Source organism: Cibotium barometz, chromosome 62 (genome assembly GCF_041138505.1).
Source record: "Cibotium barometz isolate CiBa-2024 chromosome 62, ASM4113850v1, whole genome shotgun sequence".
Classification (NCBI taxonomy): Eukaryota; Viridiplantae; Streptophyta; class Polypodiopsida; order Cyatheales; family Cibotiaceae; genus Cibotium; species Cibotium barometz.
The window spans coordinates 36,599,861-36,671,949 of NC_141107.1; the positions used below are offsets into that span (position 1 = coordinate 36,599,861).

The following is a 72,089-nucleotide window of genomic DNA, read 5'->3' on the forward strand; positions in this document are numbered from 1 at the left end:
CAAGCAAGTTGTAAGGTAATTAGTGAATATTGATCTTTCTATAATTTCTCAATGTTTCTCTCTTCTCAACCCCTCTCAAGCTTGAGAAGTTTAATTGGTATGGTTTTTTTTAAATGCTATTGAAGTTTGAATAGTAGTGAAGAGTTACATAATGCTATTGAAGTTAATTTTCATTTATGTTTAAATTCTAATGATTTTTATGTAAATTCTCTCTCTCACTCAAGAAATGGTCATACTCATGACCCATTCTCAATCCAAATCAAGCTTTTCATAAAGCTTTTCCTAAACCAAGATTAAGCTATGCTTGAGGCCAAATTAATGGCTTTTTTCTATGCTTTTAGTTTATATATATTAATGATTCAATCCATTATGGATTAATAATCTAATTAGAGATTATTTTAATTATTTCCTTAATGATAAGCATTATCCCTTAGAAAAATTGAGATTTATCAGTCATAGCAGCGGAGCTATGGCAAAATTTTTATAAAAATTATGCATAAAATAATTTCATTCAAAGCATAAAAAGAGGACTTCCTACCATATTCTAGGAATTATCATCCTAGATTAATTGAAAGAATTTCATTATAATCATGGAGACATTGAATTTTAATATCATGCATAAAGGATAAAAATTTTTATATCAAAAGTGTTATTTTTATCAATTTTTATTTTCATGCATAGAAGTATGCATAAAGGATAATTTTTTATATCAAAAGTGTTATTTTTACCATTTTTATTTCATGCATAGAAGTATGCATAATGGTTAAATTTTTATATCAAAAGTGTTATTTTTATCATTTTTAATTTTCATGCATAGAAGTATGCATAAAGGAAAATTTTTTATATCAAAAGTGTTACTTTTATCATTTTTAATTTTCATGCATAAAAGTATGCATAAAAGAAAATTTTTATATCAAAAGTGTTACTTTTATCATTTTTAATTTTCATGCATAGAAGTATGCATAAAGGAAAATTTTTTATATCAAAAGTGTTACTTTTATCATTTTTAATTTTCATGCATAGAAGTATGCATAAAGGAAAAAATTTTATATCAAAAGTGTTACTTTTATCATATTGGATTTCATGCATATAGGTATGCATAAAAGATATTCTTTTTATACTAAAAGTGTGATTTTCCTCATAAATGGATTTTATGCTTAACTTAGATGCATAAGAGAAATTCTTTTATTCTAAAAGTATAATTCCCTACCAAATTGAAATTATGCATAAGAAGATGCATAAAAGATTGATTTTAATTTCGAAAGTGTTAGTCTCCTTAAATGGAATTTATGTATAAATAAATGTGTAGAGAAATCTTATATCAAATATAAGAATTCTCTTTTTAAAAAAAAGATATGAAATGTGATAAGATGTGATAAGAGGTGTTAAGATGTGATATGAATTGATAAGATGCGTATGGAAAGTGATAGGATGTGATAAGAGGTGTATGAGATGTGATAAGAATTGATAGGATGCGTATGGAAAGTGATAGGATGTGATAAGAGGTGTATGAGATGTAAAAAGATGTGATAAGATGTGTATGAGATGTGATAAGATTTGATAAGATGCGTATGGAAAGTGATAGGATGTAATAAGAGGTGTATGAGATGTAAAAAGATGTGATAAGATGTGTATGAGATGTGATAGAATGTGTTAAGATGAGTTAGGATGTGTTAAGATGTATATGGGATGTGTTAGGACGAGAATGGATGTAATATGGTTGTATGAATGTGATGTGGATGTATACATGTAGATGTATATGTATGAATGTGAATGTTGATGTGGATGTGGATGTATGGATGTAGATACGGATGTGTATGTATGTATGTAGATGTATATGTATGAATGTGAATGTTGATGTGGATGTGAATGTATGGATGTAGATACGGATGTGGATGTATGTATGTGAATGTGGATGTATGAATGAGGATGCGAAAATGGATGTATACATGTGAATGTGGATGTATGAATATGAATGTGGATGTGTGGATGTGGAAATGGAGGTATGGATGTATGAATGTAGATGTGGATGTATGCATGTAGATGCGTATGTATGAATGTGAAATTGGATGTATGATGTGGACGTACGAACATGGATATGTATGTAGAATAATGAATATGAAGATGTATGTGAGATAATGTAGTCTATATGAGTGAATGGATGAGAACGAGTACACACTGAATGGAATGTGGAATAAGTAATGTGGTCCGAGAGTGGATAATATGGAAAGACAAGAGTTCGATTTAGAAACTGTATTTTGTGACTGTTTGTAAATGACTGTTTTATGTCATGAATGCTGGGGAAGCATTTTGACCGTCTTGTGGAATTAAGGTCATGAAGACCTAACTGTTAAAGTTGCAACTGCTGACGGAGAGTCAATGGAGGACGTCTCGCGTAGCAAGGTCGATCGAGGTCTTGACCAGCCTCGACTCGATTTAAATGGTGAGCTTCCGGTACGGTGGATGAGGGACCAAGGAAGCGGCCTATGAGTGAAGCGCTAGGTCACCTGCGAAGGATCCTAGAGGGTGCTGACCATACGGTGCTCGGGCTCTGGGTCGCCGAAGATACCCACACGTGCGTCGTGGAAGATATTGGAACAAGGAGTAAGAGTTGTTTTCTGAAACCGGGCATGGATCTGGTTGATTGACCTTGCTGGTCCTCAACAGATGAGTCCATGGCTCTTTTATATGGATCTGTGGGTTGATCTTGCTGATCTTCCACGGAGACTCCATTCTATTATATGAATATATTGCCGGTTACTATGAGCTAGGAACCATGGAAAAGGCCCCTGAGAGAACAGGTGGTGAGCGTTTTGGTTGCCAATGATGCCATAAGTATACCGATGAAAGAATGACTGGAAATAAGGATTCAACCAGAGACTTTGAGGATTGTCATCAGTGACATAATGGTTTTATTAAAGGATTGTTTTAAAGCTAGTTGATGCTAAGAAAAAGGCAATTTCATATTGGGTGTGTAAGTGGTATGACTAGTTTTATGTTTGCATGAACTTCCGGCTAGGGGGCCTTGGAACTCTTTTCCTTGGTACCCGGGACAAAACCTAACCAAATTCCAAATTGGATCCCATCACTACAGTGGTTGGGCGGTTGGCTAACCCATGGGATCGGACGGGGTTAGGCTGGACTGATGGATCCGTAAATCGAGATTTAATTTCTATTATTACGATAGATGAAGTAAATCCCGGATAGAAATTGTTCTATGGATAGGAATCAACGGCTGTGCCTCTTGATGGGGAAAAAAGCGTTGATCCCAATGATCCAAGTGCAAGTTCTTCCTTGATTTGACCAAGTACCGTTAAAGGTGCAGTCAGATCAGTTTGATCAGTAATGATCTTGACTACGTTAGAGTAAAGAGTTATCCTGGTGGAATCGCCTGTGCTTTCCGGGTAAAGGAAGTTTTTCCGGTTTCGGTTTTGGACAAACCGACGGATTAGTCTCTTGTCCGGATATCCGTGGGCGAGGCCCCGAGTGTGGGACCCCTGTCCCGCGCGAGAAGTGCTACTTCCGCTGCTAGTACCCCGAATCCGTTGCTCGGTGGGAACAGGGATCTTACAAATTCCAACAGCAAAGTGGATTTACGAGCAAGCACATGAAAATGAATATTCAATATGTTCAAGCCACCATGTATCTTTGGAGAACACATCTTTGGCATTGACAAAAGACGAAGGCCCTTTTTACGATGTTGCGTTTTCCACACAATTGCCATTGCCAGAGACATAAACCGATCTATGTCAGCTTTCCTCCACATAATCAATGGAAGAAAGAACTGTATGTAAGCCATTACAATAGCCTGCACTATCTTGAGACGTACATGAAGAGGCCAAGTGGAAAGCTACCAATAATCAATTTTGCGATTCAATTTTAGCATCACCCATTGAATCATTTGTGAAGATGACAACTGCCAACACAAAGGGTAACCCAAATGACGAACGATATGTCCACCAGGAGGTATTCCACTGGGCCACAATACATGATGCCATTGCTGTACATTAAGCGCAAGCAAGGTAGACTTACGGAAGTTTACTTTCAAACCAGCAGCCAGACCAAAAAGTTCCAAAGCCTCCATTAATCTCTGAAGATCTTGTTGCGTATTCTTGGGCATAAAAAAAGAATCATCAGCATAAGCCTGAGCCAGGAAAGTATGCCCAGCAAGAAGCTGTAAGCCATGCAATTCATCAGTAGCTTGCAAAAAATCCAAGTAGCAAAGAAAAGGATGTGTGGCAATAGCAAACAACAAGGAACTAAGCGGACAACCCTGGCGAACTGAACGTCCCAATTTCCAAGAATCTGATAGAGAAGAGCTCAAAATCAAAGAAGCATCACTGTCATTATAGAGCCAATACACAATATTTTGCCACTTTGCACCGAAACCAAGATAACTCATAGTCATAGCTATATAGTCCCAATGCACAGAATCAAAAGCTTTCTCAATATCAACCTACAAAATGAGTACATCCTGCTTTGTGTATTTGGCGTATTCAATGGCAATATAAGCATTAGCCAAATTATCATTGATTTGCCTGCGAGGCACAAAACCATATTGCGCAGGATGCAAACCATCATGTAAAAATCCTTTAATACGATTTGCCAACATCTTAGTCAGAAGCTTATAGATGACAGGCATAAGAGTAATGGGCCTCCAATCAGAAAAAGCTTCACAAAGATTCCGTTTAGGGAAAAGCTTAACCAATCCTTCTTTCCAAGAAGATGGTAGTGCATCATTTGCCCAAGCTTCATTGATCATATACAGCAATGGTTGTTCTAGCTGAGGCCAAAACGCATGGAAAAATTCCACTGTCAATCCATCCCATCCGAGAGATTTCCATCGACCCATTGAACGTAAAGCTTCACAAAGATTCCGTTTAGGGAAAAGCTTAACCAATCCTTCTTTCCAAGAAGATGGTAGTGCATCATTTGCCCAAGCTTCATTGATCATATACAGCAATGGTTGTTCTAGCTGAGGCCAAAACGCATGGAAAAATTCCACTGTCAATCCATCCCATCCGAGAGATTTCCATCGACCCATTGAACGTAAAGCATCTTTAAGTTCAATATCAGTGAACGGAGATTCTAATTCCAAAGCATCCTGTGGAGAAATAATGGGCCGAACATGATGCAATAAAGCATAACGAGCATTAAGTATGTCAGGTGAGGTAGTCGGCGGTTTAGCAAAAAGAGCTGCAAAATGCTAATTAGCAATATACGAGAGCTCCAACAAAGAATGAGTCCATTGACCATCAAATTTTTTCACCCTTCTGATGCATTCCTTTTGTCTTGAAGCATGTAGATTTTTGAACAAATCTTTGGAAGAGCAACCCTTATCTATGATAGCTCGATGTCGCGAACGTGTCAACCATTTTTGCAATTTTCTCTGATCATTTAGCATGAGGAAGTGCTTAGCTTTTCATTGGTATTTAAAACCCGAAACTGAGCAAGATCAGCCATAGATTGACATGTTTCTTTAGCCTGCAACATCCGATCCCGCAAGTCGGCCATGTAATAACGACCATAATCACAGATCCCAGCCTGCATGCGCTGAACAAATTGAAACCAAGCAATGTCAATATCCTCATGCATTTGAAGGGGCAAAGGCTCAATGGCTTGCAAAACCATTTCCTTGAAATCAGCATGCACAAGATAACTGTTGTTTAAAAGCAACAGCCTATGTTTCTGAAGAATAGAAACATCCTGTGGCATATCAAAATAAAGGCCTAACCATAAAGGAGAATGATCAAAGAGTAACATGGAGCGATCAATCCATAACTTGCAAACAAAATCATCGTATTGGTCTGCATGTAACAAGTACCAGCGATCCAGACGTGTCCAGATATGTGGAAAAGCATTGTGATTAAAGGTAAACCCTTGCAGATGAGGGAATACATGCTGCCATAGATCCAAAATATTGCAGGAAGAGAGCAAATCATTCCATGTTCTACGTTCAGCTCCAAGTATATGAGTTCTTCCAGTGGAATTAAATTCAAGAGATGGAGCATTATTAAAATCTCCACAAAGGAATGCATTATGGAGTCAGGGATAAGCCAACATTTGCGACCATATATTTGCCCTGTCAGCTGAGCTTTGTGGCGCATAAACTGCTGCAAATTCATAAATTTGTCCATACAATGAACATTGAATGACCATCCATCTGCACAGCAGAATCATTGTAGGCCAACATTGGTTGCAGATCATGCTTAACAAGCATAAAAACTCCCGAGTAATGCTGAGTGCCCGCATAAAATATATCATAACCAGCAAAGTGACCTGATTGACCCACTAAGGTATGCTGATTGTGTTCTTGCACAAACACCAGATGAGGTTGCATTTTATGTACATAGTGCCAAAACAGCCTAAATTTACCAAGATCACAAAGTCCTCTAATATTGTACGAAAGACATTTTATTGGAGCATCAAACATCAAATCTGTACAAAGGTATATACAGTGAACAGCCAGCAAAAATCAATGCTGCATAACAACAACTGAATCAGGGAGAGAAACACACATATCCAAAGCATTTACATCGGCATCCATACTCGAGGAAGCACCTCGAACTACATCCGACCATATTCTAGAAAGCATAGTCGAAGAAGTAGAAGACTGTGCAATAGTGGCAGATGCAGTCCAATTACGTGAAGGAATAGGAGCACGACGAACCATAGTAGCTTTTTTCGGAGTTTTCCATTCAGCCGAAGATATTTTATCTTTTTCTTTATCCTTGGATTGATTAGGCACGGCCAAAGAAGAAACAACTTGTGGAATAACTTTAGCTTTTCCTTTCTCTTTCTCCTTTTGAGTATTTCGAGTGGCTTGATTTGTTGGTATCTCCTTAACTTGAGAAGGCTGCACATTCGCTGAAATGGGAGGAACAGCAGATAACGGCGGAGGATGCAGCAGAGAAGGACATTCAGAAGCCATATGCCCAAACTTATGACAAGTGAAACAAGCACCTGCAAAGACTCCCCAATTTAATTTGAAATAACGTGCACCCATGCCACGCACATTTTCTACTTCAACAGCAATTGCAGGTGGTTGCTCATGGTCCGTATCCCACAAGATGCAAAATCTGTTTTTGTTTCCTGTGGGACGAGGTGCACAAACCACTTTGCCCAGAGTGGCTGCTATGCCTGGCAAATGTTCCCTCAAATATTCCGGAAAATCCACGACCTCGACCCAAACAGGACAACGATGCCTAATCAAGGACTGATAGTCCTTGGTCGCGGACCAAGGTAAGACATGTACCAACTGTATACCAAACATAAGGGGAGAAGTTTCAAGCATCTGCTGCTTATATTGACCATCAGACAGTAAAACATCATAAAAACCCCTTGCTGCAAAGTGAACTCCATCTACAAAGGGTCCACCTAGAATGGACTGAATCCATTGAGCTACTTCTTGCGCAGAAGGCATTTTGCCCGGAAAGAAGAGGATAATCCCTTTCTCTGAGTATCTACGCAGAGGAGACACAATCGTCGGCAATTTAATCTTATAACTGAAAGAAGGAGGCGGGTCCTTCCATTTGACACGACTGTCTACAAAGTCCTCACATAAAGCCTCATATACAAACTGTGCATCCGACGAATCTTGCTTAATCATGGTGACAGATTCAATTGCAGTATGTTGCCTCTTGTTACTGTCTGCAGCATTATCCCGGCGAGCATAGGTCACAACAGTCTCAGACATAATTGCAAGAGTAAAGTCTGTACAACACTGCCAAACAACTTTATTTTTTTTATTTTTTTATGAAAGCTGTATGCTGTATACAATAGCCTAAAAAATTTTTGCTGATGCGAATCAAAAAGAAGCTCTATTTGCTGGAATGCTGAAACTGACTTCTGCTGATGCAAATCAAAAAAAGCTTTGTACACTGGAATTTTGAAACTGATTTCGAACTGTAGAAAATCTGCAGGATGCGAACTGAATCCTGAAAAGGAAAGCGAAGCTGCACGGGGAGAGAGGATGGCGTGCGAAGAACTGACAAGAAGAAGCGCATAAACACACACACTACACACACACACACAGCCGCACACACACACACACACACTCATACAGGCGCACACAGGACGCGGAAGACAGGAAAAGGGGCTGATAGACGATAAGGGCAAGAGGGGCGACACAATCCAGGAAGCAGGCCCGATAATGTTCAGGAACCACGCGCCTCACCACACTAGCACACACAGAAGGGGGCGAGTAGGTCGAGGGAGCAGCCGAGCCAGGCGAACAGGCGACCGGGCGGGCAGGTCGAGCAGGCGCCGCTGACACACACACACACACACACACACACACACACACACACACACATATATATATATATCATCAAAGGTGTGTCTAAACCTATAGAGATGGTTAAGACCGAGTATAAATTTCAAACGTTATATCCTAAGTATATCTTATGTATATTTATGTGGCACTGAAACATAAGGGAATGGTTGTACAAACCCTCTATTTCAAATGTTATCCTTAGCATATCGTTTTTACGTGGTACTGAAACATGAATAGTTGTACAAAATCCTCTATCTCAAGATTTGTGTTTCTTGTCCCATGGGATTGGGCTACAATTTTCAATGGCACTTGTTCTATACCGACCTAGCTTTGAGGCTACAATTTTCAATGGCACTTGTTCTATACTGACGTAGCTTTGAGGCTACAGGCTGTGCGACCAAAAACACGTGATTACTCTTAGGTTTGAGGTAGTCCCTATCATTGGTGGCTCCTCGTGTTCCTTGTTCCTTGTTTGAATCATGGAAGAGGATTTCATGGTGGAAGAATCTTCTATAATGGGCTTCGGTAGAGAAAGTGGAACTCTTGCTTGTTGCTCTTTGTGTATGCTTATTGTTGGGTGTTCTCATCCCTAATGATACAAGAAAAGAGACATGTACTGATTGTCGTAACTATGGTTGTTGGACTACTTAGCCATGTCCAGCTTGGGAAAAACTAGCTCAAGATCGACACCAAAGGTTCGAAACATTGTGAAATCATTTGACATGGTTTGACCACTTCTTCTCGAGGGAGACCTTGAGGTACCTCATCTTGCTCCCACTCCTTCACTAGAGTTTCACCCAAAGATATGATGGGTTAATGCCGTCCTTTTCATGAAGTTTATGATATTGTGTTTATAGAGCTAGTTGGTGAACTAAGGCTCGGAGGACCGTAGCTCCTAATTCAAGGGTTGCATTGTTCCTCCACCTATGTCTACATGTAATTGGCACCTTAAACACAAAGCTCCTTGCTTAAGGTTCGAAACATTGTGAAATCATTTGACATGGTTTGACCACTTCTTCTCGAGGGAGACCTTGAGGTACCTCATCTTGCTCCCACTCCTTCACTAGAGTTTCACCCAAAGATATGATGGGTTAATGCCGTCCTTTTCATGAAGTTTATGATATTGTGTTTATAGAGCTAGTTGGTGAACTAAGGCTCGGAGGACCGTAGCTCCTAATTCAAGGGTTGCATTGTTCCTCCACCTATGTCTACATGTAATTGGCACCTTAAACACAAAGCTCCTTGCTTAAGGTAAATCCAAAGGAGTCTTGCCTTCTTAACAACCTTCTTAATAGGGGGAGCACTCTATTGAGTATTGGTCATTTGTTGGGATCAAAGACTAGGTGGGTTTGAGGAGGTATGATTTGATACACTATGTTTGATTATATTGTCATTTCCAACAAGCAGTTTAGATGTTTCACTCCAGTGAAACGGTCTCTAGTGCTCCTTAAAGCAACCGCGTGAATATATTTAGATACGGGTGTTTTACCTAGGTTGCAAAAATAAGTCTCGAGTCTCCTTTTTTTGGAGTTTGAGTTTTACTCGGTTTTTAAATCTTTTTTTAGTGAGTTGACTCATGTCACGCGCCTAGTTGACTCACGTCTCACGTCTCACGTCTCATAGCTCATGTAAATTTGGAGCAACTTGACTCACATGAAGGTGTGGGATCGCATCTCATGGCTCACATGAAGGTGTGGGCTCACATCTCATGGCTAGCTAGCTCATGTTAAAGATTTTGTATGAAATGACTCATGTCTCATGTCTTGTGAGCTATAGACTCACAACTTACCTCTGGTGAGCTAAAGTCGCAACTCATAACTCACATCTCACGTCTCACATTTCACATTTCATGGCTAGCTAACATCTCATGCATTTTTATTTATGAAATGTCTCATGTTGATGAGCTAGACTCACAGCTCATGTCTGATAGGCCCGTGACAACTCGTGTCACACATACAATGGACTCGTCTCACATGCCTAGTGGACTCACATCTCAGGTCTGACACGCCCGTGACAACTCATGTCACACATCTAGTGGACTCGTCTCACGTGCCTAGTGGACTCACATCTCACGTCTCACATGCCTAGTGGACTCACATCTCACGTCTTTTGTAGGCTCACACCTCACATCACGTTTTTTTGTGGACTCACGTCTTACGTCTCATGCCTCAACTTACATTTAGTTGGACTCATAATATTTTTAAATAAAATAGATCTGCCAATTTTTTCTATTATGAAATATGCATACTTCGGCGTGAATTCTAAGTAGGAGCCCCACGCCATAGTCACGGTTGGTGAGCAATAAAAATACCTAGTGCTTCTAATAATTACATAGGACAAGAATTACATAGTAACAGTTGGTGAGCAATAAAAATACTTGGTGTTTCTAATAATTACATAGGACATTAATTTTTCTTCGAAATTGATGCTGTTACAGATTATATGACAAAAAAAATCTTGCTAGGACTTGGGTAGGTGTATCCTTATTACAAGTCTTTAAGGCTAGAATAATATCAAGTTAACCTATCCTTTGACTCTCACATCATGTTTTGGTTGACTCACGTCTCTCATTATAGCTCATGCCTGCATCTGCTATAGCTCACGCTCACAGTTGTTATTGCTCATGCTCAAGGAACAAGAACTTGGTTCCGTGGTTAAAAAGCTTCCATAATAGCATGTCTTTTGTATATTCATGTGACAGTGGAGCGTAAGGGAATGGTTGCGGAAAACCCTATGTTCTTGGGTTTAAAGTTTCATGTCCCATGGACTTGGGTTGTGCGATTTTTGGTCGTACACCTACTTTGCTGGCCTCGAGGTTGTAGCCTCACGGACATACACAATAGGAGATCGCCCTTGTGGAACACCTACGTTTGAAGTCCATGTAAACTAATTCTTTACCTTTCCCAGGTGTTTCTTGTTCCATCCGAATGGGGAGGAACAAGAATTTGGTTCGATGGTGAAAAAGCTTCCATAATGGGCTCCTTTAGGTGGGACTCTTGCTTGCATTGTGTGTGCGTGTTGATCTGTTTTAACGATTGCCATGTGGGTTGCTTGCCCTTGATGATACTACAACAGAGACATGTCCCGATTGTGGTGGTTGTGGGACTACTTGTCCAACTTAGGACAAACTCAACACAAGATCGACACCATAAGTTGAAAGAAGTGTCACGCACCCCACATGGTTTGAGCACTTTCAGATGGTCATGGTCATCCTACTCTTGCTCCTTCACTAGGCTTCACGCAAAGATTGGGATAGTTCACCACTATTTTCACAAAGTTTATGGCAATATGTATTGAACATGTTCGTGAATCCGAGGCTTGGAGGGTTGCGGCACCAAGGGAGTCTTGCGTTCTTAACACAAAAGCACTCACTTGAGTGCTAGTCGCTTGATGGAACTGAAGGCTACATGGGTTTAAGAAGGTATGGCTTGATGCACTATAATTGACTAGGTTGGTGTTTCCAACAATTAGTCCGGACCTAGTTCACGTCAAAGGATTTCTTTAGTGAATTGATCTCTTGCGCTTCTTGAAGCAAGTATGAATGTATTCAACATGGGCATTCTGCTCAAGTTGGAAAGAAATGAATTTTTTTTTTTTGTGGATTGAGTTTTTTGTTTTTCTAAACCTTTTTTTCTTAAGCATGGCTGGAGTCACGCCTATGGGGTTCACGTCTAGTGAGCTCACTCATTATGGGTTCACACTTGTTGGCTCACGACTTACACTTTATGGGCTCAAGCCTAGTTATGCTCACCTTTGGTAGACACACCTTTTTTTGTATGAAATACACTTACACGAGTTTGGTGAGCTGGACTCACGTGTTGCCTAGTAGGCTCACATCTATCGATTCACCCCTTGTGGGTTCATGGACTTTTTTATGAAATACACTCACAAATTTTGATTTTTATAAATTAGGCACACTCGGCATGGATCTCAAGTGCATATGACTCCAAGCCTATAAGGTGGTGGGGCAATTATTGTACTGCATGCTCCAATAATTGCAAAGAACAAGCAATTTCCTTGGAATTTGATGCTAGCACAAATTATATGACGGAAAAAAATCTTCAACGCAATTTTAATTGCGTGGTACAATAATAGGTTCAACTACATCTAGGTTCACATCATACCTCTGCACGTCTATTAGCTCACGTCTCATGCATGTAGGCTCACATCTCATGTGTTAAGCCACAAATCAAGAATCTACCCACTTCCAAGTAGAATCAATATCATCTGCCCTCCATCGAGAGGATAGATGGTTATATCTCTCATCCACATACTTTGTGCTTATGTAATCATGTTCCCTTCTTTTGGAGTCATTAACTATGTCACCCCTTTTTTTGTTACATGCCACTATTCCTCAACGAGGCATAAAAGAGTTTTTAAAAACCATCGAACTAGAGGCATGCTACACAAATAAACTCTTACCTTAATTATATACATATACTTTGACAATAAGCAAAGGTACCTATAAAAACCAAAAAACTCTGGAAAAACATCATTAGCTCTCCTCTGAAACATCACATACAGATAAAAGATCCAGAAAACATTCAGTGAGATACCTGCCCTTGATGCCCCTTTCCAGGCCATACGGATAAACATCATTACCTCTCCTCTGAAACATCAGATACAGATAAAAGATACAGAAAACATTCAGTGCGATACCTGCCCTTGATGCCCCTTTCCAGGCCATAAAAAGAATTATGCAACATGTGTCAATCGTCAGCTGAAAGAAAATTGATACCACTAAGCTAGAACACTGAGAAGATTAGTCAATTGCCTGACCTTGTTCCTACAGAACTATGATTAAGCATGTGCCCTAAATTGATCAGCTTTCCAACTTTATTAAAAGGTCCAAAAGTTCCCCCTTTTTCAGCTTGGAATAGCCTTTCACTCCTTTAGATTTCGCAAAGCTCTTCAGTTCTGCAAGTTTGAACTTGTGAAGATTGGCAATATGAAGAGGGGGCTCAGACTGACTTTCAGCCATTATTAAACTCGCACTTGCTTCTCTGACTAAAGAAACACCCACATTGCTAGAGATCTTGTAGCTTGGTGGCTTTTTGTTTGAATCTTCTACCTGCGGTGCATGCTGGTGCGCCTTTACAATGGGTGATTTGCGCAAAAAATAAGACTTCGGCCTGGAAGATTGGGCAGCTGCAGTTTTCCTTGGAGGTTTCACTGCAGAGTCAGTAGCCCTGTCAAGAGGAAAACCTGGATCTGCAAGAAGCGGGGGAGACCTCACATGATGCCTGGAGGCTGAAGAAGGAACGGGTGATTTCCGAACAAACTTTGATGGCAGTCTCTTGGGTGTCTCTATATTAAGAACTCCTTCCTTGGTTCTTTGAGGCATCCTCACTCTCTTTCCCTTGTTAATCTCTTCACCTGATTGGTTCTCAAGAATCAGATTTTGGAAAGACTGTACACCTGTCCCCATGGGAATTGGAGACCTTTTGACAAAGCATGACTTTGGTCTTGACAACAGCTTCACGCCATCTTTGATGCTAGCTGGAGTAGCTTCTGTAGCCCTTTCTTTTGATGAGTTTTCCACTTGCCTGTTTCTTCGCTGAACTGCTGCAAGGGGAATTGGTGACTTCTTAAGAAAACAGGAAGGTAAACGGCGTGGCCCTGCAAACTTTCCTGCAAGATGGTCGCCACAGCTGGATGACAGCTCGTCCACTTTGCTTGAAGTGCTGGAATTAGGAAGAGCCCCGAAAGAGAAGTGCAAGAATCCATCTGCAAGCTCTGTCAAAATACAAAAGCTGCAACAAAAGTGAGGACTGGATTGCTGGCCACCGAGGGCTACAATTGAGAAGTGTAACCAGCACCAGCAACAATATACAAGAAAACAACACATACATGCACCAAACAAGAAGTCCTGCATACACAATCAAGTACAAAACTAACCCCAACAAGGTTACAGTACACAATCTGTGTGTATTTACTTGAAAACTTGATTCAGAAAATTCGTAATGGTGAATTGATTCCCCAATATTGAAGGATGTTAGAGGAAGCATGGTTAGTTAATGTAACAGGCAGCCTGAATCTTGGAGCACTTCACTATTCACTTAATGAACTACAAACTAACCACAATGATTATGCCAAAGTGAAATGATTCACAATGCACCACACTAGGGTCCAAGATGCCCTCCCCTCTTACATGCTTACACCAGTATTAACCAGGACTATGGTTATGGTTGGGGATGGACTAAACCAAATCAACTAGGCTAACAATTAGGGTTAAAAGCTAACCGAAGATTAGGGTTAGGGCTTAACCATCCTTAGGAGCTGTTAGGAACAGTCCAAGAAGCATCTAACCAAAGATATACCAACACCTGAGGATCTATTTATATATATATACCGTCATAAGGCCAAATGAATCTGAAATTTTAAAAGAAAGAACAGAATCACCAAAAACAAACAAAATTTTAAAAACACCCGAGAAAATAATAATAATAACTACTTGCAAAAATAGACAAATACATGACCAAATCACACACGCCCACATACACACAAATTCTTTATTGAACCACAAGAAAAGAATTTCTAACAAACAAGCTAAACAAATTTTAAATGACTAAGGATCTTGATGGGGAGAAAACAGCAATTAGGGTTAGAGTTCATTCATGGGAGACATACACAGAGAAGCAAAGGAGAGAGAGAGAGAGTTGTGGGGATAAGTCAACTCATGAGGCATGAGTGTGTGACTCCCCTATCACACATGTATATTGCACTAGTACACATAGTGCACTTAGTACATTAAAAGTACTAAGTGTACTATGTACTATAACTTATGGGCTTGTACACACTATAAGGGTGGGCATAACGCCTTTACCCCAACAACCTCCCACTTAAAGGCAAAGTGCCCTTAAGTAAAGGAAAAGAAAAAATCAGCATGTACATGATAATATACAAGGCCATATCAAGGCTGAAACTGGCCTCATCCAATGCCCATCAAGTATCTGCAATGAGCAAACCGCTCCGGAGGCAAACTCTTCGTCAGCAGATCCGCCGGGTTGTCATCCGTATGAATCTTAACAAGCTGAATTTGCTTGTTCTCTATCACCTCTCTGATGAAGTGATACTTCACATCCACATGCTTCGTCTTTGCATGAAAGACAGGGTTCTTTGCCAACTGGATGGCACTCTGACTGTCACAATGCAACAATGGAATATTCCCTGTATAGCCCAAATCAACCACTAACCGAGATAGCCATAATGCCTCCTTGCAAGCCTCTGTGGCTGCAATATACTCGGCCTCTGTAGTAGATAAGGCTGTGCACTTCTGCATCCTGGATATCCATGACACAGCACCTCCTGTGAATGTAAATACATAACCGGTAGTAGACTTCCGGTTATCTGGATGACCGGCATAATCCGAATCCGTGTAACCATGCACTAATGCATCCTGTTTGCCAAAGCAAATGCACAAATCCTGTGTGCCCTTCAGGTATCTCATGACACCTTTCACTGCTTCCCAATGCTTCTTGCCAGGGTTGGCCATGTATCTAGAAACCACTCCCACTGCAAATGCAATGTCCGGCCTAGTAGCAACCATGGCATACATGAGACTGCCACAAGCTGAAGCATACGGAATCTTGGCCATATCAGCCCTGTTTCTATCTGACTGTGGGCTGTCCATAGCACTGAGTTTCACATATGGAGGCAAAGGAGTACTAGCTTTCTTCCCCCCGTCCATATTGAACCTCTGCAAGACTTTGCCAATGTATTCCTTCTGAGACAAATACAACACATGCTGATTTCTGTCCCGAAGTATCCGCATACCCAAAATGTGATTTGCATCACCCAAATCCTTCATATCAAAGGTTTGATGCAGCCTCTGCTTCAAAGCATCCATCTCTTTACGAGATTTCCCAGCAATCAACATATCATCAACATACAAAATGAGAATCAAGAGACTGCCATCCAAAGCTTTTTTGGTGTACAAGCAGTGATCTATGTCACTTCTCCTGAATTTCTGAGATTTCATGAATGTATCAAATTTATGATACCATTCTCTTGGTGCCTGTTTGAGCCCATAAAGACTCTTTTTCAGCTTGCATACAAGCTTCTCCTTTCCACTTACTGCATAACCCTCTGGCTGCTGCATATATATCTCCTCATGGAGATCACCGTGAAGAAAAGCAGTCTTCACATCCATCTGAATCAAGTCCAGATCATCATGCGCAACCAAAGCCAACACAGCTCTAAGTGTGGTCATTTTGACCACTGGAGAGAAGATCTCATCAAAGTCCACACCATATTCCTGCTTGAAGCCCTTAGCCACTAACCTGGCTTTGTATCTTGGCTTTGCATCTGATGCAACTTTGAGCCTGTATACCCACTTGCATGGCAAAACCTTCTTGCCTGCAGGCAAAGGCACCAACTTCCAAGTTCCATTTTTATGCAGAGAATCCATCTCTGACTTCATGGCACGCTCCCATAGAGCCTTGTCTGCCCTCTCTAAAGCCTCTTTGTAACATGAGGGCTCCCCACAGTCAGTAAGCATCAAATAGTCAACCCCTGGAACAAACCTGTCAGGGGCTCTGGAGGGTCTAGTGGACCTCCGTACCCAATGACCATCATTTGCAGGTTGCTGTCCAGCCTGCATATCACCCATTGGTGGCTCCTGTTCCATGTCATAAGGCTGAAAAATCATGCCCGGTATCTCCTCCAACTGTGGTATATCCATAGGGATATCTTCTGCCATATCTGGCTGTCCATTTGGACCATTTTCAGCACCATTTAAGGGCTGGTTTTCCTGCTGTAATGGCTGATTTGCAGCCCTTTGTTGTTGTCCATGATGTCCATCATCATCAAAGATGACTCTGACAGGCTCCTGTTGCCTTGCAGGCTCCTTATACATGCATGTTTCATCAAAAATGACATCATTGCTGCGTATGATCTTTCTATTCATGGGATCCCAAAGTCTATACCCCATTTCACCTCTGTCACCATATCCTAGGAATATGCATTTGTGAGACTTAGGATCAAGTTTGGTGCGCATTTCCCTGCGTATGTGCACGTACGCAACGCAACCAAACACTCTCAAGTGCTTGTATGACGGAGGCTTCCCTGTCCATACTTCCTCTGGCACTTTCCCACCAAGCCTCGTGTTAGGTGACCTATTTATAAGGTGAAGGGCTGTCATAACAGCTTCAGCCCAAAAACCATGAGGTAATGCAGCATGTGACAACATAGAACGGACCTTCTTCTGAATGGTCCTGTTCATCCTCTCTGCTGTCCCGTTTTGTGGAGGATCATAAGGAGTAGAGAGCTCCCTTTTGATGCCTTTAGCATCACAAAAGTCCTGAAACTGTTTGGACATATACTCTCCCCCATTGTCGGAACGCAAAGCCTTCAGTGTTTTGCCAGTTTGATTCTCAACAAGAGCAACAAACTTCTCAAACACTGAGAATGTATCACTCTTCAAACGAAGAGGATAAACCCACACCTTGCGTGTGGCATCATCAATGAAAGACACAAAGTATTTTGCCCCTCCCAAAGAAAGCTAAGGCATCTCACATACATCTGTATGCACAAGCTCTAACTGAGCATCTTTCTGTCCAAGAGCTTTCTTGTGGGGGCACTGTAGTTGCCTACCATATATACAATGCTCACAAAATTGAAAACTTGAAAACTTTAGAGAAGGCAAGTAACCCAAACGAGACAATTGCTCCATTCCTTTGACACTCATGTGTCCCAACCGGCTATGCCACATAGAAATTTCCGGCAGCTCGGTTGCATTTACATTAGCATGGTGACAAACACCTGCATGCATAAAGTAAAGAGTGTCCACCTTAGAGCCTCTGGCAACAACCAGTGAGCCCTTACTAATTTTCCACTTTCCACGACCAAATGTGGTAACATAATCAGCATCATCAAGCTGTCCAGTAGAAAGCAGATTCTTCTTGATCTCAGGCACATGCCTGACATCATGGAGCATAAGCTGTGAGCCATCTGAAAATACAAGCCTCACATCACCTCTGCCAAGAATTTTGCATGCATGGTTATCACCCAAATAAACCACTCCTTCATTGCCAGCAGTATACCTAACAAACAAGTCTCTGCAACCTATGACATGAAAGGAGGCACCTGAATCAATGATCCATGAGTGCATACCATGACCACCTGTAAGAAGTGAATGGGCATCAAGTGAAGAAGTAAATAGGACCTCATCCTCACTGCCACCTGCATGTGACACATTGATTTCTTCGATCTTGACTCCACTTTTGCCCTTTGGCTTTACATCTTTGGCTTCATCCTTCTCTTTGTCTTTGCCTTTTCCCTTTTCCTTTTGATCATTTTTCCATTTGTAGCATTGTTTTTTAATGTGTCCCTTCTTGCCACAATAATGGCATTCCAAATCCTTTTTGGAGCGAGACTTGCTCCTTCCCCTTTCTTGGCTTTTCCCCCTTTGCTGGGATCTCCCACGTGCATTCATTGCATTGGACTTTCCAACAGAGTTGTTTTTCCTGTTCATCAATTCTTGAAGAAGAGCACCCTCAACATCTGCATATGACAGCATAGCATGCGAATTGCTAGTGGCTGTCCTGAATGTGTCCCAACTCTCTGGCAAAGTGCATAACAGAAAAGTGGCTTTGAACTCATCGTCCATTGCCAACTTTTGATTGATAACTTGGCTGACAATACCATTAAACTCATTTAGATGGGCTGTCATAGACGCCCCTTCCTTCATCTGAAGACCTATGAGTTTCTTCAACCAATACACTTTGCTTGAGGCACTTTGCTGGGCATACAAGTCCTGCAATCTCTGCCACATTCCCCAAGCTGTCTTCTCTTCACGAATGCTGAAAAGTAATGAGTCTGACACAGACAACATGATAGTAGATCTTGCCAGCTCATCCATATCTTCCCACTCTTCAGCAGTAAGAGAAGCGGGCATTACACCCCTTTCTTTGATAGGCTTGTGCTGCTTTTTCTGGAGCAACACATTGTAGCACTGGGTTTGCCAAATATCATAATTATGCGAGCCTTCAAGCTTCTTGATGTGAAGCAATGAAGAGCTCTCACCTGTGGTTGCCATAGCAAAATGCAACCTGTAAATGCCTAACTCCCTGCAAAGTGTGCAAACACTGCACCCTAAGCACACAAAGTGCTCACAAATGTTCTCCCAAGCTTTATCTCCCACTGCGGAAGCAAGAATGCAACTTTTCTCCCACTTTATGTGATGAAAACACCAAAATCTGGTTGCTGCAGATTTTGGACAGCACCTTAAATGTGCTCTTTTGCCCTTCCAAAGTACTGTACAGCAGTACCAAGTGCTCACCAATGATGTACCAAACCTGTACCGGCAAGTACAGCAGCTGAATTTGAACCTTTTGGTCACTCAAAACAGTGTACAGCCATGCCAAAACTTGCACAAAGCTGTGCCAAATCTGTACCAGCAGGTACAGTAGCAATAAATGCTCTCCTGGCTGTCCAAATGAGTGAAAATCAGACTTTAACAGTCCCGAACACTGCATACAACAGTTCCGAACAGAAATTGGGCAAAAGCCCCTTGACTGCAAGCTGATTTCTGAAGATTCAAGGCATAAATGTCTTGCCTGCTGCTTTGCCAAGCTCAACAAGCATGAAAACTTGAAAAGCCCCTTGATTTAAGATCAATTTCTGATCATACATGGTACATTGACGCACATGAAGGCATCCAGAGTGTTCACGATGCTTCCCCCTGGCCACATATACATCCAATACATGAAAGCCCCTTGATTTACAGGCACATTGAGTGCTTGTAAGGCATCAACACATTATCCACAGCATCAACTGCGATTGCCTGCATGCAAATCAACCGAATCGGCACAAAAGCCCCTTGATTTGCACTGCAATTTGCTGCAATTTTGCCCAAATGTGCGATTTTTCACATCATACAGCATGTATGAGTGCTTAATTGCACAGTTACATCAAAAGCCCCAAATTTCGACATCCAATTTCCTGCAAATTGATCCTGATTTGACCAATTTCCTGCAAATTTATCCTGATTGTGACCAATGTCACCCAATTTTGCCAATTTTGCTCAAAAATTGAGCAATTGGGCACCTGTACCTGCTCAATTGAATTAATTGATAAGAAATTCGCAAAAAATTAAAGGCAAGTACCTATGAAATTCTGAATTTCTCTGATTTGCAGAAAAAAGGGGTTTTGCTGATGCTGCTGCAGAATTAGTGCAGATGAAGGACTCCTTTGCAGCAGCCCGTGCGAATCTCTACAGTTCTCTGATGAGACCCTTTTCTGTGCTCAAGCGTTGAAGCCACCTGTAGAAGTGATTAGCGGCGAGTGTGGTGGGCCTTGCCCAACCGAAATCCTATCGCAGCTCTGTGAGGGAAAGCGGGCCTGCGCTTACTTTTGTTGGCGTGGCAGTAGAAACAGGCCACCAGAATGCAGGAACGCCACGCAGAAACGCCCAAATGGTGAGCTTGCATCTTTCACGACCCTCCTCCAGACCCTCGCCACCGCAAAAAACACTACAGGCAAAAGTGCCGACTGCTGCTGTATGTTTACGTTGCCGCTTGGTTTATGCCTTCGCTGTCTCCTTCGCCTAGCGCACACGTTCACACGCTGCCTTGTGTTCGCTTCAGTTCGCTCGACTTGTAGCCTTCGCCGTCGACTTCGCCTCCTTAATAAGGATCAACCCCTAGTCGACAAAAGCTGCCGCCTGGGTTCCCTTCGTAGCCAGCTATCTTATGCTGTCAATTACGCATTGTCTGCCTTCGTGGTCACTATCTCGGGTGCTGTCTACATACTGAAGATTAGAACCTTCTACAGGTACAGAAATGTTTCGGCCCTTGCAAGATCTGAGATGGTTCAGTTTTCGCTTGCTAGCGACCTTGCACGACTTGATCAGATTACATCGTTTGCAGCATTAGGAGGTAGTATTTGTGTCGGCGGGAAAAATGGCTCTGATACCAGTTGATGGGGAGAAAACAGCAATTAGGGTTAGAGTTCATTCATGGGAGACATACACAGAGAAGCAAAGGAGAGAGAGAGAGAGTTGTGGGGATAAGTCAACTCATGAGGCATGAGTGTGTGACTCCCCTATCACACATGTATACTGCACTAGTACACATAGTGCACTTAGTACATTAAAAGTACTAAGTGTACTATGTACTATAACTTATGGGCTTGTACACACTATAAGGGTGGGCATAACGCCTTTACCCCAACAGATCTTCCATAGCCTTGCACAAACTCCTTGCGTTCCTCGAAGTAGGTGTCAAGGCTCCTCTTTGCTTATCTCCAATTTGAATAGCTTCCGAAAGTAATGCGCTGCTCATCACTGTACTAACACAAATCAAAAAAAGCCTTCCAATTCCTTAGCCAGCTACTCATGTAAAGCTGCTCACAATCTTTCTGCTCTCCCAAGGTGGAAAAAAGTTGCATGGCAAGTTAAGTAGGTGCAACTACGGGACCTCACGATTGCATCTCATGCAATTGCTTTTGTAAATCAAGCACGATGGAGAATAAGTTGTAACCATGGTTGTCACGGTACGAAAATACGATACCGTACGGGGATTTTTGGTACGATATGAAATTTTGGGATACCGTACGATAAAATACGGTTTTTTTTTTCACTTACAAACTATGGAGCTTCAAGCTTGAATGTGAGGGAAGGTTGGGGGGGGGGGGTGTCTATAACACTTCAGGAACCAAAACATGGAGATGTGTCTCTCCCAGTTGGATCTCCCAATTGTCTCCAAAAAAGAGCCTGCATGGGTAATGCAATACCAACGGTCTCCCAATGTAGTGTTTCTGACTAAGGGACCGTCCAAAACTAATCTACTATTCGTATGGTTGCACAAACTAAGAATAAGTTAGGAAAACGTTAGATTCATGTCTAGAAATCGATACATGTATGGGCTGTCCCATAGGTTGATTGAGAACCTAGTGCTGCACTTGTTGAGCTTGTGGATGACTCACATGCTGACTTCCTTGAGAATCCATGCCAAAAAGCAATGTGGAAACCCTCAAAACAGCCATTGAGCTTGTTGCCTCTTGTAAACCTCAAGGCTTGAGTGAGAATCTGTCACTAGCCTAGACATTTCACAGTATGAAAGGGGTCTGGTGGACTCCAAGACGTCTAAATATTTGGAAAGTACAAGCTTTGGGAATGGCAAAGGATCACACTCCTAAAATCTGGGAGGGTTACTATTTTTGGCCCGACTCCGATGGAAATTCTCTTCGCGTCATTACGTCTGCAATTGAGCAAATAGCAAGAGTTGCCAAAGTACCTATGACAAATGGACTATGTAACTATTTGGCCCTCCAAGCTCTTTTCACATGATGGAACTCATGACCAAACACTTGGACAGGTTGATGGATACATGGGAACAGGGTTCCTAAAGCTAGCATTGGATAAAGAACCAATCTTGGTCAAAAAGCAAGAAAAAGCAAAAAGTCAAACTATGTTGACCAAAAGCAAAGGGCACCATTGGAAAGAGGACATCGATAAACCACTTTTCCGAAAAGCAACTCTAGGGCCAAAAAGCAAGGCCCTGAAGCTATAAAAGCACAAATCAAGAACTTTGGCTATTATGAATATTTAAATGAGAAAAGCAGAAGCAAGTAGTGTGACATGTGAGGGATTTGACCGTCGTAAACACAACCTTGGGCTAACTAAACTGCACTTAATAATGCTTAAGAAAGACAAATCGTGTCAATGCAATGGAATGCAGCTATATTAGATGAATGGGTTACAATGAGATCTGAATAGATCTATGATGCTGTCCTAGATGAATATCCTTCTCGAGATGAGAAGAATAGGCTAAATGCTGATGCTGAGGACTGTTCCTTGCTCCAATGCTGAGGTCCACCCTTTGATGCCGGCTTCCCTCTATGTAGGAGATAGGACTGATGAACTATATGCTGAATATGCTGCCTATGTGCTGAATATGCTGATATGCTGGATCAACTGCTGTCCCACTGTCTTTCCCTTGTCTCCTGGGAAGGAAACGCTGAAGGGATGGCTTTGGAACGGATGCGATGCTGATCTGATGATGAAACGCAGTTGCTCTCCAACGCTGGGGAGGTGGATGCTCTATGCGTTTGCAGATCTGATGGACTGAACTGAACTGAATGCTGCTGAACTGAGATGCGATGATCTATGCTGAAAACGCTGATCTGAGATGCGATGATGGACTGAATGGGGCGATGCACTTCTATTTATATGTGGGTACTGATGTAGGTCGGCCAGCCTTGCTGAATGCTCACGACTGGCATAAATGCCTTAAATGCTTGTCGGCTGCCCACTGTGAATACCATGTGCTGTCCGCTGGTCATCATATGCTGTCGGCTGCCCATAATGAATACCTTACATGCTTATGAAGACTAAGGTGCTGATGTTAGTGATGAAACATCCCCATACTTTTTTTTTCCGAGAAAAGATCCTTCCATTAGTTATATAAAAACGCCCGTAGGGCTACAAAAGATCCTCTCCTGCTCACAAGAAAAACAGAGCAGTGAACAAAGCAAGGCAGCCCGGGAGACTCTCCCTAGGTGCTGAAAAGTACAAGCATCAGTACAAAGAACTGAGGGGCTAAATCATACAATAGGAGGGGGGGAAAGCCAAACAGGTGGCCTATAATGCCAACGGGGGGACCCCGCGTGTAGGGTATAGAAGGGGCCGCTTCGCCAGGTGGTGTGAAAGGCCTGGCGCCGCAAGATCGCCTCATCCGAGTCGCCCCGGATGCGGTCATACTGTCCTCGCAGGGTGTGGATCAACTCCTGCCAAATCCCCCGTACAGTCTCTGCTGGTGGCTCCAAACCTGAGGGCAATCCCATAGGCAATGTCTCTGTGTCTCCATAGGGTGGCCGCATCGGACGCAGGCGGCCGGAAGACCGCTGTAGACAAGCCAGGTGCCAACTGCTGAGCCCCTGTGGTGGGCGACCAGCCACTAGAAAGTCGAGATCTTGCGGGCCTGTCGACTAGCCCAGAGCCGGGCCCAAAAATCCTCCAGGAACTCCTATGAGAGTCCCTGTAGCCGCCAGTGCCCCGCTGCAGCTGGAGAGACCATCCTCCTCGCCATCAAAATATGCCACCCTAGCCGAACAGTATACTGGAAAAAGGTGATCTCTGTGGCCTCAAGGGATGCATAAGGATCATGCCACTCGTACTCCCCAGGGTCCCACTGTAGCCGGGCCAAGGGGCGCGCTGCATATTCCCATATGCGCCAATCCGGGAGCACATCTACAGGGCCTGGGTCAATATGCCACTTCCGAGAAGCGACTGCCACTACCCAAATCCTCTGAAAGGTGCACTCTGCAACCAAAGGCGACTCCACCTCCACTCTCTGAAGTCTGCCCTCATCCTGAATCTCATAGTGGAGGCATCTGCCATCCTCAGTGCAAGCTCTGACAGCAATCAGGATCTCCAACTGTGTAAAGGCTCCCATCCATCGTGGGGCCACAAGCTCGAGAGGCGTGTACCACTCCTCTGTGAGTGCCTCCTGAATGTCATCCCTCATAATCAACCCCCCTCTGAAGTGACTCAGCCTCTCCACCTGGATCTCCTCTGGGAGACTGCAAAAGGCCTGCAAGTCTCCAGAGCTACGTGCTGGGCCTGCCGCCAAAGGTCCCCAGGCTAGACGAGGCCGAGAATCCAACATATGACCCTGCTCTGTGCGAACTGCTGGGCTCCAGATGAGCGGCTGTCTGGCCCGCTCCTCAACACAAGAAGGAGGTCTCTGAGAAAGCCCCGGTCTCAGCAGCTCCCAAGCTCTCAGGATGATCAAAGCAAATCTGTCCTCCCAACCTCTACTCAGGCTTGTCCTCCTCATCTCTATGAAGATCCATCGAATCTCTGGTGCCCAAGTGCCCCCTGCTGGGGGAGCCCGAACCTGCAGCCGCTGCAAAAGAAGCTCTTTCCAAGGCTCAGCGCCTGGAAGCAGCCCCCGAACAATAAGCTTCCCCAATAAGGCTCTACTCTGATCGACTGGATTTATAATGCCCAAGCCTCCCTGGGCGAGCGGAAGTGTAATAACTGCCCAAGCAACTTTTGCCCGAGCTGACTGACCGTCCCGCCCGGACCAAAGAAAGTTCCTGATCAGCCTCTGCACCTGGCTGATGCAAGAGCTCGAGATGATCCAGCAAGAGCTCGAGATGATCCAGCAAGAGCTCGAGATGATCCAGCAAGAGCTCGAGATGATCCAGCAAGACGTAATGTACCACATGGTCGCTAAAAGCACCTGATTTGCCACCACCACCCTCCCAGCCAAGGATAGCCGAGCTGTACTCCAATACAAAAGTTTCTTCCGAATGCTCAGAAGAAGCGGGGCAATCTGCTGCTCAGGTGACAAATCTCGTCCAATCTAGCATCCCAAATATCGCACTGCTGTGCCAGGAGGAATCCATCTAAAACCGGGGATGCCGGAGTGGGAGCGCTATTGATCCAAAAGGCCACTGTCTTGCGCCAATTGATCAATGCTCCCGAAGCTGCACTAAAAACCTGGAGTGACTGCTCTGCCCGAAGAAGATTGGCCTCCTGGCCATGCAAAAATAAGCCCGTGTCGTCAGCAAACTCAGCATCGAGCAGGTCCTCCCCCCGGACTGGGAGCTGGAGTCCTCTCAAACCAACCTCCTCTGCCGTCAAATACATGCTCATAGCCTCAGCAAAGAAGAGAAATAGAAACGGGGCGAGAGAACACCCCTGACGGACTGATCTGGTCAGCTCAAAACTCGGCCCCCGTCCTCCTGCAATCAACACCTGGCTACAAGCTGTGGAATACAGAGCCACCACCCCTCTAATCCAACCTGGCTCAAAGCCCAGGCGAAGCATAGTGCCCTCTAGGAAACCCCAATCAACTCTATCGTATGCCTTCTCAAAATCGAGAAGCATCACGACCAAGTCCTCACCAAGAAATCTAGCTCGGGCCGTCGCCTCCCAGAAGGTGAAAATGTTGTCAAGGATACTACGCTCCTTGACGAATCCTGTCTGGGTAGCATAAATCAACTCCCCCAGGAAGGGCTGGATCCTCAAACTCAAGGCCTTTGCTAAGACCTTGTAGACAGTATTGAGGATCGTAATAGGTCTCCAATGCCGAATATCATCTGATACTCCCTCCCCCTTGGGGATAAGAAAGATCAAGCCCTCTGAAAAGCTCTGTGGCATCACCCCAGTGTCCAAAACATACTGAAAGCCCCTGCGGAGGCCTGGTCCCAAAAGGTCCCAATAGCGCATAAAAAAGGCAGGCGTCGATCCATCCTCCCCTGGGCAACTATGGCGCGGCAGGACCCTCAAGGCCTCAGCAAGCTCAACCTTTGAGAGAGGCTCACCCAGAACTGTACGCATACGATCTGTGACCCTCCTCTGCACATGGGCCCACACAGTCTGTCTACAAGCATCCCGAGCCTCAGTGGCTGGCTCCGCTAAAAGCAGGTCTCTATAGAACCCAGTGGCAATGTCTCTGATCTCCCCGGGCTCAGTAGCTACCGATCCGTCCGGCCTCCCAAGCTGACGGACTCCTGCTCGAGCATGGCGGCGTTCAGTGATCTCAAAAAACTCCCCAGTCACTCTATCACCAAGCTGCGTCCACTGAGAGGCCTGGCGGCGATAATAAAACTCATGTCTCTGCTCCTCTGCCTCTCTAACCTCCTGGCGTGCCTGGCTCAGCTGGGACGCCACCCACTCACATGCAGGCTGCTGCTGCTGAAGGCGCTGAAGCGAAGCAAGGCTGCATCTCAGCCGATACTCCCGCTCACGAGTCTCTCTCAGCCGTGTCAAAGCTGCAGAGTGCAGAAAAGAGCTAAGCTCGATGAGTCCCTGGGCACACTGGCCTGCTGCATCCTAGTCAGAGCACTGACTATCATGCCAGATCCTCTCAATGTCCTCAGCGAGACTAGGATCTGTAAGTACCCTCTCTGGGATCCTCAACTGCAGGCTGGGCTCCCGTGTCCGCTACTCAAATGTCAAAATAACTGGCGCATGGTCTGAAAATGAGGTGCCAGCGAGAATGCCAACGGAGCTCCCTCGCTCCTCTAACCAGTCGCCCACATAAAAACGATCAATCCGTGATAGATTAGTCCCTCCCTGTCGGCGATCCGACCGAGAGAAACTAAGACTGTCCTGAGAGCGGGAGAAGGCCCCATGCTGCCATGCATCACTGATCCTCAGTGACATGCAAAATCGCTCCCAAGCTGCAAGCTCCGTGCCGTGCACTGTAACATGACTGCCTCCCACCCTATCGGCCGGGTCCTCAAGCATGTTGAAGTCTCCCCCGACGCACCAATGTGCGGCCTCTGGCAATGCATCCGTAACCTGGGTCCAGAACTCAGCTCTGGCACTAGCATGGTTGGGCGCGTAGACGTTGAGCACGCCCAAGAGCTCATCATGCATCCTCAAAATGACGTACTGTGCTCTACCAGGCACAATGATCCCTTGATCCACAATAACCTGCCGCCATACATCTGCAATGACCATGCATACTCTTCCCTGTCCACCCAAAGGGCCAAACCCTGCAGACCAAAAGGTGTCCCATCTACCAGGCATCACCGAACCATACCTCCGGATCCTGCTCTCACCCAAGTGGTGCTCCTGCATCATTAAAATATCAATACTGCCACCAACCAGGCATCTCTGCAGCTCTTGCCTCAAGCAACCACGATAGCGTATATAATGTGCTCCGCCAAGGCCCTGTACATTCCATGAGATGATCCTCATGGATGACCTGCTGAGGTGGATGCTGTCTCAGCCATACGGCGGGCCTTTGCAAGCGGCTTGGATGGAGAATAGTCCCCATCCGAGCGGCTACGAATCTGCCCACCCGGTGTGCTGCAAGAATCACGGATCAGGCGCCAGTGGCTGTCCCATGGCGACTGCCTCCCGCTCAGACAAAGCAACCTCGTGTATGCATACATATCCAAGGTCGCGTGCTAAGTCTGCCAGTATGCGAATAACCAAATGACGAATCCCTGAGGCATCCACACTCTCGGGATCCACGAAAAAATGAGCCAACTCCCATAGTCGGCCTATCACATCTGTCACCTCCAGATCGCTCACATGGTGGGAAAACTCAACTGCCTGAGTCTTCAAAGTGCTAAGAGCGAGCTCCAGAGTCCACTCCCGGTCGCATGGGCCACAGAGAGGGAACGAGAAGGCCACCGCTGACTCAAGTGCCTCCTCCCCGCGGACTGGTGGTATCACTACATGAACTCGGATGGGTGCTGGCTCATGGGGGCCCTCTACTCCAAAAAGCCGTGTGAAGGAGTAATCAAAAGCCTCCGAGCGTTGTCTAGTGCCGAGGCGACTCAGCCGACTGCGGATAGATGATATCCGTGAAGCCCGAATCGGCATGGTAAGTCTCCTCTGCGGGGCTCGATCAAGGTCGGCGCTCAGAGCCCTCCGGACTGCAGGTGAACGCCAGGGGACTGCCAGGGCCTCCCGGGGAGCTGAGGCGGGCGGGGGGGGGGGGGGGAAGGGGGGGGCGACGGGGGTGGAGAAGGAGCCGCTGCCGTAACCGGAGCAGGGGCGGGAGGCGGCGAAGGTGGAGGGGGGGGACGGGGGTGGGGGGGTGAAGGAGGGGGTGCTAGCATCTCCTAGTCCTCAGTCGTCGCAGGGGTCTCCTCCTGGAGGGAAGCAAAGCTGTTCCTCACGGGAACCCAGCGGTGCTGAGACTGTGGCTGCTGCTGCATCGGTCTCTGGGCGTGCTACTGTGGCTGTCTCCCTCGACGGCGCCCATGTCCAGGCTGCCACTCCGAGGTCTCGGTGGCCTGAGCAGGTGTCCCGGAGGCTGCCTGCCGAGCCGCATCTGTGGACGTGCCATCAGGGGCCTGCTGCTGCGGTGAGGGTCGGGGTCTCCTACGAGGACAGGCCTTGGCCAGGTGGCCGACCTACAAATAAAGCACTGGTTCGGGAGCCCCGAGAACTCCACTCTCTGATCAATCCATCCCCCCCCCATCCTAGGTAGCTGAATGACCTTCGGAAGGGAGGAGATGTCAGGGACCAACACTCTGACCGACGGTAGCCCGGCTGCTCTGGCCACCACTGAAGCTGCTGTGGGGCCAGTCTCTAGCACCGAACCCACCAATGCTCCTAGCCTAGAAAGGAGCGGCAGGTACTCGCGGCGGAGTCCAGGGAAGCAAACTGTAACATGGAAAAGGCGCTCTCCCTGCTCGGCCGCTGCTGCTGGGTCAAAGCCATGCTGCCAAGGTCTGAAGAATGCCCGAGCACCCCTGATGTCTAGGGGACTCATGGCTAGGACCTTGGCCGCGCTCTGGGCTGTCTCGAACTCGATCTGGTAGTGACCACGGCCCAGTAGCTGCACGTCCAGGATCTTGCCCACATCTGCAAGAAGGCGGGCCTGGAGAAGATCCCGGATCTCCCCTCTGCTGGGACGAGTGCCGACTATACGGCAAATGGTGGAATGTGCCTGAAGGCGTTCCACCTCTGCGGCGAGGCTCGCTTCCTCTTCTGGCGAAAGAGAAAGCCTGATGGGGGTATCCTCACGGGCGGGCGAGGGGGCTGCGGGAGAGTCCCTCTGAGGTGGGGCGGGAGGAGCCTCCATCAGTGTCTGAAGCTAAGTCGAAGGCGGAGCGAAAGCGGAAAGTCCTGCAAGAGCCGAGCTGCACACAAAGGACGGAGGGGGAAGGCGGCAGGCAAAAAGAAGGAGACCCCAGGGGGCGAAAAAATCAGAAAAAAGGGGGGGGGAGGCAAGGCGGCGAAGACAAAAAAAAAGCCCCTAGGGGGAGGCGGAAACAGCACAAAACAAGGCGCGGGGGGAAGATAAGGTGACGGCAGCGAAAGGGGGGGCGGGGCGCTGAAGGAAGATGGGAGGGCGCGAAGGAGAGGAGGAGGAGTTGGGGGCGGCGGGCGCTGCAGCGCAGGGTCGCGCAGGGCAGCCAGGCGGGGGAGAAGGGGGCAGACGCGAGAGCAGGCGAGGGGGGGGGGGAGCAGATGCGATGGCGGGAGAGAGGGGGGAAGCGTGCAGACAGCGCGAGCGGGGGAGGGGGGGGCGTGAGCTTCAACGAGCGCTATTGCCCCGCGACAAAAGTTGAAGTGCCCGATACTGGAGAAACATCCCCATACTTATGGGGATAAATGCCTGACTAATACTTAGATGTCTGATTAATGCTTGATGATGCCATGCCACTTGTACACCTTATGGGTGTGCACGTGACATTCCCCTCTGCTAAACTGTTGCTGGGTGGTATACCTGGCAACCTTTCGACTCCTCTGGTGATCCTTCTCCATTGAACCACTGTCCCCTTCTAACTTCTTTTGCCGGGACTGAGGTCGTCTATAGGAGTGGAATCCTTTGAGCCAAAGACTTATCTACTGCAGGAACTGAATGGCAAATGCTGCTAAAACTGCTTGGAAATACCTGAGTCACCCCTGACCTGCCTGTGGAAACCTTTCAACTACAATCTCCGTCGTTCATGAAGCTCTAAACCTCCTGAACGATGTTGGAGCAAACTTCCGTCTTCTTCTGTGGAAGAGAACCCCCTGCTGCTGCCAGTTGAAGCCCAAAAACTTATGTACTCCTTTGATGATGGGGTCATTCTTCCCCAGAGAATTCATGGGCAAACATGTATGCCTTGCAGATGCAAGACTGACTGCTAAGATGACTGCTATGCAAGCCATGTGCAACCCTATATGCTGTGCAAGAATGCAGATGGATGGGTTACTAATGCATACCTAAGGGAAAATCCCTAAGGGTGGCCTCCAAGATTTTGAGAACTGGGTTTAACCGTGCGGAAACGATTAACATGATGTCTGACTGAATGACTGATGGAATGAAAATGATCTAAGGCTGGTTACCCTGTAACGCTCTGATACCAATGTGACTTGTGAGGGATTTGACCGTCGTAAACACAACCTTAGGCTAACTAAACTGCACTTAATGATGCTTAAGAAAGACAGACAGTGTCAATGCAATGCAATGCAGCTATATTAGATGAATGGGTTACAATGAGATCTGAATAGATCTATGATGCTGTTGTAGATGAATATCCTTCTCGGGATGAGAAGAATAGGCTGAATGCTGATGCTAAGGACTGTTCCTTGCTCCAATGCTGAGGTCCACCCTTCGATGTCGGCTTCCCTCTATGTAGGAGATAGGAATGATGAACTATATGCTGAATATGCTGCCTATGTGCTGAATATGCTGATATGCTGGATGAACCGCTGTCCCACTGTCTTTCCCTTGTCTCCTGGGAAGGGAACGCTGAAGGGATGGCTTTGGAACGGATGCAATGCTGATCTGATGATGAAACGCAGATGCTCTCCAACACTGGGGAGGTGGATGCTCTATGCGTTTGCAGATCTGATGGACTGAACTGAACTGAATGCTGCTGAACTGAGATGCGATGATCTATGCTGAACTGAGATGCGATGATCTATGCTGAAAACGCTGATCTGAGATGCGATGATGGACTGAATGGGGGGATGCGCTTCTATTTATATGTGGGTACTGATGCAGGTCGGCCAGCCTTGCTGAATGCTCACGACTGGCATAAATGCCTTAAATACACCATGAATACCATGTGCTGTCAGCTGGTCATCATATGATGTCGGCTGCCCATAATGAATACCTTACATGCTTATGAAGACTAAGGTGCTGATGTTGATGATGAAACACCCCCATACTTATGCTAATAAATGCCTGACTAATACTTAGATGTCTGATTAATGCTTGATGATGCCATGCCACTTGTACACCAGATGGGTGTGCACGTGACAAGTAGATAAAGCGAAAGCAAATCAAGGCAAAAGCAAGGACCCCTTTTCAAGTATATAAAGAAGCTTGCACCCTCTTGGAGAATCATCAAATTTTGGAGAGCCATCTTGGGAGACCCATCTTTGAAGGCTTGATCATCATCTTTATCATCAAAATCTCCCTCTCCACCGTTAGCCTCTGCCTTGCTTGCAACACCGCCTCTGCCGGCTGAGCCACGCCGCCGCCGCCCAAAGCTCAGCTCTGTCGGCACCTCCACTGCCCAGAGCCTGCCTTTGCCACCTGTTTATCTGTTTCCGCCGCCGCCGCCGCCTCAGAGCGCCGCCAATTTTCCACCTCTGCAGTGCCTGCTACACCACCCTAAGCTGTCCGCTCCGCCTCCTACTGCCACCTCTGTATCTCTATGTGAGCAGCCCCTCCGCCATCAACTAAACTCAGCCTCTACTTTACCTCTCCTATTGCCACCTCTACACGACTTGAGGGAAGAGCCGCCGCCCCGAGTTGATTCATGTCTAGTCCTCCATCTGCCATTTTGGAGTGTACCTTTTGAGATTCTCTTTGTCCAGTTATGGTGTAGATGTCAGAATACGCAGCGGAGATGATGACCAAATCTGGGAACACGAGAGCAAAAACGCAGGCAGAAAAACAGCACAAGAGAGAGAGAGATGTAGGCGTGTAACTCTACTCTATATACACAAGAAGATCCCGAGAAATGATACAAATAGTGGTATGGGGCTGGGGGCCTATATATATACCCCCACATCAGCAGTCGGCCTGCTGTAGGGCAGCCGACTGGACACAGGAACCTCCACGACTGGATAATCACAGTCGGCCAGCATCTGAATGGGTCGGCCAGCCCCACGACTCATGCACTGCAGTCGACCATGTCACAGATGCAGTCGGCCAGGCTCAGGGTCCTCCTGCCACTACTAGACTGCCTCCCATGCCACAGAAAAATGGAAAAAAATACGGGGAGTGAGGAAAAATGATAAAACACCTGATAAGGGCGGGCACACCCACAACAAAGGCCCTGGTGTATAAATCTAGACAAGAGATGACTTCTAACACCCCCTCTCAGCTCCTGGCTGTGAAACCAACCACTGGGAGCTGGGGTGCCGCCTGAGCAAATCCTGAGAGAGCGACTTCGTGAAGAGGTCCACCGTACTGTCCTCCGTCAAACAGAACTCTAGCAAGATGTCATCATCAACGATTTGTTCACGAACAAAGTGCCTCTGGATGACCATGGGTTCCTCCAGTGGAAGCCCAAACCTGCAATGTAACCTCCTCCTGCTCCGTAAAACTGCTCCTGGGCCTGAAGTAGATCCCCTCGTGTCCGGATCTCCTCCCCAAACCGAGTCACTCCAACCGTGGAGTCGGACTCCATCCAACAATCCCCTTCCTGTGTACAAGAGTCCATGATCCTTCGCATGCCACAGAAACCACGGGAAACGCAATCCTACCTCCCAAAGAGACATCTGCAACCATAAGCTCAACCGCCTCATCAGGAAGCTCCCGTCCAATCTGGTGTCCATCAACCAGATCAATGAACCATACAGCTTCTGAGTCAAAGAGACATCACACTGCTCACAAGGATCAACACCTGTTACGGTGCACAAGCAAGTCCTAGAAACCTGATGAAACCTGTCAACCACCCCCTCTGAATCCGGAACCACAAAGCCTGGAGAAACCACCTCCTTCTGCAAGTAAGCACCTGCCACCTGCCTGGCTTTCCAAAAGGTCCCCTGTCACCAGCCTGGACATTTCCCAGTCTAAAAGGGGTCTAGTGGACTCCAGGATGTTTAAATATTTGGAAAGTACAAGCTTTGGGAATGGGGGATTATCCTAGAATACAAAGGACCACACTCCTAAAATTTAGAAGAGTTGCTATTTTTGGCCCGACTCCGATGGAAATTCCGTTCGCGTCATTACATCTGGAATTGAGCAGATACCAAGAGTTGGCAAAGTGCCTATGACAGAATGTCTACCAGTTGGGATATTTTTAGAGGTAAAGATTATGGAAGGACCCATCTCTTAGATTGGGACATGTGGCAAGAAAGTGGACCAAAGTGAGACAAGTGGCCTGACACTTGTTAGAAAAAGGATCAAAGTGAGACAAGTGGCCTCACACTTGTCACTTCAGCTATTGTGTGGCTCTCCACTCGTCATCGTAGCCTTCTCTTGCCATTTTAGCTCATGGGAGGCCCAAATCTATAAATTGGAGCCCTCTCTCTTCATTAATAGAGGCTCTCTTGCTGCACACTAGCCTCTACCACCGTTGAAGGTTTCTCTAATGATGGCTACTCTCTTTCTCTCTCTCTTGAAGGCTGCCCATGAAGAATACCGGCTGTATGGGACTGTTTTGGAGGCTTCCATCGCGAAGAAATACTGAAGGCAAGGGTATTCAATCATTTATTATGATTTTTAGTCATTGTATGTGTTGTACCAGCATTTGTACTTGCTGTACCTACTGTACCAGCCACCGTACCTGCTGTACCAGCCACCGTACCGGCTGTACCAGCCACTGTACTTGCTGTGCCAGTCATTGTACTTGCTGTACCAACTTCTGTACTTGTTGTACTTGCTGTACCAGCCACCGTACCTGCTGTACCAGCCACCGTACTTGCTGTACCAGCCACTGTACCTGCTGTACCAACCACTATACTTGCTGTACCAACATTTGTACTTGCTGTACCGGCTGTATCAGCCACTGTACCGGCTGTACCAACCATTGTACCTGCTGTACCGGCTGAATGGAGAGTTGTACTTGCTGTACCAGCTCTATTGCATGAAGAACCGTGGTTTTTGGGGAAGAGTCAGTACCCACACGGAGGTATATGGATTATATTGTTGGCTCGGCATTTCTACAGCCTATGTTCCGGCTCAGTTGCCTTGTGTTGGGCTGTGTTATGGCATTTGTATATGGCCTCAAAGCTTGTACATGATATTATTCTCCTTGGGTAATAAAATACTCCAAGGGGGGGGGTCGGCCCATTCCGGCCTCTATGCGGTGTCACACGTGCAAGCTCCATTTGCAGCATTTGTGGATGTTTTGTCCAGCTTTATGTTTTATGCAAAGTGATGATGGATATATGTGTTAAGGCTGTGGCCATGTTTTAATGTTTTAATATGCATTGATGGTATCAACAAGTGTGTCAAAGGCCCTAGTCCCCCGGGCACCCGCCATCGCGAGTTACATTGGTATCAGAGCCTAGACTTTCTTGGAAGCGGAGGCTTCCTTCTATCAATAAGGAAGAGAAAAGATCTCAAGTGGGGACCACACTTACCATCATTGCTGTAAAGCATGGCCAGCCGCTTCATAGCTTATGAAGCAAGAGCATGAGCAGTAGACAGCTTGTTGATCTAAGGATTAGCTTACAGGCAAGCTATATGGAGATATATCTCAGGATATCTTAAGAATATGGTGACGAGATATTTCTTTTGGCTTCATGACCAACCTGGCAAAGAAAAGCTAAGTATACTTTGAGTTTGCAAAGTTGGTGCTTTGGCTATTTACTATGAAGTGTTTTTGATGTTCACTAACCCTTGTATAGCTATGCAAGGAGAAAGGTGTTGTTGTTTGCCTTGAGATGGTTTCAGGGAAAATATTGTTTATGGCTCCCTTTAATGGGATGAATTCTTTTCATGGCTCCCTTTAATGGGATGAATTCTTTTCATGGCTCTCTTTATTGGGATGGATTATATCTATGGAGATTTCTTTCTTGGACGAGATTTATATAGATATTGGGCTTCACAAGCAATTTCTATGGACGAATCTGTCCGAGTTTATAGAGAAGAAATCTTTGGATATCTCATGGATAAGATGCTTTTATGGATAAAGTCCACCTCTACTCCAAGGTGTGTGGTTAGCACGGAGTATGTGGTAAGAGTTATGGTATACAAGGATTATGGTATACAGGTGTATGGATTCCTGGACTTCTTTTCTAGGAATTTGGATCCATCCTCAGGTTTATGGATTATGTTTATGGCTCCCTTTTACTGGGATGGATTATTCTTTTTGGCTCCCTTTATTTGGGATGCATTGGACTTATGGAACTCATGATTCACATACCCTGTGTAGTGTTCTCTTGTTCTACGTGCTCTCTTGAAGATTGTTTCTACCATGTGAGGGTGGAACAATAGAGAGCAGATGGAAGGGAACATGGGCACTTCAAAGGGTAGTGACAAGCACAACATACCCTGTGTAGTGTTCTCTTGTCCTACGTGCTCTCTTGAAGATTGTTTCTACCATGTGTGGGTGGAACAATAGAGAGCAGATGGAAGGGAACATGGGCACTTGAGAGGGTAGTGTGAGTTGGTGGCCGAAATGCCTATAAACTATGTGTAGCAGAAATGCGTATGGAACACCAGGTTATCTATGCCTGCGAGTGATTGTTTTCAGGACTCCTTGTTTAGCCGCCCTGTGTAGTATTTCTCTTGTCCTAAGTGCTCTTCAAGATGTTGCTACCTTGCTTGGTAGAACATAGAGCCAATGGTAGAGAATATGGGCACTGAAGTCAGGCCGGGCGTCAAGGCAGCTCCTTGGTGATCTACATCGACATACCATTGTTTTCTAAATGCTGAATTTCATATGCATTGGCATGGAGGATTTGGCAATGGAAGCCCGTGAAGCTATGTATTGAATTTCTCCCATAGTAATACAATTTACTCAAGGGAGGGGTCGGCCGTTTTGGCTCATTGTGTGTCTCTTGTAAGCCCACCTCTCATCCAAGGTGTGTGGTCAGAGTACCAACACGGAGTGCAAGTGGTAAAGTGGACATGACGGGACTTATGTCTATGCCAAGGGTCATGTGGACCGATGTCTTGTTGGCAGGAGACTTATTTTGTCTCGCCCATTTACTTGGGACATGGATTATGATATCTGGACTTATGGGACTGATTTGTCTTGCCCATTTACTTGGGACATGGATTATGATATCTGGACTTATGGGACTGATTTGTCTCGCCCATTTACTTGGGACATGGATTATGCTATCTGGACTTATGGGACTGTTTTGTCTCACCCATTTATCTTGGGACATGATTTTGATATTGGTATTATGGAGACTTATTTAGTCTCGCCCATTTCTTTGGGACATGGATTCTTCAGTTATATTGGATTTTTTGAGACTGTCTCGTCTCGCCCAATCGATGGGACATGATTATATCTTGAATATATGCCTTGAAGCTTAAAGTTGCGGACAACTTTTAAGAAGTTGGGGAGGATGTCACCAGCCTGGACATTTCCCAGTCTGAAAGGGGTCTAGTGGACTCCAGGATGTTTAAATATTTGGAAAGTACAAATTTTGGGAATGGGGGATTATCCTAGAATACAAAGGACCACACTCCTAAAATTTAGGAGAGTTGCTATTTTTGGCCCGACTCCGATGGAAATTCATCCTCAGAATGACATACTGTGCTCTACCAGGCACAATGATCCCTCGATCCACAATGGCCTGCCGCCGCCATTGTGGATCGAGGGATCATTACCATGCAAACTCCTCCCTGTCCACCCAAAGGACCAAACCCTGCAGACCAAAAGGTATACCATCTACCAGGCATCACCGAACCATATCTCCGCATCCTGCTCTCACCCAAGTGGTGCTCCTGCATCATCAAAATATCAATGCTGCCACCAACCAGGCATCTCTGGAGCTCCTGCCTCAAGCAACCTCGATAGCATATAAAATGAGCTCCGCCCAGGTCCTGTACATTCCATGAGATGATCCTCATGGATGACCTGCTGAGGTAGATGCTGTCTCAGCCGTGCGGCGGGCCTTCGCAAGCGGCTTGGATGGAGAGTAGTCCCCATCCGAGCGGCTGCGAATCTGCCCACCCGGTGTACTGCAAGAATCCCGGATCAGGCGCCAGTGGCTGTGGCCCATGGCGACTGCCTCCCGCTCTGACAGAGCAACCTCGTGTATACATACATATCCAGGGTCGCGTGCTAAGTCTGCCACTATACGCACGACCAAATGACGAATCCCTGAGGCATCCACACTCTCGGGATCCAAGAAAAAATGAGCCAACTCCCAGAGCCGGCCTATCACATCTGTCACCTCCAGGTCGCTCACATGATGAGAAAACTCAACTACCTGAGTCTTCAAAGTGCTAATAGCGAGCTCTAGAGTCCACTCCCGGTCGCAAGGGCCACAGAGAGGGAACGAGAAGGCCACTGCTGAATCGAGTGCCTCCTCCCCACAGGCCGGAGGTATCACTACATGAACGCGGATGGGTGCTGGCTCATGGGGGCCCTCTGCTCCAAAAAGGTAACCGAAAGCCTCTGATCGCTGTCTAACACCGAGGTGACTCAGCCGACTGCGGATAGATGATATCCGTGAAGCCCGGATCGGCATGGCAGGTCTCCTCTGTGGTGCTCGAGCGAGATCGGTGCTCAGCGCCCTCCGGACTGCGGGCGAGCGCCAGGGGACTGCCAGGGTCTCCCGGGAAGGCGAGGCGAGTGGGAGGGGAGGAGGGGGGGGCGAGGGGGGCGGAGAAGGAGCCGCTGCCGAGACCGGAGCGGGGGCGGGAGGAGGCAATGGGAGGGGATGGGGGTGGGGGTGGGGGTGGGGGTGGGGGGGTGAAGGAGGGGGTGCTGGCATCTCCTGGTCCTCAGTCGCTGCAGGGGTCTCCTCCTGGAGGGGAGCAAATCTGTTCCTCACGGGAACCCAGTGAGGCTGAGCCTGTGGCTGCTGCTGCAGCGGTCTCTGTGCGTGCTGCTGTGACTGTCTCCCTCGGCGACCCCCCTGTCCAGGCTGCCACTCCGAGGTCTCTGTGGCCTGCGCAGGTGTCCCGGAGGCAGCCTGCCGTGCCGCATCTGTGGGCGGGCCATCAGGGGCCTGCTGCTGTGGTGAGGGTCGAGGTCTCCTGCGAGGGCAGGCCTTGGCCAGATGGCCGACCTGCCTGCATATGAAGCACTGGTTCGGGAGCCCTGAGAACTCCACTCTCTGATCAATCCATCCCCCCCCCTATCCTAGGTAGCTGAATGACCTTAGGAAGGGAGGAGATGTCAGACACCAAAACTCTGACGGAGGGTAGCCCAGCTGCTCTGGCCACCACTGAAGCTGCTGTGGGGCCAGTCTTGAGTACCGAGCCCACCCATGCTCCTAGCCGAGAGAGAAGCGGAAGATACTCCCGGCGGAGTCTAGGGAAGCAAACTGTAACATGAAAAAGGCGCTCTCCCTGCTCAGCCGCTGCTGGATCAAAGCCATGCTGCCAAGGTCTGAAGAAAGCCCGAGCACCCCTGATGTCAAGGGGACTCATGGCAAGGACCTTGGCCACACTCTGGGCGGTCTCGAACTCGATCTCATAATGTCCCCGGCCCAGATGCTGTACGTCCAGGATCTTGCCCACATCAACAAGAAGGCGGGCCTGGAGAAGATCCCGGATCTCCCCTCTGCTGGGGCGAGTGCCGACTATACGGCAGATGGTGGAATGGGCCTGAAGGCGTTCCACCTCTGCGGTGAGGCTCGCTTCCTCTTCCGGCGAAAGAGAAAGCCTGATGGGGGTGTCCTCGGGGGCGGGCGAGGGGGCGAGGGGGCGGGAGGAGTCTCCATCAGAGTCTGAAGCTCAGGCGTAGGCGAGGCGAAAGCGAAAATCCTGCAAGAAACGGGCTGCACACAGAGAGGCGGAAGACCGACCGGAGGAAAAAAAGAAAGCAAAACCCCCAGGGGGGCGGAAGTCAGCACGAGAAGGAAGGGGGGGGGTAAAAACGGCGAAGGAAAAGCCCCGGGGGGGGCGGCAGCTGCGCGAATGAGGGGCGGGGAGGAGAATGCAGGCGGAGGGGGGGTCGGGGCGATGCAGAGGTGAGATGGGCGCGAAGAAGGGATGGGGCGAGAAGGCGAGAAGGCGAGGAGGGAGGGGGCGAGGGGGCGAGGAGGGTGCGCAGCAGCAAGGGAGGGGGGGCGCAGCAGCAAGCAGGCGAAGGGGTGGAAGAAAGAAGGGCGGCGGGCAAGCAACAAGGGAGGGGGGCGCAGGAACAACAGCAGGCGGGGGGGGGGGGGCGCTGGAGTGCAGGTCGCGCAGGCAGGAGACGGGGCGTAGCTTCTGGAAAGTGTGTACTTGATAATAATAAGATGTGCAAGTACAAGTACAATATAACCTAGGGCTAAGTGCCCAACACATAAGTGTGTTCACACAAGGGGAAAAAACCTATGTCCAGTCATAGGGAAAAAATGCCCATGACTAGGTTTGTTCACACTAGAACTTCCCAGAGGACCAGATGCTCAACAAACCCCCTGAAGTGAAGAAATTTGCAAAAGGATGGAGCAGCTGTTAGAAGTCATCTCCTGTCTATACATATACACCAGGGCCTCTGTTGTGGGTGTGCCCGCTCTTATTAGGTGTTTTCTCATTTTTCCCCACTCCATATTTTTTCCCCATTTTTTCCTATTTTTCCATGGCTTGGGTGGCTGCCCTGTGCTGGCAGGATGCTCTAGGTTCAGGCCGACTATCACACGTGTGGATGTGACCTTTGATAGAGGTTGGCCGACTGGATTAAACAAGTCGTGGACCCCACTCATGTTGGCCGACTGGATGACACCAGTCGTGAGGCAGTCGGGTGCCTTCAGCCCAGCACAAAATGTGGGCCACGGCCTAGATAAAAGAAATAACCCAAGTCCAGAGTCCAAGCCACAAGGTGACATGCAAATAGTAAAGAGAGATCATGCATGGTTACTGCCAGTGATGCCATCAAGGAGACTATTATCTATGTCATCCAAGAAAGCCATATCATCAAGACCAACATCTCCAGCATCCAAATCTTCAACCCCATCCTGACCAGGATCTGCAAGTCCATGTGTCTCCTCATCAAGCAATATAAACTTCTATGGTTTGGGAGAAGCCATATCCCCAAGCAAGCGCAAATTAGCACTTACAAAAATCAAGTCATTGACTTGTTTTGTCCCAAATTTGTTCCTCTTCTTGGAAGCAACATGGCCGAACACACTCCATAGTTGCTCAATCGGAGAGGAGCTTGCACCTTGAGACAAGATCCTTACTGCCAATGATTGAAGCTGTGGTGTACGAGCCCCATAATCCTCCTTTGTCACTTATGTCATGTATGATGTCACATGTGGGCTAATTTATTTTAACCTGTGAGATCTCTTCAATGTTAGTATCTAGCCATGCAAATTGTGTAGTGCACTAATTTGGTTATATAAATGAGCATTGTATGTTAAGATTTACTGTCATTTCTAGGAATTATCTAGGTCGTTCCCTATTCCCGTTCCCCCTCGTTCCCGTTCCCGTTCCCCTGGTGGTGCTTTCATTCCGTTCCCGTTCCTGTTCCCGTTCCGTTGCTCCTCTGGATTGAACCTAAGCAAATGATACCATGTTGGAGAATGCACAAGTGGAAGCATAAACAAAACAAGAGAGAGAGTAGAGAGAGCTTGTGGACAAAATCACCTTTTATAATAGCCTGAAGGCTTTACAATGGCAATTAGCCAGCAACGAGTGCTGAACAAGTGCTTGGGAATGGTTGAATACAAGTGATGATGAGAGGCCCCTTTTATAGTGAAGCAAGGAGGCTAGCCGACTGCCTCTAGGACAACCGATTGCCCACGACTCACTAAACATGAGAACAAATATATCAAATCCCATAAAATGGGTACTGCCCAAATTAACTGAGATGCACTAATTCTAACACTTCTTTCTCGTGGCCCTACCTTGAAGCATGCCTCCAATGGTATGTAGATCAGGAGTAGAAGAAAGAAGTGATATAGTATCACAAAAAGCACATAGCTTTGGCGAGGAGCCAATTGACAAAGTCCTCGTTGGTAGCTTTGCTTGTAAGAATGGCTGTAAAACAGAAAAAACAGCAAATAGATCTTGCAAAGAAGCACATGTGCAAAAGAACTGAAGTAGAAAACTTGTTATCTGCTGAAGTAGAGCACGAGGGCTGCCCGTAGGTGCATACAACCAACAACAATAGCTGAATAATGATGTGCTAATGATGCTAACCCAAGCCACCTATTTATAGGTTGGACAAGAGCTGGTCGGCCAGCATAAAAACAGTGGGCTGGCCGACTATGCAAAAAAATACTAGAATAATGTCTAAAAAATAGACAAAAATAGCAGAAAAATATCTAAAATAAGATGAATGCATGGCCTCATAAATCTGGCCAGATAAAGCATGAAATATGCACATATATGCCCAATCTGTGATAATGCCAACACCTCCTCTTCAGCGCCAGATGGGCGGAAGAACTCCAGCACGCTTAAGAAAGACCTCCAAAGAAGCTGGAGGGAGCGGTTTGGTGAAGAGGTCAACAAGATTGTCCTGAGTGGAACAATACTCAAGTCGAAGAAGACCAAGCTCAATCCAATCCCGAACAAAATGATAGTGAACCTCAATGTGTTTGGAGCGGCCAAGTATCACAGGATTCTGAGCTAAAGCAATGGCACTCTGAGAATCCGAGAAGATGACAACAGGGAAATCATCCGCACAACATAAATGCTCCAAAATTTGATGTATCCATAATGCCTCGGCTGCAGAGAGAAGATAGGATTTGTACTCAACCTCAGTATGTAGAAGCAGCAGCAACTGTCCTCTGCTTCTAAGATTTCCAAGAGACCAATCATGTATCAAGCATGAAACAATATCCCGTAGTAGATCTCTGAGTATCAATGCAACCAGCCCAATCAGCATCCGTAAAGCCCACCAAAGAAGAACCACCAGAATAAGTGATGCCATAATCTGATGTGCCACAAAGATACCGAAGCACTCTCAAAGCTGCCTGCCAATGAGATCTCCGAGCTGCTGAAGTGAACTGGCATAGCATAAGAGAGATCCGGTCGGGTGTTGACAAGATAAAGCAAGGAGCCAACTAACTGCCAGTATTCTGTGGAATCCACCAAAGGTGTATCATCCTCCTTAGACAATTTCGCATTGGGATCCATAGGACAAGAGAGAGGAGAGTATACTTCTCCTGGGAAATGAAGATGCAATCATTTCTCTGCCAAACCTCGAGACCAAGAAAATAATGAAGTAAGCCAAGGTCCGTCATCTCAAACGTGAGGGAAAGTTGAGACTGAACCTGAGTCACCAGGTCAATCTGTGAGCCTGCAAGAATGAGGTCATCAACATAAAGCACAATGATGCATATATCCCCATCAAAAAGAAGCACATAGAGGTTTGGATCTGCATATGACCTCTCAAAACCAAGAGATAACAAGAAAGCATCAATCTTTTGATACCAAGCACGAGGTGCTTGTTTGAGACCATAAAGAGCTTTCTTCAACAAGTAAACACGAGGTGCTTGTTTTGATACCAAGCACGAGGTGCTTGTTTGAGACCATAAAGAGCTTTCTTCAACAAGTAAACATGGTCCTCATGTCCTTGAATCACAAAACCAGGAGGCTGCTACACATAAACTTCCTCCTCTAAATCACCGTTCAGAAAGGCAGATTCAACATCCATCTGGAACACAAGCCATCTGAAACGAGCAGCCAGAGCCAAAACAATACGAATGGAAGTAAACCTGGCTGTAGGAGCAAATGTCTCATCAAAGTCCTCGCCGGCCTTTTGAGCATATCCCCGAGCAACAAGACGGGCCTTGTACTTATCCAAAGTACCATCTGCATGAAACTTGACTTTGAAGATCCATTTGACACCAATGACTCGTCGATGTAAAGGCCGTGGTACTACATACCATGTATGATTCCTCTCAATAGAGGACATCTCGGCTTCCATAGCCTGTCTCGCCACTGTGGTTGGGCAAGGGCCTCCTCTGGAGATTCGGGCTCATCAATCGTCTGCAAAGTACTCATAAGAGCATAATTCATTGTGGGAGTGGGAACCCGAGAAGATCTCCTTAGACCGGATGAAGAAGTAGAGACCTAGTCATGCAACTGACTGTCAGAAAGGCCAGAATCTCGAAGTAATTGCTAGACCCAACGGGGTGGACCAGCCCTCCTCACAAATGTGGAAGAGGAAGTATCTGCAGCTGTAATGGACACACCCGGGGCAGCCGGGGATGAAGAAGGGACGTCTGAGCGTGTGGGAGATGATGTAGAGGCTGTCCAGACTGGCTGAGAAGTTCCGGAAGATGAACCAGCACTCTGTATGGGGCTGGAAACAGCAGAAACAGGGGCTGAAACAGTAACAACGGCGGGCTGAATCGCTGCCGAAGTCACAGGAGGCACAGGGGGTGATGAAGTGCCTAATGGGAGCAAAGAAAATTCACCGATATCGGGCGGAAATGGATCAATATCCTCAGAAACCTGCATGGGTGAAGAGGAATCAAATCCAAAGAGGGTCTCATCAAAGCGAGCATCACGAGATATGATGATGTCCTCCAACACAGGATCCCAAAAGCGGAATCCTTTCGACTTCGAACTATATCCCGTAAAGATCATCCCCTTCGACTTTGGGGAAGTGTAGTCCTCTTTTGACCTGGCACATGTACAAACACAACACAACCGAAAACTCGTAGGTGTGAGACGGAAGGGCATATGTCCAAAAACGCCTCCTCTGGTGTCTTCCCATCGACCGCCTTTGTGAGAGAGCGATTGATGAGATAAACTGAGGTAGCCACAGCTTCACCACAGAAAGAGGGAGGAAGACTCGCATGATGCAAGAGGGATCGAGCCATCTCCTTCACTGTTCGGTTCTTCCGCTCCACTACTCCATTTTGCTGAGGAGTATAAGGAACAGTCGTCTGCCCCGCTGGATGCCTTTAGAAGTAAGAGAAACTCATCAAAAGGTTCAAACTCGCCACCATTGTCAGTTCGTAAGAATAAACTTTGCTTTGAGATTGGTTCTCAACCATTGGAAGCCAAGACCTGAAATTGGCAAATGCATCAGATTTGCGTGCCAAGAAACACACCCATACCTTCCGTGTGAAGTCATCCACCAAGAGCATATAATAACGGGCCCCGCCAAGGGACTCAACCTCCATAGGGCCAGCCAAGTCTGCATGGATCAACTCAAGTCTCCGAGTAGCTCTATGTGTAGCCTCTTCTCGAAAGGACTCCCTGTGAGGTTTCCCCATCACGCAAGAGGAACAAATGTGTGGGAGAGCTCTCAACTCTGGAAGTCCACTAACAAGTTGCTTGGAATGAAGCTTTTGCAGAGCGGCAATAGGCACATGACCAAAACGTGAATGCCACAAAGAAGTATCTACAATAGAAACTAAGGCATGGGAGGGAGAGAAAAGCTAATGAAGATGAGATTCAAAGGAAGAAATCTGAGAAGAGAAGTTGGTGATCTTGTAGAGACCTTCATCATGAACACCATTAGCCACAACCGTAAGAGTCCTCCGATCAATCACCTCAATCACCTCATCATTGAAATAAATGCCAAGTCCATTCCGAGCAGCCATGTTCATTGAAAACAAATTCTTCAAAATACGTGGCACATGTAAAACATCATGTAAAGTAGCAGAGGAACCAAAAGAAATGTTACCAACTCCATGGATAGGTAAGGAGGAGTCATCTCCAATGCGTACAGAAGAAAGTGGCTTGTAATCCTCCATAATGTGGAAATGTTTGGTCATATGTGCCGAAGCGCCGCTATCACCAATCCACTCAATTTCTTCATGTGTGGCACGCACCTCTACATCAGAAGTGATCTCTGTGACCACAAGGAAGGAATCCTGTGAAGAAACGGGAGAATCTGTAACTACCATGTATGCCACTTTGGCATTGCTCTCCTCTGGAACCCTGTCCTTGCCTTTGTCCTTGGAATCTTTGTCAGCATCTTTGGAGGTGTCCTTGGCTTTGTACTTAGCTTTGGTGGCTTTGGAATCATTACGCTTTGCAAAACACTGAGCCTCAGTATGGCCAGGCCTGCCACAATAGGGACACTCCTCTTCTTTGGAACCTTTGGATTCCTTAGAACCCTTGCTCTTGCCCTTCTCGCTCTTGTTGCTGCTGCCTCCTTTCAACTTGCCCTTACTCTGGGCAACAAAAGCAAAATCTGTCTTCCCTTTGCCTCTCAATAAACATTTGTCAGGTAAGTAAGTCACAACTTCCTCAAAAGAGGGTAGAGGCTCACGGAAGTAGATGTGATCTTTGAAAGAGTCAAAGGATGATGGCAGCTTACCAAGCAGTTTATGCATCGGATTGTTGATCGAGCTCCCATTCTCCTCAAGCTACCTCTTGATCCTTGTGAATTCCCCAATCTTATCAATGATATTATCTGAGTCACTGATGGTAATCTTCTCAAGATCCGCCTCCAACTTAGCAATCTTCACGGAAGATACTCTCCCGAACCTCCTCTGAATCTCATTCCACATCTGACTAGCATCACTCCGGGAAGATATGAATTGTGCCTGGATAGATGGTGTCATACAATGGATGATGATGAGACGGACCCGTGCATCCAAAACTCCACGAAACGCAGGATCCACCAAGTGAGGAGTGGTGCCAGAGGGCCACACACCTGCTCCTTCAAGAAGGAATTGCGTATAAAACGACCAAGTATGGTAGTTGGTAGCAGTCAGTTTCATGGAATCACTCACTTGAGGGGGTGAATAGGATGGCACATGGGAAGGGGTTGGGATGACGGTTTTGTGGGAGGGGAGAAACAAGAGAAGTGGTGGTGGTGGGGAATATGGAAGGAAAAGAAGCAGGAATCTGGGAATAAGGTAGAGAAACAGGAAGCTGGGAAGAAGATCCCTGTGAATTTGGGGCTTGGGATCGGGGAGAAGAAAAGAGAATCCCCCAGTGAGAAGAATGACTATGACCAGAAGCCATATCTCCGATAACGCAGCAGAATCCTCCTCTTCAACAGAGCTGATCAGAAAATCAACAAACTCCTCCTCGAAAGCTGAGTGCAGCAAAGAGAAAGGAAGGAGAAGAAGGGATGGGAGGGTGGGAAACCAAAAGGAGAGGTAAGAAATGACTCCCCTGGGTTAAAAAACCTATTGTAGCACCAAAATACGGGGCTGAGATCTGAAAACGCATATCTCAGGCTGAAAACGCAACACCTCTGTGGAAAACGCAACTCCTCAACAGAAAACGCAGCTCCTCAATGGAAAACGCAGGTCCACAGCAAAAAACGCAGCTCCTTTGAAGATGTAGATGCGGTGGATCTTTGCCTAGAGCAGTAGTTGTAGAAAACGCAGGTCCCTTTGCAACACTGGGCTCAGATACCATGTAAGAATGGCTGTAAAACAAAAAAAACAGCAAATAGATCTTGCAAAGAAGCACATGTGCAAAAGAACTGAAGTAGAAAACTTGTTATCTGTTGAAGTAGAGCACGAGGGCTGCCCGTAGGTGCATACAACCAACAGCAATAGCTGAATAATAATGTGCTAATGATGCTAACCCAAGCCACCTATTCATAGGTTGGACAAGGGCTGGTCGGCCAGCATAAAAACGGTGGGCTGGCCGACTATGCAAAAAAATACTAGAATAATGTCAAAAAAAATAGAAAAAAATAGCAAAAAAATATCTAAAATAAGATGAATGCATGGCCTCATAATAAATCTGGCCAGATACAGCATGAAATATGCACATATATGCCCAATCTGGAGATGATAATGCCAACATTGCTCCCAAAGAGACCAACTACTGCTAAACAGAATCCATGATGTTGGCAATATCGGCAATCTTCAGGTTGGAGAGCTAATTCTCCAAGGCTACCTTCTAAGCAAAGTTCTCACGGTGATACCTCCTCTGAATGGTATCCCACAATTCTTATGTAGTTTCCTCATCATTGTCATCAAATTGAAGAGCAATAGAGGGTTTTATGTTGAAGAAGATAAAGGCATAAGCCCTTGCATCTTTGTCAGCCCAGCCCAAGCATCAATCTTAGCCTCAGGAGAAGTAGCATCAAGATAGGCATTAGTACCAGAAACAATACCCCATAGCCGATGATACCGAAGGAGAGCCTTCATCTGTAGTGCCCAATCAAGATAATTAGTTCCATCTAAGATGGATTCCTTGGGAAGTTGAGGGATGAAGAGATGACAGTTGGTGTGGAAGCCATGGAATCCTCCTCTTGTATTTACAGTGGAAAGGTTGCAAGTAGGTACCCAGGGGTGGCCCACTCCTCCCTAGATGCTAGGTGTCGTGAAAGAAAGATGTAGAACTGTACTCCTACCAGAGATCAAGGCACACAGGTGAATACCCGATGCACAATGAAGTAAGGGAGGGAGAGGCTAATGGAGCAAGTGCACGATGCTTCCATTAGTACGAGGTAGGGCCAGAATATAAAATTAGGAGAGAGGGAGGGCTAGGGAAAAAAACACAGCAAAGTGCTGCTGTAGGAGAAACGCAGCAGAAAAACGCTGATTTGTGCGATGAAGTAGATCTCCACAGAGGAGAGGGAGGGTTGGGAGGTGCTACCACTAGTCCGGGGAGGGGACAGAATACAAAATTAGGAGAGGAGAGGAAGGGTCAGGAAAAAAAATGAAGCAAAGTGCTGCTGCATGAGAAACGCAGCAGAAAAACGCTGATTTGTGCGATGAAGTAGATCTCCAGAGAGGAGAGGAAGGGCTGGGGGAAAAAAACGCATCAAAGTGCTGCTGTAGGAGTAACGCTGATTTGTGCAATGAAGTAGATCTCCAAAACGTAGCAGGCTGAAAACTCTTCTTGCTGATATGTGGAAGCTGGATGCCTTTGATTGGAGAATGAAACAGTTGCAAAATTCCTGCCATGCTATTGGAGAAGAGAAATAAGCCTGATGAAATTGATGGAAGGCTCTTCAAACTCTGTCTACGTTGAGTTCGTTCGCATTATTATGAGTCAGCAGCCAAGTGCAGGGACAGGCTTGAGTACAGACGTGTCCACCTTGGCATTCTCACATCATCTTAAGTCACATCTCAGTGCACATCCAAGCCGACCACCCATCATGTGGTTGACTGGTGCTAAAAGCATAGTAGATGAGCAGCCCTGTAATATCTTGCTAGTATGGCTTTCTATGGGTTGTCATCAAGCACCCAAGTATGCCTGCAGGTTTATGCGTAGAGACATGTGCACCTTAAGAATTCCGAGCATGTGCTTTCCTGCTGAGTCTCTATCATTTCTTCCACAAAATAATACATGACATGATTCTCATGCATGAGCCATTAAATCATCTCTTAGACACAAAAAAAGCAGGCATCGTGCTGAGTTTCTATGACTTGTCATAAAATAAAAATGAGGATTTACAATGCAATTTTGCAATTGGAATAGTTGCTACGGAAAGGAAACAAAGAGCAAGTTCCTACAAAAAAAGGACAAAGCGTCGGTGGTACCTTTGACCGAAACGATTTCCAAGTCTCCATGGCCGCACATGGGTAGGACGAGGGGCACCCTTTCTTTCGAGGTCTTGAGGTGCGGGCGGGGGGGTTGCGAGTTGCGGAAGAAGACGATAGAGCCCACCTTGCAGGGCCTCCCCAGCTGCAGCAGCAACATTCGGCTCCTGGATTGCTGGGCTTCGGCGCCACAGCCCTGTAGAGCCGAGGAATGCACTACCTTCTGCTGCATCGATGCCAGGCACTTGTACTGAATTAATTAGGGCATCCAAATGGTAGCAACATTGAAACAAATTTTATCCACATACAAAGCTCTGTAGTTATGCTCTCTCTCAATCAATGCTCCATGAAAACCTTTGTTTCGACCAATTCGATCCGTTTTCATTACCAAATAAGCACACTATCTAATTCTATGGGTACCAAATTGTTTTTTCCATTAATTAATTAAAGAAGGAGAAGGAACCTTAATGGTGTGATAGACATCAAAGGTAAGGAGGTTTTTTACCTTTTGGGTTTTGACGTGTGGAGGTGGGAGAATCGAGAATTCGAGTTCTAGAAAAATCGCTCGCCGACTCTAGATGTGTATATAAGTCGTGCTTGGGGGAGAGTAAGACACGCTGCCTGTTGCACAACATTTGTTATCATACAATGAATCTAGCTAGCATTATTCTCAAGGATTTGTGGTCTTATGCAACATGTCTCCACACTTGCAGAAGCATCATGGGCTTTGTTTTTGCAGAGCCAGTATAATACATGCTAGAGAGAGCTATGAGTTTGATACGTGATTTTGATACATGCCTGAGATTAAAAGCTTTGAATGCTTAAGCGATTCTGATACGTGCCTAAGGCTAAAAAACACAAAGCTGGAAAGCATTTTAAAAAAATACTAAGGTTATAAACCTTTAAAAAGTGTGAATTAATGCAACAGAAAGAAACTTCTTCGTATTGCGTAGCGTCATTTCATGATATCTTTTTTAATGAATGCCCTACGATCGCCACCCCCTATGGCTCCTCCCCTTCTTTAGGTCATCCCCATCAATAATTAAAGGGTAGAGGTATTTTTTGTAGACACTGCCACCACAACAACAAGCTTCCGTTATGCCAAGAAGGGGTCCAATGTCCACCAATGGATATCTAGTTCCCCTGCTTATGATTCGGCCACCTAATCTCTGTGGGATCCCTAGCATTTACAAAGGGAGCAAAAAACATAACCAATTTCATCCCATCATCGTGTAAAGCAATCCACGCATGTGCAAGAGCTCCTATTTTTCCACAACCTCATAATGATTTCACAAGTGCATTTGCAACCATGACTGCGGCTTCACGGGCTTCATTGAAGGTGATTTCAATAATGTTGTCTTAGACTGAACACTTAAGTAGCCAAGTATGGAGGAGCGACATCGCGAAGATACCCCATGCAAATAGGCCCTCCCACCATTTGGCAACATGCATGTGTATCTATAGGATTTTTTATCGTTGAAATTTTATGAATTTGAATCCATATGATTTTTTGTTGTTGAAAATAAAAAATATTAATGAAAGTAAATCCCTCATAGCTGTAGACATTTGGGAGCACTGAATTTTCAAAGCCACTAAACCTCTAAAATATTTTTTCGTTGTTGATTTAATTAGTCTAAAGTGCCATACTTCAAAGTATCAAATTCCTTATGCCATGGTTTTGTTTAGTATTTTTTATAAGCAATGAATATATCATTGCGCATCCCAGCTCTTGATAATGAGCTTGTAGCTATTTGCAAGTCAAAGAGAGCAAATGAGGGCTTATGCACATATTGTCAACATGGCACTTATGGCTAAGATAATGAAGGTGCAAGAGCGAGCAAGTTTGAAAGAAGCATAAGTAAATTCGATTTTGGAGGCTATGGAGCTCGAGTAGTATGACTCCATTATGAAGAACTAGACTTGGGATCTTGTAGAGTGTATAGAGACACGCAAGGTCATCAACTCTAAGTGGGTTTATAAATTGAAGTACATATTTGATGAATTACTAAAGTATATAAGGCATGGTTTAGGATTTACCCCCATAGCTAGATTGACCACTAGTTGCCAATATGAAGAACTAGACTTGGGATCTTGTGGAGTGTATAGAGAAATGCAAGGTCATCAACTGCAAGTGGGTTTATAAAGTGAAGTACAGATTTGATGAATTACTAAAGTATATAAGGCATGGTTTAGGATTCACCCCTATAGCTAGATTAACCACTATTTACCAGTACTAGCTTTTGTTGTGCTCATAGGAAGTGGGCCAACGATGCAAATGCATTCTTAAAGGACATCTTAAGGAAGAGGTGTATATTATAACCACCAAGTGTTGTGATGCCCATTCAAAAGACAACTTATGTAGACTTTTAAAGGAATATGAGTTGAAATAGACACCTCGAGCTTGATATAAGTGGATTGACAACATATTTTGTGAGCATTGGTCTTTCTAAAATCTCATCAAATACAAATTTTATTTGAGCAAGGTGGACCATGAGGAGAAGATCTTGTAAAGCATATGAAGGAGTTGACAAAGGTGTTGTCGAGTTTAGAGTTTAAAAATTACAAACCTTGCGTTTATGCACTTTTGCTTTCATTTGCATTTCCTTTGCTAATGGAGGAATATTGAAGGCATTTAGTGTGGCACTCCTACAGAGGTTGATGTGAAAAGTTCTCTAGAAAAGACACTCGCGCAGATGTAAAGGAGACGACACTGGAAGATGTAAAGGAGTATAGGAAGCTTGTGGGGAGTTTGATCATCAACTTTATTATTGGTGTATTGATCAAGTTCTCGAATTAGCCCCACATAACCATTGGAAGGCCAAGGATTAGCCCCACGACAACCATTAGAAGGCCATGGATTAACCCCACGACAACCATTAGAAGGCCATGGATTAACCCCATAACCATTAAAAGGTAAGAATTACAACCATTGGAAGGCAGTGACGTGGGTGTTAAAAGACATGCAAAGTACACTAGAGATGAGACCGATACCATTGGAGAGCAAGGATGTGGGTATGATGCAAAGTACACTAGAGAATGAGATCGCTTATACCTCAAGCACCACCTTGACTAAATATTATGACTCAAATTGGGTAGGAGATTGTGGTAGTGGAATATCGATTTCTAGTTATTGTTTTACACATAGGTTTTGAATTACCTCCTGGATCCAAAGGCCACATACAAGGCAGCATGCTTTGCTTTATGTGAAGTAGTCTAGTCAAGGAGAATTTTGGGGAACATGGTTGTTGTGTGCGATAACCATAGTTTACATGGCTTGTGAAGAACCTGGTGTTCCATGATCGCACTAAGCATAGTGAGATCGAGTACAAAGTAGCTTGCTTTGCTTCACACAGTTTACATGGCTTATGAAGAACCCGGTGTTCCATGATCGCACTAAGCATAGTGAGATTGAGTACAAGGTAGCTTGCTTTGCTTCATGTGAAGTAGTTTACTTGAGGGGAATTTGGGGGACATGGGAGCTATATATGAGAAACCAACAGAGTTATTGTGTGTGCGATAAGTAAAGTTTACGTGGTAATTGTGAAGAACCCAGTGTTCTGTGCTTGCACTAAGCACAGCGACATAATATCACTTTATCTACCTCAACGTTTGAGTTGGTTGAGTCTATTACCCAACAATGGTGGAGAATTATGTGGATATCTTCACAAAGGCTCTCGAGAGAGATCTTCCAAAGTGGCATTTTCATTAACTTGGCATTGGGTGGAACAAGTGGCATTTTCATTAACTTGGCATCGGGGGTGGAACAAGTGGGAGGTGTTGGAAATCAATGCTCTATCCTCGTTATTATGATTACGTGGGTGATGTGTTGTTTTATTTTATAAATCACCATTATGTGAAGAGTATCCATTGTATTAAGCATGCTTGGGTGCCCACAATGCCTAGTCAGACATTAGGTTTGGCCATAGGTGGTCGGATGGTTGTGAGTTATATAGACTTGGCACCATGCCAAGAGGATATGCATGTAATTGGCGGGTTGATAAAACACACTTCAAGGTAGAAGTACATCTTCTTGAGACACCTTGTCCTTAGTTTTTGTGGGGCTCAAGCACGTGCATAAACAACTTTAGATTATTTTTGGAAGCTATGCTCGAACCTTTGGTCTCATGTTTAGTCTAATATTATCTCATGTTTAGTCTAATATTATCTCAGTCAAGTAATGTGGTCCGTTTGGTTAATATGGACCAATTATAAGGTGTGGCTAACTTGGACTGATCGAATGACTAGCCCTAGGTACTATATATAGCCATGTTTAACATATTGAGATCATCGATTTGAGTTTGAGATCTATCTTCACTATGTTGTGTGGCCTTCCTAGTGCATGACATCCTCAGTCTTAGAGTGTACCTAGATCACCACCATTAAAGCTCTTTGCCGAAGCGCACAGATGAGTAGACATTATCAATTTATAATTCAGTTTGTATCAATAATTTAGTATTATTTGCCATCTCTCTCACATTAAGTTCTTTGTCTTGTAGAAGATTCTACTATTTTTGTGAATGCGTAAGTTGTATTTTCTTAGACGTGATGGCATCTACATGCCTTTAAAAAATCATTTTCCACATGGCATGGAAGCCCCCCCAATCCCCCCTTGGATCTCTCTAGTGCCCACCACAGCCCCACCTTACTACTCCACACAAAGAGCACTGGAGAGTGGGTGGTCCTTTAGTTATAAGATATAACATCTTCAAAGTTAGGAGGGCATTTATAACATATTCATAGTAATGATTCATTAAAAAATAACATATTGGTTATTAGTTTAGCATGTTTATCTAGCCAACTTAGGTTTAGCATGTTTATCTAGCCAACTTATCTAGCATGTCTAAGTCACAAGCTTTTGGGAAGTTGGGTCCTTAAGTATATGCATGTGTCTAGGCCACAAATTTTAGATAAGGCCATTTAAAAAATAATTAAAGAGATACATACATTCCAATGAGTTTCAGCTTTCATGACCTTCGCCTCTTGAAATAAACCATTGGTATCATATTGTAAATTTTGTGTGATGGGTTTTCAAAGTTAGTTTTTTAATGTATATTAAGAAATGTCTTGCAATATGCATCCATGGGAGCCTCAAGGTAGTGAAATTTCAAGAGTGAGATTTAGGGGCCAATTATATTGATTACATGGGTCTTCGTGACATGGATTTCCATAAGTCATGGTCAAACATAGATCGCTTATCTCACAAATATGTGCTTTAGCAATACATGTATCCATATGCATATTCAAGTACATGTGTATAGTACATATATAGGCATGTTTTACGAAGGTATATATCTATGTATGTATATCCATCCGTAATGATCCCCAAAACCTAGAAAGTGATATTTCATGCCATGTGTTTAGCTCCCAATGAGTATAGTTTTTTCATTTGTAACATAAGTGCCTCATTAAAAACCTTTGTAACATAAGTGCCTCATTAAAAACCTTTGTTTGTGATAGAGATGTGTGTGGGTGTGTGTGTGTGTGTGTGTGTATGTGTGTGTGTGTGTGAGAGAGAGAGAGAGAGAGAGAGAGAGAGAGAGAGAGAGAGAGAGAGAGAGAGAGAGAGAGGACTTGTTAGTGCTAGAATTAATTGGTGTTTAAACATGCTTGAGTAAGGTTCGCTTAAAATCTTACAAAGGACCTTTGACTTAAAGATCTTAAAGTAATCCATACTTAAGGTATGTGCTAACAAAGAGTGCAAACCTCGAGCTTGGACAAAAGATGAATTTTTATGAATAAATAAAGAGGAGCTTTTAAGAACGATGTAAGGCTATCCATCCACAATCTGATGAGGCAAATAATAAAGAAGGTGTGGGATTCACAAGGTTACAAATTAAAGGGATCTCAATCGCCTATTATGCTTATCTTTGTTGAGTTCTAGAGACCATCACTTATGGTTTGAAATCTAAATAATTTTACTTTAGTTTAAATTGAATGCTAGGTCCCAAAGGCAAGCTTACACAATGTCCTCAAAGTAGTTAATATAAGGTATATTAAATGGAGAGTGCACCAAAGATATATAAAGAAGAAAGATTGGCAAGATTTGAGTCATAAGCCAATCATACACTAGTACTAGAGTGGAAGGTTTTGGCACATGCAAATCACCACCCTCATGATTTTTAAGATATTTTAATCAGGGGTGCACACCCTTACAGGCCATGAGTGGACTTGTACATCCTTATGGTCCATAAGGACAATGACTATGTCAAGATTTTAGGCACAATTTTTCATTATAAGGTTGGAGGCATATCAAAGCAATAATGCTTCTTGCATTAAGAAAGGGACATGGAACAACAACAACAAGGACCAAGAGTGGATGTTGTAGAGTATTGGGATTCTACAAGAGCATGATTTAGTTCTTCATGAATTGTAATGGTCACATGGAACTGTGTGTGAGGCATGGGAAAAAATCAATATGGGAACTAAGTGCCATGATGCCCATTATAATAGTGTCAATAATAAAAATATCCAAGAGATGTGATCTTGCAATGGAACTAGACTAATAATAAGAGTATTTAGACTTTGTACCATGGAACATGTGGCAAGATCGACGATGATCTTGATGGTGAATCTTCCTCAATGCATGGAAACATACTTGTCAACGTAGTCAATAGGCTAGGCAAGATCAATAGGTCACAAAAATCAAGTCTAGGCAAATACTACCTAAAGAGTAATCTTTTAATGGGCAAGAAACAGTTATAATTATGGTAAAATAGACACTAATGGGATAATTTAAAAAATAAGCAATTAGAGTGGAAGGTAGACACTAGCTAAAAATATTAAGCTAGTCATGAATATAACTAATGTAAAAAGGGGCCAAAGGAAACACAACTCTAGGGATTATCTTTAGCATGTGAGATACAATAAACTAAAGTTCAAGCACAGATGAATGCATACCATAAAGAACATCCACAACAAAATTGAGAAAGGTGACACAAGGTCGATTGTGACAAGATGCTAGCCAAAGATGGGTTCTTAACACCCAAAAAGAGGAAGCCAAATGCATGTCACAAAACCATTTTGGCTTAGATCCTTAATTTAGCATATAGCTTTTATTATTAGTTGCCATTGATGGCATTAGGGTATGCCTTATTACATGCTAGACCATGAAAACATTGGTTGCTTTGGGATTTGATATTATTAAGTGAAGGATTATGTGTAAAGTGAAGGATTAGGTTCCTTTGGGCTTTGTGATTATTAAGTGAAGGATTAGGTGTGGAGTGTCTTTTTCGGGCTTTGATATTGAAGGATTATGTTGCTTTGGGCTTCGAAATTATTAAGTTATCCTCTTCTTTGTGTATTAAGCATTTTGTCTACATTCTATGGATGGTTAGTTGAGATTGCTTTAAGCTATTGTTTTTCATATTCTCTTTTGAACTCCATGCTACTTGACTCTACTTGCTTTTTCAATCTAAGCTATGCTACTCTATCAATCTTTAAGCTATTATTTTTCATATTCTCTTTTGAGCTCCATGTTACTTGACTCTAATTTCTTTTTCAATCTATGCTATCCTACTCTATTAATCTTATGTTCATAGGTGTTTAGCTTCATTGGGTGGTATCAAGATAAAACTTTCCATGCTATGTCTTCATGATGAGCATTCCCCTTTTGTGTGAGATTCTAAATATAACATCCAGCTTAATGAGCTTCTTGGAATAATATTTCTATCCAACTTGAAATAAGATTCTATGCATGAGGATTCACAAGATTTTTGAAATATCTATGAAAGGATGGAATTGGAAAATTTAAGACTTCTTCTACATATTCACAACACACATTGTGATGAACAATGGAGACATGAAGCTGCTTTAAGAATAGTCTGCTCTTATGAGAAAGGAAGGATAATAGAGAGTGGAGAATGAAGAAATAGTAGTGTGTTCTTGTGCAAGGACGGATAATAGAGACTGGAGAATGAAGAAATAGTAGAAATAACTTGCTATAGTCCATTGTGAGGAAGGTTCTAGCAAGAAATTACATCATAGCTATTTTCTTCAAAGTGATAAATTGTGCTAGTGACTAAAATTGGAATTGTGCATGGTGATAATTTTTAGGGATTAATGACTTTGATTGAAATTAGGACCTATGTCTCTTAATTATTTTTGGTAGTTGAAGCTCGTTATTACTTTTGTTTACTATTTTGAAAATTGTTTCTAGAGAATGGAAGGTATTTTTGGCAATTGAAGCTAGAAACTATTCCTAGCGCCAACAATAAGTGCTGTTACTAGTAGTTGTTCTTAGTAATAGGTTCTTATTAACCATATTGGTAGCAAGATTTTAAAGCAGCACATGTACACAAGTTATTCTTGTTGGTAATAGGTTCTTGCTACCCATATTGGTATAACAAATTTTTTAAAGCAACACATGTACACTAGAGTTGTTCGTGGTAATAGGTTCTTGCTACCCACATTGGTATAATCGATTTTAAAGCAACACATGTACACTAGAGTTAGGAGACAAGAAGTTGGTAAAAGTTAGAAAAGTGAAACGAGTAGTCTACAAACCATAACCATAACCAAGAAGTTGGTAAAAGTTAGAAAAGTGAAACGAGTAGTCTACAAACCATAACCATAACCAAAAATGACCAAATAAAATAAAATATAGAGGAAGTAATAAAGATTTTAACTTCTTTAGGTGATAGATAGGGGAGCATAGGATAGTTATAAGACTTACCAGTTGCATCAATATACACACAATAATTGTGCCATCATGAGACTGGTAAATACCTCCTAGAGCTTTCCCCTAGGAAAGACATTATCAAGAGTTTGAAGAGTGCATTAACAAAGTTTTAACACCATTCTTAGGAGGTCCTCAAGAAACACCACACCATTGTGGCAACTACATTTTGATCTCAAATAGTAAAGTCATAAAAGCTTTTAAAAAATATAAAAGCAAGGTCAACAAACATGAATTAACATGCCAGATTATCACATGGTTGGTAGATCTTTTGGAAGTCGCAAACTAGATTCACAACACCTTTAAGAGATCCTAATTGAGGATGCTAGTTTTTGACCAACAATGTTAGTAAACATAAATTTAAACCCATCAATAATAGCAAGCTTGAGAACATTGATTGTTATATCATTTCATGGTAACCAAGGTAGGTTAACATATTTAACGATACAGTTGACAAGCTATATCATCAACCATTTAACAAAAGTGACAAGAAAAAGGAACACGAATAAATGCCTAGATGTAACCCATGCTTATAAGTTGTTGTAATTTAAACCACATGCAAAATAGTCACATGTGATTAGGTAGAGTACCTCTTTAGAGGATCAAAGAATACTTTCAAGTCTATTGATTTTGCTTAACATGAGCAAAATAGATGTCAATCACAATCAATAATGGTATGATGACCTACTATCAAAAAGCCTTTTTGTAGAGGTTTTGGCTAACATGATTCAAGGATAAAGTTAATATATATATGTGCCTCATAAGCATTGGATAAAAGAAGGAAATAGTAAGGTATTACATATAGTAAGGAGCACCATAAAGTCCTAACAATTCATAGCTAAGTCCATGATAAATTTGAAGGTTAGTGGAAGAAGCTAATGAGATTAGAATTCTCGATGCTTGTTTTTAGCAAGCCATTGAGATAAGTTGGGACATAAAACAAAAAGGGAATATAAAATACGAGTCAAGCTCCTCAAAGGCTCAAAGCATGTATAGTGGAATAAATACTCAAGTAAGATTATAATCAAAATGGCTAAGGAATTGGTCTTGACAAGGTAACAATAGCTTAAGGTCAAGAACAAGAAGGATTCTTGACTACCTTCACCAAGACATAAGTCCTCCACACTTCTCATTAGTGTCCAAGGTACCAACAGCAAATACTTTTTTACTATCACATTTGTAACCATGTGCGTACCCATATAACACTAACAATTGTATGTAAGGAGACAAGTAATAACAAGTGATGATGTAACACTCCACTTTAACATGTAATATAACAATTTTAACAAAGGCCAAGGTCATCACAATAACCCAAATATGATCAAAATCTCATGTAACATCAAAAACCTAGGCCAATACCACCTTCCATAATGTAGTATCCTTGATGTAGAAGAGGGTGACATGGTCCTTGACTCACAATAACAATCTTTATCACGAAGGGTTGTTCTTAGAAAGTCAAAGGAAAAGCACAAGAACTATGCCTTCTTTGGAAGAATGTGAAGGAAAAAAAAGGATGATCCAAGAACATAACTTGTTTGGAAGGCTAAGAGGAAGCAACACTTTATAGACCTGCTAATCTTCTATGGTGGTGTAGAGAAAGGCTTTGGTGGTGTCATGACCATGGTCAATACGGAGCCCATTAAGGATACTAGTGGTAGAGGTTAGTTTGTATGGTGAATACTTATGTTTAGCCAATGTGTATGGAGCCCCATTAACAATGCAAATGGGGGAATGTAAGGCTGGCTATTATAGGTGACAATGGCACTAATTTGGGGATGTAGGTTTTTGGCTGGCAAGATACATATCCCATAACTTGGTTGGACTAGGTAAGTGTAGTCCAACTATAGAATCACTGGCAAAGATCTATCGTGTCAGCTACTAAATGTGCCAGTGGTGTAAAGGTGAAATGGTCACCTAGGCATGTCATGAGTGTCAGCTCGTGTTGAGCTTGAAATCTCAGCACTCCCTCTCAAGCTTAACTCTATCTCTAAGACTCCAAAAATAATGTAGATCCTACAAAGCTTCTTTGTTCCCATGACCTTGGTAAAAATGTAAAAATGTAAGCTACCTGCTCCTCTGTGCTCACATACATGAGATCAACATCTCCTACCAAGACCTTCTATCTGATGAAGTGATAATGGACCTCTATGTGTTTGGTTTGCACATGAAACATTGGGTTCTTGACCAACTGTATGCTACTAAGGTTGTCACCCACAATAGATGACAACCTACCTATCCACATGCAGCCCTAGGTCTCTAAGTAGCTTACATAACCAAGCTATCTCAAATACTGCCATCGCAGTACCCCCATACTCTACCTTTGTACTTGACAAGGCATCTGTTAGCTGCTTCTTGCTACTCCATGTAATAGCACCACTCCCAAAGGAAAACACAAACCCACTGATCTTATGTCTAAGATGCTTCCAGTCCAAAGTGCATCAATGTATCCATACACCTACAACAATTATATACTTGCCTCATAGAAAAGGCCATATATACTTGCCTCATAGAAAAGGCCATAATCCACTATGGACCTCATGTAGCATAGTGTGCACCTGACACTTACATAGTTGGGTTAGAGAGTTAGTTTATGAACGTGCATAAACTGACTCTCTAACCTAACTATGTAGTTCATGTCTAGCCTGGTGATCGTCATGTAGATCAAGCTGCCCACTATGTTTCTATACATAGTGGCATTCTCCAAAATCTCATCTGCATTGTACCTAACTTGCCATTATGATCCAACAGTACATAAATAGGGTTATAGTCAACCATACAACATGTCCAATAGATTGACAACCATACAACATGTCCAATAGATTGACAGCCATATGTCCTGATGACCTCAATGCTAAAAGTATCTTAGCTCACCCAAATCCTTCATATCAAAATTCTTATGAAGGAGACTCTTTACATTCTTAACTTCCTCTTCATTGTCACCCCCAACAATCAAGTCATCCAAATAAATGGTGATGACCACAATCCACTTATCTCACTCTTTCGCACATATCTTATTACCATTGTCTTTTTTCATGTGCCATATGAAAAAAGGCAATGGTGATAAGATATTGTGCAATCTTATTATGCCATGCTCTTATTAGTGCCTACGTCAAGCCATACAAGGCTTTACGTAGCTTGCACATATAATCTAGGTGACTCAAATTCTTATAACCAAGTGATATTCCAAATATACTTCTTCTTGTAATTCGCCATGCAAGAACGTATTCTTTACATCCATTTTATGTAAGAACACATTCTTTACATCCATCTGATGCAAAACCCAACCTTTTGATGCAGCCCACTACAATAATAGCTCTCACGGATGCCATCTTGGAAATGGGGCTGAATGTCTCCTCATAATTAATGCCATAGGTATGAGCATAACCTTTGGCCACCAATCTTGCCTTATACATTCTAATGCTTCCATTTGAGTTGTGCTTCACTTTGTAGACCCACTTGCATCCCATAGCCTTTTTACCCTTAGATAAAGGCACCAATTCCCATGCCTTATTTACATCCAATGCAACCATTTCTTCATCCATGACTTTCTCCCAATGTATATGCCTAACAACATCCTCAAAACATGTGGGCTCAACCTCCTACATAACCTTTTCCATGTATGCATAATGGAGAGCTACATAACCATCATACGTCAATCTCTGAACAAGGTTTTTGACCTTACATGACATGTGTGGTCCTAGATCTATCCTTGCGGTTACCTTAGCCTTCCTTGCACTAGGTGTCTAGATAGCTGAAATCCTAAAATCCTCATCAAGGCTCTGCTCTCTGAGCCCCACTAGACTCTCCATCAACATATGAATAATCTATTAAAAAGGAGACTCATTAACTTTCTCTTTATGTTTATGTGATGTACTTGGTGAACCTATAGGATTGATTTTCTGATGCAGTCTTGCTACTCCATGGTCTATCAATAAACCCATTGCTAGAGGACTCTTTCAATGCACTCTCACTGACTATGATTGCTGACCTATATTCTGCGCAACCACTTGCTCCTATGCATTAGTCCCAATCGAGTCTTCTATATCATCATACACAAGAAAGTAGATACTATGCTCTACACAAGAGAACATCCCTTGAGAGTCCCCCATGCCCCTATGACCCTAACCCCAACCCAAGGTTAGGTCTAACCGTTGTCCCACTAGAGCATGTTCCCATGCTCCCATGCTCACATGCCTAGGGTCAGTTAGCATCCTAGTATATGCACATAGCATCTCCCCCTTTATCTGACCTTAGGCACTTAGCCTGCTTGCTCATTGGAGAAGTACTCTTGCCCTCTATCTAACCTTAGGCACTTAACCTATTTTCTTTTTAGCCAACATTCTGAAATTTTGAAAGTGAGTAAACACTTCACTTATCTCTTTCATGGAATAGACCCACACCTTTCTTGTGTGATCATCTAATGAAAGATGTATAGTAATGACATTCTCCCATTGATGCCATCTTTGTCGGCTCCCATACATCTGGGTGCACCACATCAAGTTCTCTCTTACATTCCTATCATGTGAAAACAAATTCTTTGTTTGCTTTCTAAATTGACATGTTTCACTTACTTTATGCATTCTATCCACCTTAAACTTTGGTAAACATGTAAACAATTTTTGAGTTCTGCATAGACTTTAACTTGCTACTTATTCACGTGACCAATACATTTATGCCATATATCTATATCGGCCACATCACTCACACCTTGTGTAAATATAGTAATTTTCACCTCAAGCATAGTTACATCCAAAGTAAATATTTTGCCCTCTTTTGCCCTTTGTAACCAAACAACATTTGTTGTTGAAGTTCTCGACATAGCAACCCTCACGGTTAAATTTTAGTTGCAAAAACCCTCTGTAACTATATGTTTAATAGAAACCAAAGTCTTTGTTATGTTAGGCACATGAAGTACAACCACCAAGTACCTCATTTTTTCATCCTGTATAGCCAATGGAATATTCCCAATGTGAGCAATAAGATGAGCCGTGTCATCCTGCATCTACATAACCTGGTTTTTCCATGTTTTTGACATTTTTGAACCACTCACCACCATGACAGGTCATGTGGTTAGAGGCTCCCGAATCCACATACTTTTGACATTTCTAACCACTCACCACCATGACAGGACACGTGGGTTAGAGGCTCCTGAATCCACATACCATACATCATCACCATTTTGTAGATACATTTGCATATCTTTAGTGTGCTTGCTTGAAGATGTATAATTGTTTTGCTATAACTTGTCACTCTCCTTCTTCACATTCTACTGCAAAGTGACCTATTTTATCGCAATAAAAACAATTCTTTGAACCTACTCCCGATTATTATTTTTGCTAATTGCCTTGGCCTCTCTGGCTCCCCCTGCCTTGAGACTGGTCTCTTCCACCTATGTGTGTTTTCTCCGCTGCTTGAAAATCATTGGTTGACTCTTGATGTCCATATTTCGATTTCCAAAATAGCCACCACCACGGCCTTGACTGCGACGACCTCTACCTCTACCTCTACTTGAATTTGAGTAGAATGCTTGTTCTAAAGTGTTCTTGCTTTGGGAGGCAGAGTCTTCACCCAAAGACTTCTCTTCTATGATTAACATAGACATTAAATCGTGAAAGTTGGGAGCATTCTCTCTTACAACCGTAAATAGAGGTCTTAAATGGCTTGTATTCTTTGCCAAGCCCATTCAAGCATATGCTCACCAAGTCATCATCTTCTGCTTAGATATTAATAGGTCCAAGGGATTCAACTATACCTTTGATCTTCAACACAGACTCATTGATGGACATCTTCTTCTGCACTGTATGTAACTCCTATTTTACCTGCAACTTCCTTGTCTTTGTGTTTGTCTGGAACATCTTCACCAGGTTTTTATCCCCTATTATAGCGTCTATCACACTGATTGAAAACCAATAAAGGGCTTTCCTTGCTTTGTGGTTCTAGTCTTTGAATGCCTTTATCTCTATTGGAGTTGCGATTTCTTTAGGTAATTTTGGAGGCTCCTCTCATTGTCTCCTTCCACATAGTCCCAAAATCCTTTTTCCATCAAGAAATTCGTCATTTTGAACTTCCATGCATGGAAGTTATTCTTGTTAAGCTTCCTATCATTGGTAATATAGGCACCTCCATGCGTACGAAGATAGCTCCTCAATCAGAGATGGGTAGCTCCCAGAGCTACCCAAGAAGGTGTCATACTAAAACAAGAAGGGAAAGAGATGATGATACTCTTACCTGTGTGTACCACTTCCTTTGCCTTTGTAGCTTCATTTTCTTGCCACTCAGTTCCTTAGCCTGAACCAAGCTTAGGGAGAAGAGAGAGCTTGAGCTCTTGCAAGCATACAAACACACATAAAAATGGATTAGACACACACAAAGATGGAAGGCTGAAATCTTCTTCTCCTTGTTGCTCTCAAAAAAGGTCTACAAAAGATAAGTGAAAACCAACATAAGTACTATAGTACTATGTACAAGTGGTCCATAATGTGAACACACTAAATAAGTACCAACATAAGTACTAGAGTACTATGCACAAATGGTCCATAATATAAACGCACTAAATAAGTGAGTTGGCAAGATACGTATGCTTTAACTCATTTAGACTAGGTAAGTATAGCTCTATAGAATCACTGGCAAAGATTTGTCATGTTAACTAACAAACATGCCAGTGATGTAAATGTGGAACAATCACCTAGGCACATCATGAGTGTTAGCTCGTGTTGAGCTTTACATCTTAACATCGAACGACACAGGGACATGATGGGGCAAATAATATTTTAGTGGGTTTTATAGGAAAGGTAAGTTTGTATAATATCTTGGCAAATGGTTGGGACATGGGTGAGTGGTCATCTTCTCTAGGTCACATACTATAGTATACTTGATAGGTCATACTTTGGGCATGATGGGGAGTAAGCACCACATACGGTATAGCTTTGGGTTAACTCTAGGAATGCTAGGAAGTGATCACAATAAAGCTCTAGGTTGACTATAGGAATGCAAGAGAGTGATCATGATAAAACTCTAGGAATGCTAGAGAGTGATCACAATAAAACTCTAGGTTGACTCTAGGAATGCTAGAGAGTGATCACGATAAAGCTCTAGGGTGACTATCGTGCTCGACCTTGTTTTTGACCACTGCTCCCTACATTGGCCTTGTGAAGCCCCTAGTTATTGGGGAATGGACATGGCTCCATTCCCAAAGAAAGCTCAATGTCAATAACTCCATCATCCTTACTTCAAGGATGATAACTATACTATGAAAACCAAGGATACCATCAAGGTTCTAAAAGGTGAGATCTTGTATAGGAAAAGGTATGGGAAAGATTTATAAACCAAATGCAAAAGGTGATAAGGGAGTTGACAAGGTTTATCATAGCTTTCAATGCTTTTCCCTTATCACCCATGTGTCACCCATGTGTCCTCCATGCTTTGCCAAGCCTAAGTATAATCATAGATAAATGGGGGATAAATTTATCTACGATTATACTTAGGCTTGGCAAAGCATGGAGGACACATGGGTGACATGAGGGAATTACACCCCTAGTGCATGGGACACATGGGTAACACACCGCTAGAGCATTGAGACACGTGGGAACATGTCCCATGCACTAGCAGTGTTTCCCACGTGGGAATTACATTGCTAGCACGTGGGACCCATGGGTAATGAAAACCTACAGCATATACATCACTGCTATTGTGCTTAAGTGTGAACGAGTAACATTTATGGGTAACGATTATGTAAGTCAAAAGACCCAATAATGTGTAGCATTGGTACTATTGGGGGATGTGTAAGTATGGTGTGTGGTCAATAAGGTACACAGTGGTGGGCGCTTAAGGTCATTTGTATATATATGGTTGGGTGGATCAACATAGTATGTGATTGTAGGTTTTCTTATCGCTAATTTAAGGGCTTATCTTCTTCTTTCTCACCTTTTGGTTGAAGGCTTGAACACATAGCTTAGGTTTTGATGCATGAGGGTTTTATATGTGCTATCATAGCTTTCAATGCTTTTCCCTCGGACAAGAGATACAGGATGGTTTGGGTGTGATTTCTGAGAGTTTTTATGTGTTTGGAATGGGAGAAGAGCTGACACTCAAGGTTTTGCTTTTCAGCTTAAGCTTTCAAGCTTTGCTTTCTTAGCTTACATCTCTCCTATATATAAGGAGGTATAGGGTGCAACAAATGTAGTGGCGGGAGAAGCCATGGAGCACGTGGTAGTAGCCATCACTATGTTTGTCAAAGAAAACTGGGAGTCTTTTGTTATTATCTATTATTGTTGTCAATGGTGTGAACTTCTGTTGGGATCGCTTCCATCCACATGTATGTCTCAACTCAATTGGTGCATTTATAACAACCTTATATGGTGGCTAAGTTCATCATACAACACTAAGGAGGCCTCCTCTACTAATTTTTGACTCCCTCCCTCCCTCCCTCCCTCCCTCCCTCCCTCCCTCCCTCTCTCTCTCTCTCTCTCTCTCTCTCTCTCTCTCTCTCTCTCTATTCATCACCTTTGTCATTGCCATCTCTACTAGTTTTTGACTCTCTCTCTCTCTCTCTCTCTCTAGTCATCGCCTTTGTCAATGCAATCTTACTACAACCATTGTTATTAAGAGAACTTCACACATTAAAGTTTTTTAACATAAAGTTTCACAAAGAAATTAAGCCTAAGGTTTGTAAAATTATGGTTTCAAGAGGCCGCTCATCAAGCATGAAAAAAGCTTCAAGGCTTTTGGAGAGTTTGGGGTGTGTTGACAAATGAGGATGGTTCTTCAAGTTTGATGATTCTTTGAAGTGCTATGATTGTACTTGAGCATAGATTTATGACTTAGGAGCGGTATTTCTTAATTTTGGCACTTATTTTACTTTCTAATGTGTCTCTAGTTGTGATGGATCATGGGAGGTTAAGGTTCTTCATGGCTTCAACCTACATTAGCAACATACGACATATTTGTGACTAGGGGGCTCACTTATCCTTTCTCTTGATTTTTTTTTGGGTCTTTTGGTGCTTCTTCCATATCACTATTTTAAAAATGAAATCTTAACACTTTGATTGCGACAATCATCAAAACTCGTACCCTTATGCCAAATGATGAATGATCTAAGGAGTTAAATGAACTCTTTTATGTATGGATGTCCATATTATGCTAGCACGAGTAGTACCATGGTAGACCACTAGTACTCACCATCTATGTAGTTGAGGCTACACCAAAAAGGGAAGTTAAGCTAAAATTGACAATTAAGTATTTGAAACCAAGTACACATGAACCTTACCTTCTCGTATTATAGGCATGATAGATTAGAGGGTTTCAAAATAGGAGTAATGTTTATTATATGAAATTGTACATGAGCATATTAGAGTACAACATGCTATTACATAGGATTTCCAAGATGTGTTATCATTGGTGGCATAAGATCTAAAAGGACCACATAATACCATAAACTTGGAGGAATTTAAGAACATGTTCGTTCAAAATTTTGTGCCACCAGATGAGTAGAGTAGAGCTTAGTTTCTTGGTTTTTTTATTTCTTTACAATTCAAGCATATGAATATCATTTGTTACTATCATGGTCTTCGCTTTGAGATTGTGGTGACATTATGGGGCACTATATGAATATGACCTCCTTGTACACTCCGTAAGTTAAGGCTTGTTAAAGTGGTTGATGCTCTTGCCACCACTAGGTTGATTATCACTACATTAGGTTAACCCTTGAAAGCATGTTTGAATCCACACTTATAACATGTGGCTTAATATGGAATGACATTAGGGTTTGGTACTAGGTTCGGGGATGAAGTTGGGGTGCTTAGTGTGATGGCTCTATGAGGACCCTTGACAAATATAACGTAGGTCCTTGCAATGGAAACATTAAACAGCTGGCACGCATGACATGTTATTAAATTCTCTCGCTCTTTGTTGCACTATTGCTTTGAACAAGGAGGCATAGTCAATAGTTGGGGGCTATTCTAGATATCCATATGAATCATATTTGCTCATATGACTGATAGCTCTCTTGTTTCAGACTCTCGAAGTCCTCTGGCAAAGCAAGTAGTGTTGTGTTGGTGCCATTATGGGAAGAATTGGTTGGGTCGGTAATACCGAATGTTGGGTATGGCATTGGTGGTGGGGGCATACTATACACATCTCTCTTGATAAGGGGTTCTGATAACATGCATTGGTGGTGGGGGCATACTATACACATCTCTCTTGATAAGGGGTTCTGATAACATGCATTGGATTATGTGCTAGTTGAGGAGAATTTAGAATGGCAGGTAAGGCTAGTGGCTACTTTGGCACCACAAGCATAGGTTATGGTGCGAGACTTTGCTCTATTAGGTTTCCTTGGTACCAATAATGGGATGTATTATTGTTCTTGTGGTTGAGCATAAAATAGTTATTATCTAGGCCTTAGTAATGGACATTGTGCTTATATGGTTTTAGTAGTAAATTACACACCAAAAATATCTCTTTGTGGTGGCAATAAGTGTGGGTGTTCAGCTTGAGGAACTAGCTGGGGTCAACCTAATTGGGGATGACTAATCGGTTGAGCAGATTTATTATTAACTCACCCATGCTCATGTTCTTGACTAAGAATCTTACTAGTGTTCATTGGTTGGGCTCGTCCACGCTTATGTCCTTGACTAGGACTCTTAATGGTTTCGATTGGACTCCTTTAGCCCCAGAGGCTTTGGATGATACTTCCCCATCCCCTATCTCTTAGTTTGGGTGAATAACTTCATTCCTGTCTTGCAGATTATCTACATCCATAGTTTGGGTGAATAACTTTTACATCCCTATCTTGTAGATTATCTATACAAAGTCTATTGCCTTGTGGGGCAGTGGGGCAGTGGGACGCAACACTCACATCAAAGATATAGTGTCTAGACTTGCAAAGATAATTATAAAGCCTCTTGCTCTTAAGACCAATCATAATTGATCAATGAGTGATAAATCATTTAATCCTTCATAAGATGAAGACTGCATCTCATATGCAGAGCTTTAGTTCTAGCAATATAATCCTGCATTATTGCAAGAGAGGGGCTACTCATCAGGGCATGGAGTAGGCGTGGGTGTAGGTCACCATCCTTGAGAAAAAAGGAGGCCAAGAAAGCCATGGAAGCTTGAAAAGTTGTAATTGTAGTTAATAGTGATTAATGATGATTAGTAAACTTACAAAACTATCCTTTATACCCAACACCATGTTCATATTCACTTAAGCCTTTGGCCCTCACACTTGACCTTGGCCCAAGCCCATTACCCATGGTCTTATCCTCTTTATTGTCCCATAACCTATGATTATTATATTTACATGTGTCCGGGCTCCCACATCATTACAAACCATCCCCACCCAAGTATGTTTAGTCCTCAAAACATGCATCATGTCAAACACCATTATACGAGTAAGGTGTGAGTGAGGTATCAAAGGAAGCCACCAACACTTATCCTTATATGAAACTGTGTCCAAAAGAGCACGCTTGAGAATTTGGCTTCAAATATTCATGTAATACTCTCTGACAACTTCCAAAGTATAGTACTTAATAGTACATGTCCCACCATTTTCATCCATTTTGAGCTTCATTTAAGCCTCATAATAATGAATTCCAGAAAATTACAGCAAGCTATTTTTTATTGTTTTAGCTCACAAAACCTCTTTGGATGCATTCAAAAGGTGCTCAAAACCCTCCAACATAAAGGCAAGCTGCCATGTTGCTTCACCTTGAGGTAATCCTTTCCACTTGACAAGGTATTTGAGTAAAGAATGGTTGCAAAGTACCTTCTCTCTCTCTCTCTCTCTCTCTCTCTCTCTCTCTCTCTCTCTCTCTCTCTCTCTCTCTCTCTCTCTCTCTCTCCCCCCCAGCACTTTTTGGGGGTATACTCTATCATGCCATCTTCACTCATAGGTGGAAGCTCATCCAAAACTTGTACTTCCAACCCAACATATGCCTTCAACTATGATACATGGAAGACATTATGCATCTTGGTGGTGGATGGAAGTAGCAATTATAAGACATTACACCAACTCTTCTCAATACCTTGTATGGACCATAGAATCAGTGTACAAGCTTTGTGTTAGTATTGCCCTTGAGAGAACTATACCTAGTTTTGGGTATCCTCAAGAAGACAAAATCCCCTTCTTTGAATTCCAATGGTCTTCAGTGTACATCTTCATAATGCTTCATTTTAACTTGATGTTCTCTTTACATGTTTGCAAGAGAGCTTGCATCCTTTCCAATTCATTCTTTGCATGGGGATTCATATCATCATGCTTGAATGCTACAGTTGGCACATGCATCTTGTAGCCATACATAGCCTCAAAAGGTGACATTCCAATACTCACATGTTATGTACTATTGTAGGCAAATTCTGCCAAATGCAACCAGTCATCCCATGTATGTTACGTCTCCTATCAATAATTCCTTAAGTAAGTCTCAGGCCACTTGTTCACCCTCTTGGTTTAACCATCAGTTTTCGGGTGATAGGCCATGCTTGGAGTTAATATATGCCAAAATGTGCCCATGAACTTCATATCTCAATCACTCACTATTTGTTATGGCATACCATACATCTTGAACACATTACATGAGTTGATGTGCAACCATGGATACTAAGTATCTCACTTTTGTTGGCATAAAATGGGCAATTTTGTCAAATGGTCAACCATAACATAGATGCTATCGTACCCTCTCTTGGTAGGAGGCAAGCTAGGAATGAAATCCATTGCAATGTGGCCATTCCAATGAAAACTCTTCCTTTTATGACATCATAGGTTCTAAACAAGCCCAAATGTCCTACCATGGGAGAAGAATGCATCTCATCCATAACCTTTTGCTTGAAAGTCAAATGAGGCAGAAGATACACCCTCTCCTTATGGTATAAAAAACCATTATGCAACTATATATAAGATAAATCATCACAAGTACCATGCTGTAATTTTTGTACCATTTGTGATGCCTCTTCATCAATCATATACTCCTCTTGGATGTCATCAATCCAATACTTCCGTGATGGGCAATATTGAGTATGCCCATATTCTAGAAAGTGAATCTACCACCACATTATCCTTTCTCTTCATATATGTGATCTCAAAGTCATAGTTTTGAAGGGTAGTCAACCACCTTCTTTGCTTAGGTGAGAGATTAGGTTGTGATAAGAAGTACTCGAGTACTCTATGATCACTTCTCACAAAGAACTTTCTTCCATAGAGATAGTGATGCCATTTCTTAATTGCATGCAAGATTGCAATCATCTCTTAGTCATAGACATGCAACTCCATCTCTTTGTATCTTTAAGCTTATGGCTCTCAAATGCAATCACCCTATGATCTTGGTAGTACAACACTCCATGATCTTTCTTAATTGCATGCAAGATTACAATCATCTCTTGGTCATAAACATGCAACTCCATCTCTTTGTCATCAACTTGACCATTAATGAAGCTGTTATGTGAGCATATTTTTCAATAAACCTCTGATAAAAACATGGATAACCCAAGAATCCCTAATAGTGGGAGTAGGCCAATTCCTTACTCATTCCAACTTCTTGGGATTCACTTGTATGCCATCTTTGCCCATAATGGGACCAAGGTACTCCACTTCATTTACTATGAATGTACACTTGCTCTCTTTGGCATATAAATGGTTGGCTCTCAATGCAGCCAAAAATTTATGCACATGAACCAAGTGCTCCTCTTCACTCTTGCTATACACCAATATGTCATCAAAGAAGACCAATAAAATCTTGAAGAGGAATGGTGAAGCACTTTGTTCATCAAGGCGTAAAAGTGGCAAGTGCATTGCATAATCCAAACGGCATCACCATGAAGTGATAGAGACTTCTCTTGGTCCTAAATGCCGTCTTGTATTCATCACCACTCTTCATCCTAATTTGGTGTTAGCCGGATCTTAAGTTAATCTTGGTGGTGAAGAATTTAGCTCCTTTTAACTCATCCAAAAGATCATCTATCCTTGGGATTGGATACCTATTCTTGATAGTGATATTGTTCAAATCAAGATAGTTGATGCACATGTGAAAGGTACCATCTCCTTCTTCTTTACTAGAAGCACGGGTGATGCAAACGGTGATTGACTTGGCTCCACCCAGTCCATTTCCATCAATCTTTGACTTGCTTTACCACCTCATCTTTCTAAACTTTTGACAATCTATATATGGAGGCTTGTTAATGGGCCTATCATTAGGCTTAAGCTCCATTCATGATCCACATTGTGCTTGGGTGGAAAGCACTTAAGCATTAAAAAAAAACTTCATAGTTCTTTAATAGCTTTGTCATTCTCTTACATG

The 72,089-nt window shown here is 43.7% G+C and overlaps 1 protein-coding gene across 2 annotated transcripts; it reads right to left on the bottom strand.

Annotated features, from left to right (window-relative positions):
• Positions 1-12,837: 12,837 nt before the first annotated feature.
• On the bottom strand, positions 12,838-49,500 carry LOC147604425 (uncharacterized). 2 transcript variants are annotated; one of them, XM_086795453.1, is made up of 3 exons: positions 49,128-49,500; positions 13,055-14,011; positions 12,838-12,884 (listed from the first exon to the last, which is right to left on the bottom strand). In XM_086795453.1, exons 1-2 carry the CDS (start codon positions 49,357-49,359, stop codon positions 13,098-13,100), a joined length of 1,146 nt encoding a protein of 381 aa, XP_086651579.1. In that variant the 5' UTR covers positions 49,360-49,500; the 3' UTR covers positions 12,838-12,884; positions 13,055-13,097. The 2 variants fall into 2 exon arrangements, with proteins under 2 accessions (XP_086651579.1, XP_086651578.1); XM_086795452.1 differs by having other exon boundaries at positions 12,838-14,011.
• Between the last annotated feature and the right edge of the window lie 22,589 nt (positions 49,501-72,089).

Excerpts from the sequence above, each read along its gene's own strand:
- LOC147604425 (XM_086795453.1), bottom strand. The coding sequence starts at position 49,359 with ATGCAGCAGAAGGTAGTGCATTCCTCGGCTCTACAGGGCTGTGGCGCC. Across the intron at positions 14,012-49,127 it reads GGAAATCGTTTCGGTCAAAG|AGCTTGCAGATGGATTCTTG; the intron begins GTACCACCGACG and ends GTATTTTGACAG.